Source organism: Myodes glareolus, chromosome 8 (assembly GCF_982192425.1).
Source record: "Myodes glareolus chromosome 8, mMyoGla1.1, whole genome shotgun sequence".
Classification (NCBI taxonomy): domain Eukaryota; kingdom Metazoa; phylum Chordata; class Mammalia; order Rodentia; family Cricetidae; genus Myodes; species Myodes glareolus.
The window spans coordinates 91,671,932-91,743,093 of record NC_142033.1 but is presented as its reverse complement, the minus strand read 5'-3'; the positions used below and the strand labels follow the sequence as shown (position 1 = coordinate 91,743,093).

The 71,162-nt window shown below is 46.3% G+C and overlaps 2 protein-coding genes and 1 long non-coding RNA gene across 3 annotated transcripts; 1 reads left to right on the top strand and 2 right to left on the bottom strand.

The window, feature by feature from the left end:
* Nucleotides 1–37,235: 37,235 nt before the first annotated feature.
* Nucleotides 37,236–42,862, bottom strand: LOC125401295 (uncharacterized). The gene is given in 4 exon segments (XM_087909490.1): nt 37,236–38,749; nt 38,752–39,321; nt 40,423–40,572; nt 42,833–42,862. Coding segments are annotated over 4 exon segments (1,032 nt in total). The 3' UTR covers nt 37,236–38,467.
* Nucleotides 38,753–62,365, top strand: B3gnt2 (UDP-GlcNAc:betaGal beta-1,3-N-acetylglucosaminyltransferase 2). Its single transcript, XM_087909214.1, has 2 exons — nt 38,753–38,891; nt 59,810–62,365. The coding sequence occupies exon 2, from the start codon at nt 59,819–59,821 to the stop codon at nt 61,010–61,012; it is 1,194 nt and encodes a 397-aa protein (XP_087765340.1). The 5' UTR covers nt 38,753–38,891; nt 59,810–59,818; the 3' UTR covers nt 61,013–62,365.
* LOC146893954 (uncharacterized) lies at nt 47,777–48,276 on the bottom strand. The gene is made up of 2 exons (XR_015002830.2): nt 48,105–48,276; nt 47,777–47,985 (listed from the first exon to the last, which is right to left on the bottom strand). It is a non-coding gene; the product is annotated as an uncharacterized LOC146893954 (long non-coding RNA).
* Nucleotides 62,366–71,162: the final 8,797 nt, after the last annotated feature.

The following is a 71,162-nucleotide window of genomic DNA, read 5'->3' as shown; positions in this document are numbered from 1 at the left end:
AATTTCAGGGCATCTGAGCTCTCTCCTGCCCTCTTCTGGCCTCTGCATATGCAAGGCATGTTCCTGGTACATAAATATAAATTCAGACAAAACACTCATACACAGAAAATAATAAGTTTAAAAAATTCTTTTGTTTTGTTGTTTGTTTTTGAGACAGCATTTCTCCCTGTAGCCCTGGCTATCCTGAAACTCGACCTATAGGTCAGGGTGGCCTTGAACTCAGAGATTCAGACCTGCCTGCCGCTGCCTCCCCAGTGCTGGGATTGAAGGCATGTGACACCATGCCTGGCTTAAAATATATAAATAAATAAAGATTAAAAAAATTAAATTGTTAGTCTGAAAAAATGAGGAGAGGAAGGGGGCAGGGAAGAAATCAAAACCAGCTATTAGAGAAAGGGGCCCAGGCTTGTCATGTTAGAGGATCTTAAGTTTAAGCCATCCCCTGGTAAATAGAGTTTGAGGCGATTTGAGCCACACAAGACCTCATCTCAAAACAAAACAAACAATAAAAACCCTGGTGGAGGAAGAGAAGAGGCCAAACTGTGCACAAGACTCACTTAACACGACAGAGTTAGTTGTACCAGTCACATCAATGAAAAGTCATTACTGGGAGCAATGGGAGAATAAACGGTGTTTGGGCTCAGACAGTCTGTCTGTCTCCTTCCTGCAAGTCATCCTCTGACTTCCGCAAATGCAGAGTGTGATAACAATTATACGTCTTGGTGTCTGGAAAGGTTCTGGAACTAAAAAGTTCACAGTTCATCCTAAAAGATGACACACGGGCTCCATAGCTGTTCAGGAAGGAACAGCTTGGGGTGAAGAAACACCCCACTATTTCAGACTAGGGCTAGCACCACAAGGGAGCACTCACTGCTGACTTCAGGGAAGTGAGCTAGCCACAGGCCAGTGGTGCCATACTTGCCCAGCGGACCTACCAACTTCACTGAGAAGATGAAGCCCTGACTTGTCCCCCAAGGGAAAAGAAACAAACAGGCGGCCTGAGTCACCCCAACAGATCAATAGGATACTGATGGGGAAAACAAAAGACAGACAGACTTGAATTCCACTGTGTAGGTCCTAAGGATGCAACTAAGGTATCAGACCTGATACCTTTACCCACTAAGACAACACCTTATGGCCCCAGACATCAGACACTTTACGCTGCAAAGATATTGAAACAGTACCAGGGAATAGTACAGAGGTTAGGGAGGATGGCTTCAAAATCTCTGAATTCCCTAGCATTCCCATCCTTGTTCACTGCTGTGTAACATGAGGGTCAGCTTGTTGAGGTTTCTGTCCCACCGGGTACCCCACAGCCGGCAAGCCCCAAAGAAAATCACACACAAGACTCCATAAGATTATAAACTGATTGGCCCATTAGCTCAGTCTTCTTATTAACTAATTCTTACATCTTATGGTAGCCCATAATACTTATCTGTGTTAGCCATGTGGCTCAGTACCTTTTCCAGTGGGGCAGGTTACATCTTGCTTCTCTGTGGTCTGGGCAGGAATGGAGGAATGGGCTTCATCCTTCCTAGTCTTCTCCTGCTCTCATTGCCCCGCCTCTACTTCCTGTCTGGTTGGCCCGCCTATACTTCCTGCCTGGCCAATCAGCATTTTATTAAAATACATGATTGACAGAATACAGATAATTCTCCCACACCACTGCTGGCTCTGGGGAAGTCCTTGCTTCTTTGGACACCAAGATGGAAACCAGAGCTTTGGAAATGCGTTGAAGCAATGCATGGTTCTTTTTAAAGACTTTCATTATGTGTGCACGTGCCTCAGTGTCTGCGTGTGAGGAGATGCACATGCATGAGTGTCCACAGAGTTCAGAGGTGCCAGGCTCCTTTGGATGTGGCTAATAGGTGATTGGGAGCCGCCCAAGGTGTGTGGGGAACCCACATGGTCTTAACTATGGATGAATCCCAGAATCCCCTGCAGAGTGTCTGCTGGCCATGCCAGTCCTGCTGAGTCATCCGCCATGGAAAGCAGGCACAGATGTTTGGGGGGAATTCTGGAAAGGAGTCAGATGTGCCCTCCTGCCTAGGATGTCCAGTTCTAGGGCTGTGTAGGAGATTCGCACAAGCATCCATGTTTAGAAACCTCACCACACAGTCTGTTGAAGAATGTACAATGTTGACTTTTATTTCTGGGTCTTTTATTTCATTTTGTATTTCACAAAGTTATCAATCTGTGACAACGTAGAAATTAAAAAAAAAAAAGAATCCTTCCTAGCATAGAGTTTAACAAGCACTATTCACAGGGTCCAACTGTTTTTAAAAAATAACCAGAAGGTGGTTTGACTGAGATGGGATGGAAGACACCTCACTCTTCACAGTCCAGAAAAACAAAACTTAAAACTCAGTAACTGATCCTCACTGACCAGAAACTTCCAGCTAACCCATAATGAGGGGTGCTTCACTTTAACTGGCCAAATATTTTGTCTTGCTTCTGTGAACATTTTATTAAGTGTCTCCCCCTGCAGTTTGGCACATAAACCCTTTCAAATTTCAGTGCCCCCAAGTTTATCGTTTAGCCCTGGTTTGTTAGCTCTGTGATCCTGTGAATCCCTCCCTAGACGTCGGTGACCTCATTCTGTGACTGTTGAGAGGATTAGAGATAATGTATTATCTAGATCAACTAGTACCATGCTCACCTTTAACAGAAGGCACTGGGAGTCCCCAGGGACAGTTAGCACCACTATCTTCCAATTGGCTATTGAAAATCCGAATCTTGGAAGGTGATGGATGACTCAGGCTTTCAAATCTCATTCTGACCACCCCAGAGTGTAATGGAAAAGACAGACATCTGAGAACTCTCTAAGGTCTTCAGCCTGAAGGTCATGTGCAACCGGGCTGGAGGCCATGGCACTAAAGCCAATCTCTGGCCAGTAACACCCCCAAACATCTCCATGCCCCTTAACCCCCCCCAGATTCTCTGCCTGAAGGCCCTTTCTCTTTTGCGCCCCACTGTGCCTTCTCCCAGAGGTTCTAGGTGCTTTGATTTCTTGCAAATCAAACAACCAAATGGTTGTTTGTCGAACACAACCATTTTCCTGATGGAAGGCGAGAAGGATTGAGAGGAAACATTCTGGCCGTGAGGCCTCCTTCAAGTATCTAAAAATAACCAGACCGTTCATACTGGGTCGTTTACCTCTTGCTGACATCTCTCCTGGGTCTTAGTGAAATTAAAGAGAATTCTGTTTCTTCTATTGACTTAAGTTTCCAAAAGCCTTTCTCTCATTGTGCTGCGCACAGTACCACTGTGGCTCACTGTGCTGTGCACAGTACCCCTGTGGCTCACTGTGCCGTACACAGTACCACTGTGGCTCACCGCGCCGCGCACAGTACCACTGTGGCTCACTGTGCCATACACAGTACCCTTGTGGCTCACTGTGCCGTACACAGTACCCCTGTGGTTCACTGTGCCGTACACAGTACCACTGTGGCTCACTGTGCTGTACACAGTACCCCTGAGGCTACTGGAGTGTGGCACTGGGCCACGCTGTCAGTGCAAATAGCTACTCCTGAGTCAGAAGCTTGACTTCTCACTCTGTCTCTTAAGGCTTAGGGAAAGGTTTTTGTTGTCATTGTTGTTTGTTTGTTTTTGTTTTTTAATTCTAATAATTATTCTTAGAAGCAACAATGGTGAGCTATTTACTTTAGTGGAGAATTGGTTTGAACCACTTAGTCTAACCTGAACACTCAGGAGAGTGGAATGAAGTAACACCCTTTTCTTAAGGACCCGTGGTTCTTTTGGGTGGGTGTCCTGGAACTCGCTACATAGCCCAGGCTGGCCTTGAACTCAGTGAGATCCCGCTACCTCTGACTGCCTTGTGCTGTGATTAAGGGTGTACGCCACTATGGATCTATAAAAGGATCTCTAGCTCCTTTTATCTGGTTTTGTCAGACAATAATTCTCTAAGTAAATTTCTGTAGTTAGAGCTTGTGCATGTGTGCCATGCCCAGGGCCTTGTGCAAGCTAGGCAGGTATTCTCCCCTTGTGAGCCTGTGGCCAACAGTTTTTCATCAAATTGGTGTGATTTAAAATCCCTCTGTCCTCAATAGAATCCCTCTATCCTCAGTAAACCAGGAGTTAGGTGTGAGATGAAAATGCTGTCAAGAACGTGCCATCATTTTCTCAGACATAATTCCTCCACAGATTTGATTCTGGCAGCCCTCTCCTTGGCTGTGGTGTCCCCATCTTCCCTGGACTCACCCCTGCTGCTTTGCTCAGCTTCAGGCTCAACTTAGCGGCTGTTCTCACGGAAGCAGCCTCTCCCGGCCCAGCAGAGAGGTGGCTTCCTCCTGGGCTCTGCCCCAGGGGACTGTAGTCAATCTTTTGTCCTCCAATGAGCTTCCTCCGCCCTTCTCCAGCTGCTCTTCCCAACATTTTCGTTGACCTCTGTGATCCCTGTCCGCATGGCAGAGCCTTCGGTTCAAGTTTCCTGTCACACAGTTGAGCTGTTTTTTTTTTTTTTAATAGCATGTATATCTTAGTGAAGGTTACTATTTTGTTATGATGAAACACCATGACCAAAAAACAGCTAGGGGAGGAAAGGATTGGTTTGGTTTACATATCCTGAATCATGGTCCACTGAGGGAAGTTGGGACAAGAACTTAAACCAAGCAGGAAACTGAGGCAGAAGCTGATGCAGAGGCATGGAGGGGTGCTGATGTAGAGGCCACGGAGGGGTGCTGATGCAGAGACCACGGAGGGGTGCTGATGCAGAGGCATGGAGGGGTGCTGATGCAGAGGCCACAGAGGGTGCTGATGCAGAGGCCACGAGGGGTGCTGATGCAGAGGCCACGCAGGGTGCTGTTGCAGAGATCATGGAAGGTGCTGATGCAGAGGGATGCTCCTTTCTGGCTTGTTCTTGTGGGTTGTTCAGTTTGTTTTTTTTTATAGCACTGAGAACTCATGGGTGTCCCCACTCACAATAGGCTGGGTCTTTCAATATTAATCACTAATTAAGAAAATGTCCTACAGGCTTGCCTATAGCTGGGTCATACTGATGCAATTTCTCAATTGAGGTTCTCTCCTCTCAGATGACTGTAGCTTGTGTCAGGCTAGCCAGGGTGACATATTACAGGCTATTTCTAGATTTTCTTATTTTAATGGATGTCTGCCTAAATTCACTGGAAGCAAGGCAAGGACAATGTTTGTCTTGATTGATTTCTTATAGCAGTTACTAAGTACTAATTGGGTGACAAGGGGTGCTATTTCATCTGCTCATCTTCTCTAGGACAGGAACTATCTTACCTCCATATCTAGCTGATATGCCGGGCTGTTTGCATGGTTTATTTGCATAGATAAACAATGAGAGTGGAAGGAGTAGAAAAATTGTCTTTAGGAAGACAAAAGGATAGCAATAATAATAGTTAGAAGCTGAAGAAGTCTCTTCTGAACAATTCTTGAGCAAAGTGTCTACCTTGAATCTGATCAAACCCTTAGTCCTACCTGTCTCTTGGGGAACCCTAGGGTAGATGGAAACGTGTGGTAATGCCATGAAGGGCTTCAGACAAATGCAGACTGCTGGCGTGAAGACAACCGTTTCAGACCAATGATGATGGGGGAACAGGTGCAAAGATCATTCTAGAGCAGCAGTTCTCAACCTGTGGGTCCAGACCCCTTTGGGGCAAACAACCCTTTCACAGGGGTCACCTAAGACCGTCAGAAAACACAGATATTTACATTATGATTCACAACAGCAGCAAAACTACAGTTATGAAATAACAATGAAATAATTTTATGGTTGGGGTCACCACACCTGAGGACCACAGTGTGAGGAAGGCTGAGAACCGCTACTCTAGAGTAAGAGACTGGAGAGACATAACAACCAAATACATTTGGCGGGGGGTTGAGATGGTGTCCGCCCCACAGTCATACTGGTTTCAAACTCGTCATTCTCACACCATCACTTCTAAGTGCTGGGGCTACAGTTATGCACCACCCCCATCTTCAAATGACCTTATGATCTGTCATTAAAACCAGGTTCGAAAGAGGAAACTGAATCAAAAACAGAAACAAAAGACAAACGAAAACACCCCAAACGGTTTGAGTTTCATTGAGAAGGTTGGGCTCTGGAATTAACTAATTGGTGTTATTGTTGCTTTTTTTAGATATGAAGAAAAATATTCTTCTTAAGAGATGTATATTGAAATGTTTAGGGATAAACTGCCCTGACGCCTGCAACCCATTTCAAATGACTCAGTCACAATCACTTACGTAAAATATATCTAAAACAAACAGAGAGAAGTCAGCTGCCTTTACATCTGGATGTAAAGTTCAAGAGTATTGCTGGGCAGTGGTGGTGCATGCCTTTAATCCCAGCACTCAGGAGGCAGAGGCAGGCGGATCTCTGTGAGTTTGAGGCCAGCCTGATCTACAAGAGCTAGTTCCAGGACAGACTCTAAAACTACAGCGAAACCCTGTCTTGAAAAACCAAAAAAAAAAAAAAAAAAGAAGAATATTTCTTTGGTTTTGGTATTTGGATTTGGAGTAGGGGTCAGATTTTTTTTTTGAAGTACAATTTATAGAGAATAAAAATCCACCCTTGTAAATTTAGAGATTTATTTACTAACTTTTGCTAGTATTAGGGCTTGAACCTGGGGCCTCATCGTGTGAGCACCAGGCCATCCCATGCAGGAGCATCACCAGCCCAGCCCCAGTGCGTGCTGTCATGACCCCATCTTTCTGCTTCCAGGTCTTCCCTTCTCCTGCCCCAGACACCACTGACTGTTCTCCTTCCCATCCTTACCAGTCTGCCCTCTTGTAGGGATGGCACTTACAGGCCACTGCCTTTTGTTCTGGTCTCTTTCATTCTGTATCCTAGCTCCCTTGGGCTGTTGCAACAAAATCCCACAAACTGGACACCTTGAAACATTAGACATTTGTTGTCTCGTCATTATCGGACTGTGGGGAGGGCCACACTATCTCCAAGGTTTTGGAGAGAGTCTGTTCCATTCTTTTCTCTGAGCTTCTGGGGTCACCAACAACCTTGGCATTCCTTAGCACCCAGTGGTGGAACTGGGAAACCTGCCCCCGTCGTTACACAGTATTCTCCCTGGACATTACACAGTGTGTCCCTTCATACACTGATTCTCAACCTGTGGCTTGTGACCCCTCTGGGGAGGTCAAACAACCCTTTCACAGGGGTCATATATCAGATATCAGATATTTACATTACGGTTCATAACAGTAGCAAAATTACAGTTATGAAGTAGCAATGAAAATAATTCTGTGGTTGGGGAACTGTATTAAAGGGTTGAGAACCACTGCTTCGTAAGGACACCAGGCACCACTTTATTCCCATACGGCCTTGTATTATAATTTGAATTTGAAATGTCTCCCACAGGCTCAGGTGCATCAGCTGATGGAGCTTTGGGAAGGAAGCAGAAACTTGATGAACTAGATCTACTTAGAGGCCATCAGCTTTTAAGGGCGTATTTTGACCTCTATTCTGTGCCCCCTTCTACTTCCCACTCAACAGGAAGTGAGAAACTTTCCTTGGCAGACCCTGCCCCATGGCCGGTTGAGAGACTATAAGCCAAAATAAACCTTACTTCTTTTCTTTTTTTTTTTTTAAAAAAAATATTTATTTATTTATTACGTATACAATATTCTGTCTGTGTGTATGCCTGCAGGCCAGAAGAGGGCACCAGACCTTATTACAGATGGTTGTGAGCCACCATGTGGTTGCTGGGAATTGAACTCAGGACCTTTGGAAGAGCAGGCAATGCTCTTAACCTCTGAGCCATCTCTCCAGCCCCTAAACCTTACTTCTTTAAAGAGATTCTCTAAGGTTGTCTGTCTCATTGACAGACAGCTGATGAGCTAAGCACTTTTAGTAACCGTAAGAACTGTTAGTAATTGACCCACAATGACTTTATTGCCAAAGAATGCTTCAGTCAAGATATTGGCAGTTAAGATTTCATATTTGGAGAAAGACACAGTTCAATCCATGTGGCTGTCATAACTAATCTGAGATTCACTTATCTTTTTGCATATACCAACAATGTGATTCTTTTTCTTGCTGTCTAGTATTCCATTGTTTGAAGAGAGGGAGGAAGAGAGAGAGGAAGAGAGGGGCCAGACAGAGACAGAGACAGAGATGGAATGGGAGCTGGGACTGGTATGGGCTTTTGAGACCTCAATGCCCACCCCCAGTGACATGCTTCCTCCATCAAGGCCACACCTCCTAATTTTTCTAATGCTATGTAATAGTCAGGGTTCATTAGAGAACAGAATTTATACCATGAATCTCTCGCTGTCATAAGGATTATTAGAATGACCTACAGGCTGCAGTCCAGCTAACCCAACAATGGTTGATTGTGAATGAAAAGTCCCAGAACCCAGTAGTCACTCAGTCCACGAACTTGGGTGTCTCAGCTGGTCCTCAATATATGCCAGAATCCCAAAGAAGAAGGCACTAATACCAGTGAAGGAGTATATGTGTGTAATGAGTCCTTTTCTGCCCCACCAACCAGCTCCTAAATAATAACATGGAGACTTCTTATTAATTATGAAAGCTCAGCCTATAACTTAGGCTTGTTCCTAACTAGATCTTATCACTTAAACTAACCCATTTATGTTAATCTACGTTCTATCATGTGGCATTACCTCTCTTCTGTCTTACACCTCATTTCCTCTCTGTGTCTCCTGGTGTCTCTGGTGTGTCTAGATTCCTCCCCCTACTTCCTTTCTCTCCCTGGAAATCCCACCTATCCCTCCTGCCTAGCTATTGGTCATTCCGCCTTTCATTATACCAATCACAGCCATACACCTTCATGTAGTGTCCAAATATCCCACAGCACATGTGCTAGCAAGGTGAGTGCAAGCAGGCAAAAGAGCAAAAGCTTCCTTCTTCCATGTCCTTATATAGGTGTCTATAAGAATGTGTGGTCGAGATTAAGGGTGTGTCTTCCCTCCTCAAGATCCAGATCAAAGGTGTGTGTCTTCCTACCTAAAGGTCCAGACTAGAGATGGATTCACCCACTTCAAACCAAGCAAAAATAGTCTCTCACATGCATTTTTGGATTTTAGTTTACTCTAGATGTAGTCAAGTTGACCATCAAGATTAGCTATCACACCCTATCAGAGAGTTCCACTCCCTGGTGACTAAACATTCAAATATCTGAACCTATGAAGGCCATTCTCATTCAAACCGCCACATTCCACTCCTTTCTCCCATAAACTTGTAGTTATATCAAAATACAAAAATGCATTTAGTCCAACTGGAAAAGTCCCTCTAATCTTTCACAGTCTCAACATTGTTTAAAGTTTCAAAGTTCAACATCTTTAGATGCATGGCATAACTGTGACCCCCTGTAAAATCTAAAAGCAGATCACATACTCCTGCTGTGGGAAGTCCTTCTGTATATGTGCTGCTTTTATTGGTTAATAAAGAAGCTGCTTTTGGCCAATGACTTGACAGAATATAGCCAGACTGGAAGAGATATATACAGAGAGAGTAGGCAGACTCAGTGAGAAGCCATGTAGCCGCCAGAGGAGAAAGATGCTAGTCACCAGCTGGAACCTTGCCAGTTGGCCACGAGCCTCATGGTAAATATAAAATAATATGAACGGGTTAATTTAAGACATAGGAGCTAGCTAACAATATGCTTCAGTGATGACCAATGATGAAGCAGTGATTTAATTAATATAGTTTCTGGATGATTATTTCTGGTATGGGCAGCTGGAAATGAACAAACAACCTTCCAACTACACCTCCAACATACAATGGTACAGGATATACATCACCATTCCAAAAGGGAGAAAAAGGAGCATAGTGAGGAAACATTGGACCAAAGCAAGTCCTAAAACCAGCAGGGCAAACTCCAAATTCTGCACCTACATGTCTGATATCAAAACACTCTTCAGCTCTCCAAGTCCTTTCAGTTTTATTGACTGAAGCACACTTCTCTCTCTTGGGCTGGTTCCACTCCCTGTTAGTGACTCTTCTCGGCAGGTTTCATATGACTTTGGCATCTCCAACATCTTAGGGTCTAAGGCAATCCAGACTTGTCCTTCACAGCTTCATGCAATGGCCTCTTTAGGTCTTTATGCAAGGATACATGCTATGGAATATGAGTTAAGATGTGTTATATTTGTCTATAAACTGTTCATTTAATGATGAAAATGTGTTGAATTTTTTTATGTTGCCTTTGTTTATCTCTGTAAAACTGTGTTACTTTGTCTACAATACTGATTGGCCTAATAAAGAGCAGAATGGCTAATAACTAAGCAGGAGAGAGAAATAGGTGGGGCTTCTAGGCAGAGAGAATAAATAGGAGGAGAAATCTGGGATCAAGAGAACAGTGAAGAAAGAGTAGAGAGAGGAACAAGAAAAAGGAGAGGAGAGTGCCAGGGGCCAGTCACCCAGCCACACAGCCAGCCACGGGGTAAGAAGGAGAGAAAGACTTGGAGAATTAAGAAAGGTAAAAAGCCCAGAGGCTAAGCATAGTTAAAGAGAAATGGGATCATTTAAGTTAGAAACAAGCCAAGCTAAGGTTGTGCATTCATAAGTAAGTATAAGTATTCCTGTATTTATTTGGAAGCTGGGTGGTGGCTCCCAAGAGTAAAAAAAAACCAACTACGGACACCCGTGCCACACAGCTGGCCTCAGAGGCATTCCTTGTCTGTGGAGGGAGATTCCACAATCCTTTCTTGTATTGTTGACTCTGAAGCCAGAATCTCAAGGCCAAAGCTCCAGAAGTCCTGCTGCTTGATGGTGTTGAAACTCAGCCTTCTTTTTCAGTTGTTTATATCATCTTTCTGTTGTTGATGGTTTCCTTCATTGCTTAAACTTTTCTTTAATTCCTTTTCACATGTTGGAAGCTCCACTGGGTGCAGTCTTGCCCTGAGGGTACCACGTCCTTTTTTCCATCTAGTATCAAGCTTTTCTTTAAACTTTTTATCTCTTTGAGAACAAGGAATTACACTTCCTGGTGCTCCTTTTCTCCTCAAACTATAGGCATTGTATTTATCCTTGTCCAGTGCTCTCCTTTTCACTATAGACCTGCATAAGCATGAGGATTACTGGGCTGTCTGGTGAAGGTGATTGCCACTAAGCCTGACACTTCCCATGGATTGTCCTCTGACCTCCGTTGGAGTGTGTTCCCACCCCCATAAATAAGGAAAACACAAATGTATTTTTTAAAAAAGAGTGATTACTAATAATCACATGACACAATCAACATGGGGTTGTCTTGAAATCTCCTCTGCCAACACCATTAATCCAAAACTCTTCAGTTTAGCTTCAGACATATTTTTCTGACAAGGGCAGAAATAAGCCACAATCTTCACCAAAATATCATAAGAACGTTCTCTAGGCCATTAATATTACTCCTCTCTGAAACCTCTTAAGTAAGGCAGTCATAATTCTACATCATTTTCAGCACCACTCTCTTCCATGCTTCTGCTAGTGTGACCCATTAAGCCTCACTTAAAGCATTCAACTGCTTTTATAGTCCAAAGTCCCAAAATATACATTCAGCCAACAATCAGCATAGCTAGGCCTGTCACAACAATACCCCACTCCTGGTACCAACTTTTATCTTGGTCACTGTTCTATTGCCATGAGGAGACACCATGACCAAGGCAATTATTATTTAAAACAAAAAACAAAAAAAACATTTATTTAGGGGTTTGCTTACAGTTTCAGAAGTCAGTATATTATCATAGAGAGGATCATGGAAGCATGCATGGTGCTGGAACAGTAGGTAAGAGCTGCATCCTGACCTGCAGGCCAAGAGGGAGGAAGAGAGAGAGGGAGAAAGAGAGAGAGGAGACAGACAGACAGACAGACAGAGACAGAGACAGAGATGTAATCTGGGTTTGGCATGGGCTTTTGAAACCTCAAAGTCCACCCCCTAGTGACACACTTCCTCCAACAAGGCCACTAGGATTTCTTCTAATCCTATCTGCTGTGGAATAATCCTTCTATACACTGTGTGAATTTATGTCACTATGATTGGTTTAATAAACAAGCTGACTGGTCAATAGCTGAACAGGATATAGTTAGGTGAGAAAGTCAAACTGAGAAAGATGGGATGAGGAAGGGCAAAGTTAGAGGAGTCACCAGCCAGATGCAGACCAGGAGATGTATGTTCCATGTTAATAAAGGTTCCACTACATGGCAGAACTTAAATAAGAAATATAGGTTAACTTAAAATGTAAAAGCTAGTTACTAATAAGCCTGAGCTATTGGCTGAGCATTTATAATTTATATTATGCCTGTGAGTGATTATTTGGGAGCAGGCAGTTGGGGCAGGAAAACTTCAGACTAAACCTATCGAGTTTCACTTCCTTGTGAATAAAACATTCAAATGCATGAGCCTATGGGGGCCATTCTTATTTAAAGCACCACAGTACTCAAATTTTAGGTTAATATTTCAATCTCCACTACACCCTAGATGTAGTGCACAAGAGACACAAGGGCCTTAGACAGCACTTGCTAGCAAGATTGCTTCAATGTATGTTTGTTCCTTGCTGGGTTCTGCCATCTTAGCTGTGGATGCTATAGCAATGTGCCATAAGCTACTTCTCTCAGTTTTGACATCTAGGCAGTACCAGCTTTCCAATTCCTTAAAAAGGCTCGTCCTGGTTTGCAAGTGGAGTTTTTCTCACAGCCCTCATATCAGAGGAGGGGTTCCTCACTCCCTCTATTTCTCTCTCTCTCTCTCTCTCTCTCTCTCTCTCTCTCTCTCTCTCTCTCTCATCTCACCTTTACCTCCCATTGGCCCTGCCTTCAAACACCACGGAGATCAGCACATCACCTTAAATTTTTGATAAAGTCCAGCCCACATGGAGCCAGACAACTGGGAAAACCCTTTCCAAATGTTTGTTAAGCAGATAAGGCAGCAAGAGCTCGGTAACCGGAAAACACAAGAGTAAAATGGGAACATGGGAGCCTACACTGAACTCTGTCAGCATAACGTGGGAAAAGTCAGATGTATACAGAGTGCTTTCTTTCTGATTGGAAGCCACAAGTGCTCCTCAAGGCAAAGACTTCTTTGGATCCATCTACTTGTCTCTTCCTTTAGCTACTTTTCAATTTTGTTGCCCTGCTTAATGCAGAAAATATGTTAGTTCTTAAATTCCTTCAAAGCTTTTTTGAAGTAGGCTGTGGTATAAATAAATACTTTTTAAAAGTCCAACTGGAGTGAGGACAATAGCTGTCCCCAGGGATGAAGAGCAGGAAGGGCTTGGGTGGAGAAAGGTGTTTGGAGGACAGAAAGTTCCCCGACAGCATGCTTGCTCCACGGAGTTCTGAGCATACAGTTCTGTGCTGGTCTAGACAAAACTGGCCTTTGTGGAAAGAGTTTTTGTTTTTGTTACTTAAACTGAATTCTTTTGTTACAAGCCTTTCTGCTCCTTAGAGATGAAAACCCATTCCCATTAACTGTACAGAAAAGCAAGGTGGCGCACGCCTTTAATCCCAGCCAGCACTCAGGAGGCAGAGGCAGGTGAATCTCTGTGAGTTTGAGGCCAGCCTGGTCTACACAGCGAGTTCCAGGATAGCCAGGGCTACACAGAGAAACCCTATCTTGAGGCAAAATCATCAAGAAAAGGAAACAATTTTAAGGCTGCAAATCAACTTTGTCAAGACCTTGGCTGAAGGTTTAACTAGAATGGCCACCACTTCTGCCTGGCTTATCCTCTGAGGTGTAACACGGTACACTGCCAACACCAGTTCTCACATTCGTGTTGTTTGCTTTACTTATTGAAATACTGTGGTACGTATTTGTTTAAGCAAAATAGGGATCAAGTGACCTCATAGCTTGTTGGTTCTTTTGGTCTTACAGGGATTGGTTTCTTTGAATTTTAGATAATAATCTTAGAATATAGTTTTAATCTTGATGTTAACATAGTAAATTATTCTCAACGTCATATATATGTACTTGCAGACTGTACTGTAAGTTTCAAGAGAAGTCACTGTCTTTTTATATTAGTTTACCTAGGAGGCAAGTGGAGATGACTAAGCTGTGCACTAACTTCTTACTGTAGTTTAGGAAAACCTACTGAGACCTCGAAGGTTTCCGTGTTTCCCATCAAAATAGTTACGAACGGTGTTCTGCTTAATTAGAAGTCGGACGGGTGGGTAATCAGCGGCAGCGACTTTTGTGTTTACCCTATGATTTAATCAACCACAGAAGAAACTGCTCGTTGAGATTACCAAAACCAGAGAACTGCTCAACGGATGAGCAGTGAATTCATCCAGCTAGTGAGGGAAGCCAGCGTGCAGAAAGCCAAGAGACAGTGTGCAGGGTGCTGCGCAGGACACAAACACAGTAGTAGCTCCCGGAGGCTGGGGGTCTGGTAGGCTTGGGTAGGTCAGCTGGGGCGTGTTTTCAGGGCAGGGACAGTACACATTCTTCTGGGCCCACGGAACTTCACAGCACAAGGAAAAACTCTTTTTTTAAAAGTACTTTTAAAAAAAGAGGTATGTGTGTGTTCTTGTAAGTGTACATGTAAGTACAGGTCAGAGGTCACCTGCCATGTGGTTGGAGCAGAGTCCCTTCTCTTGTTTCCCACAGCACACACCAACCACCAGGCAAGCAGGCCCATGAGCTTCTGGGGGCGTGGTCTGCTGCCTCTTCTTCCCATCCTGCTGTAGAATTACTGATGCATACAACTTCATCCAGCCTTCCATGAGTTCTGGGAAGCTAAAATGAGATCCTTATGCCCTTATGCTTTGAAACAAGTACTTTACCACTGAGCCATCTCTCTAGGCCTAAGAAAATCTGTACAAACAAACAAACAAACGTAGATAGTTGTTTCTGTCCCACTTGGTCCTGCAGCTATTCAGTCCCAAACCAAAGTTTCTTTATGCAGTCCTGGTGTAGCCCAGGTTGACCTTGAACTCACAGAGATCCGCCTGCCTCTGCTTTCTGAGTGCTGAGATTAAAGGCATGGTCTATCAAGCCTGGCTAAGAAAAACTTAATACATGCAAATTTAAAGTCTTTTGGGAAGTTGAAGGATTCCAGGATGGAATGCAGAAAAGAACTTTTGTTTATAATTAGGTGCGTGTGTAAAATTATTCTTAAATAAAACCTAAGAAAAAAGTATATGCCAGAAGAGCCACATATGGTGATGACGAGCCTCCAGGAGCTGAATCTAACGAGAGGAGGAAATGGCTGCAGAGACTGGGAGCACGGGCTGGCCGAGGAGTCAGGCTACTCTGGAGAATGCCGCCTTTATCAGGACGGTTCTACACTCAGTCTGTCCCCGGGGAGGCTGTCGTTTATGTCTTCTGTCAGCTTTAGCAATCATAGCTAAGGCATGTGGAACATGGACGCAACCACATTCTGATTAACGCTAATGTTCTTAGCCCGAGGCTTTCTCTGTAGCTCATAACGTTCATCTACCAAGTCACTCAGAAAGTTCAAAAACAACCAAACTGACTTCCTTTACCAAGAACGGCAGGGAATTTGTACAAAATATGCTTGAGTTGTTAATGCTGAAAATACCTTTTTTAACTTTTAATTTTGAAATAATGTACATGCACAAATGTGCACACATGTGTGTACACTGGAGTTACAGATGGTTGTGGGTCCCCATGTGAGTGCCGAGAATCGAACCCAGGCCCTCCTCCAGAGCAGCAAGTGCTCTAAACTGATCCCTCCAGCCTCGGGGTCTCGCTCCATAGCGTAGCCCAGACTTTGCTTGCAGTCCCAGAGATCTGCCTTCATCTGACCCCCGAGTGTTGTGATTAAAGGTGTGCACCACCACATCCAGCCAAAGGTTTTATCTTTTTTTTTGATTTTATTTATTTATTTATTTATTATTTATTTATTTAAAGAATTTCCACTTCCTCCCCTCCTCCCAATACCCTCCCGCTCCCCCCACTCCCTCTCCTCCTCCCTCACCATTCCCAAGAGCAGTCAGGGTTTCCTGCCCTGTAGGAAATCCAAGTTCCTCCCCTCTCCCTCCAGGTCCAGGAAGGTGAGCATCCAAACAGACCAGGATCCCAAAAAGCCAGTCCATGCAGACGAAACAAGACCCAGTGCCATTGACAATGGCTTCTCAGTCAGCCCCCATGTCAGCCACATTCAGAGAATCCAGTTTGATCACATGTTCGTTCAGTCCCAGTTCAGCTGGCCTTGGTGAGCTCTCATTCGATCAGTCCCCTTGTATCAGTGGGTGAACGCACCCTTCGCGGTCCTGACTTCCTTTTTCATGTTCTCCTTCCTTCCCAGCAAAAGGTTTTAATACCCTTTCTGCACACATTCAGAAGGCAGCATCCTGTGCACACTGGACCTTCTGTTGGTTATTTAGAAGTACATCCTGCTGGAGACATAGTTCAATTGTAGAGCACTCACTTAAAGTACTTTCAAATACGAATGCAACAACGTATTTTACTTTAATTTTATCCTGTTTAAGCCCCCCTTTTCCTTAGCATTTCCTCAGGCTCTCTCTTTCCTGTCCAACCCAAATTGTACAAGTTCCAGATTCTCTGGGTGCAGCCCATTCTCTGTGCTGACCCAGCCAGGCCTTACACAGACCTCAGCCAGCAGGCCTGAAGCAGAACTCCCAGCGCCCTGGGGTAGACATCCCATTCCAGCATTGGGGTAGACATCCAAAAGCAGCAGCGATGGGGTGATGATTGCCTTAGCATGAGTGACACCCCAAAGAGACCACTCTAGGCCAGGAAGAGATGGTCTGGAACAAGGCCTTGTTGCCAAGCAACCCCAGAGGGATGGAATTAACACAGTCTGTTTTCATGTAACTGCATCTCGAATGAAAGCTGAGTTGATCCCATGCAAAATTAATAATTGTTGCATGACTCTTCCTTTTAAATGGCCGCTGCCAGAAGCCAGGGCTAGAGAAACAGTCTTTATTTAAATGTTATTAGGGAAGGGGAGAAAGGCCAGCACAAGTGAGCTCAGGTCTTGTGTTTTCCCATTTGCATCTTAGGGAGGGAATCTGGCGTGTCTATTGCTATTGAATCTGCCTGGCAGGTCCTCAGGCAGACAGGATAATATGTTCCAACTTGCTGAGAAAAGATTTTACCCCTAGAGGCAAGAGAACGCCTGGGATCATTTGAACCCCCTTACTGTTCTTCTCAGTAGATCTGGAATGCACTTCTTCCTATTAGTATATTCAGAGAAGGCAAAGTATTGTAAAATAAAAAAGAATCCTGCCGCTTCCATTTATTCCTTAGCCTCACACCAGGGCTGAAGGAGCACAGTTTGATACGGCCAGCAGCTCCCCAGTCTGAGAGCTCATCACTATGACAGGGAGAAAGTGGGATGGGAGTGGAGCCCTTAGCCCACCCTGCAGAGACTGCTCAGTGAACTGCTGAGTGAACAGACAGGCCAGGACCCTTACGCAGACAACCTTGTAGATCATCGTTTTGTGGCCATGTAATGAGACACTGAAAACAGCGCATTTTTATCCCAACAAACGGATTTGATTTCAGATGGAAAACTTTCTCGCCTAAAGTTGGACCCAGACTTCATTCGGAGGAAGGGAGCCCCCAAGTCTAAGCTTTCCTGGAGTGACTTATGCAATATATTTATCGGGTTTTGGTGTGTGGGTGCGTGCATGCGTGCATGAGCAGGCTGGAACTAGGTAGGGAGCCCCAGATGGCCTTGAACTTGTACTCCTCCTGAGTTTGGGGTGTGGACCACAATGCTAGCTGCATTTTCTGGCTTGGAGGAAGTGATTCCCTTCCCTCTTACCACCCCATTACTCTCAACTCCTACTCGGTCAGTTTTTGAAAATGTCCTCCTAGCCTACTTGCCTCTGAGATGAGCAGAAGGTGTTAGAACATAGACAAAAACAGTCACTGCCTAGATGCTGGGGATATGAGACAGGGCAGAACTCACAAACAACATGCTGAGCTCTGGTCTAATAGTATAATAATAATAATAATAATAATAATAATAACAATAACAACAACAACAATAACTAATAGCATACCACACCACTGCACACAAGTCAGCCACTCGGAATACTCACTGGATGAGATTGGATGAACTAACTCCTAAATTACAATTGGTACCTCGGCATGACTGTTCACGTGGATCTCTTAAGACACAAAGCACTTTGACATTTGTTGAGGATGTTGTTGACCCACACACAGACAGAGAAGCACCCTGTGTTTGGGCTGGTGAGACAGGTTAGCAAGGTGTGCATCCTGCTGAGCACAATGGCTCCCTTTTTCCCTAAATGCCTGGCAGCAGTTGGTGGCCTGACCAGGGCTAGGCTCAGTGCCATGAACAAAGAAATATCCTGCTCTAGCAAGAGAGCGAGTGGAGTGCGGTCACAGCGCTCCGGTGACTGTGATTCTGTGCCAGTGACCTGAGTTTGCTGACACTGGACGGAAGGAATGACACGCCGTGGAGCCTTGTATAGAGCAATGCCCGCCTTTCTGAGCGTGAGCTGCATCTTCCTTGCCGTGTGCTGCAGGTAGGCTTTCTTCCTGGGTGAACTTGGGTGGGGGGGGTTGAATTTCTTTGACGTAAACTGGGGCTATGGCTTGCAGGAAAAACTTCTGGAAGAAATGCCTCTGGGTGTCCTACATTTGGGGCCAACAATTACTGAAACAAAAAGTGATCACTTCCCTTGTAGGATGTTGGTTTGCACTTTCTACATGACAGTTTTCCAAGTCAGACTCTCAAGTTCTTGGAAGTCTCATTCACCATGAGATTCAGCCGGACATCTAGGTGAAGTTGAATTAACACCCGAGACACTTCCTGGGAAGTGTGTTCTAAACTGTAGCCATTAAAAGTTCCTTTTGGAGTCCTAAACATGTCTTTTGGGAGCAAATTATAATAGCTTTCTGCTTCTGATATAACACAGTAGTTAGGCTCTGGCCACTAAATAGGGGAAACTGTGCCTGGGTCCCTTTATGCACAGAATAGCATGTTTAACTTTAGGCCTGAGGACTTCATGGTCTCGAGACAGACTGCCTCCTCCGTTGTTAACTCTGAGGGTCTGGTCTTCTCACAGTGCCTGGCCATCTGAAGGACAATCATTTATGTAATGGCCAACCAAAATGTAGCTTTCCAAGCCGCTGAGTTCTGACATCTTGGAATACAGGGTACCTATTGAGACTAATGTATCTAAAAATGTCCGAGGAAAGGATGTGTGGGAACCTTTCCAAGTGGAAAGGATGTGCCGTATCTCAGAAGGTCGAACATCCCATTGTCTCATACGAGGAAGCATGTCTAGGGTGGAAGAACCCAGCGGCCATCAAACAATGCATGTGTGAAGGGCAAGGACCGGCTCCATTCTTTGTCTTGCTCATAGTAAGTACTCATTGTCACCCTAAAGTAATGTAGCTTCTTCCCTTCACAAGTGTTTTCTTCTGTCTTTTTCAGCCAGGGTCTTTCTCTGGATAGTAAACTAGCCTCATACTCACTATGTGACCCAGCCTGTCCTCAGAGTCATGGTTCCCCTGCCTCAGCCTCCTGAATACTGGTCCAGATGCAAACCTCCATGCCCATCCTCTGCTGTCTAATTTTTAAGTTTTGTAAAGGTGGTGTCTTCCTAGCCAAGTTGAGGCCTTGCATAGAAATTTACCTTGATGCCAGGCAGTGGTGGCGCACACCTTTAATCCCAGCGCTCTGGAGGCAGAGGCTGGCAGAGCTCTGTGAGTCTGAGGTCTGGTCTACAGAGTGAGTTCCAGGACAACCAAGACTGAGAAACTCAGTCTAGAAAAACAAAAAACAACAGCAACAATAACAACAACAACAACAAAAAAGGAAGGAAAGAAGAAAGCAAAAGGAAGAAAGAAAGAAAGAAAGAAAGAAAGAAAGAAAGAAAGAAAGAAAGGAGGAAAGAAGTTTACCTTGAAACCAAACTAAACCTAAACCTAAAGGAAACGGAAGCTGTTTTCCATGGATCTTTGCCCGGTTTCCCGGTGGCACTTCCTGCTGGTTTCCGGCCACACTGACAGAGCTTGTTTCTCTTTAATCATTAGTCCCAACTGCCCGTACTGCCTGTGAAAAACAGAGCTCAGTCCTCTCTACCACCACACTTAGAAAAGGTGCTGTGGAGGTGATGGGCCGGGCTTAGCCGACTTCCCAGGGGAGACCTTACCCTCTCTGAGGAGCGGATGGAGGGTGGGGGTGGGGAAGGGGGGGTGGGTAGGGGAGTGGAGGAGAGGAGGGAGGGAGAATAGGGATTGGTATGTAAAAACAAAACAAACAATAAAAATAATGATTAAAAAAAGTTGCTGCGGACTCGGCCCTTCCCTCAGGATGCAAGGAAACCCTCATCTTTGACCCCATCTCCTTCAGGCACCATTGGCCATGAAGAGCTTCTGTCCTGGTGTCTAGGATTTCACCACACACGGCAACAGCTGCCAGCTATTGTTAGCCGGATCTCATCTACATAAAATGAAGAAAATGGGCAGAAAGGAGGGGATGGCCTATAGTGAACTTTTATATTTATAGTGGAAGCAGTACCAGACTGGGGACTGACCCTTCGTGTGAGTCCCCGGCTTTGCCAGTTCTGAGCTGTTCTCTGCAGAGAGTCTCTTGTTGGGTCCCCCTACCTCTTCTTTTCTATTATTTGCGAAATAGTACAATTGATTTCATTTCTCTCGGGTTCTATATATTGCTCCGATCTCTAAAGCTGGGGTAAGTGTTTATTGCATTCATCTACTTCCTTGTCCGCCCTGGCTCTTCCTTTTTACAGCTAAGCGTACTGGTTTCCCCACTCCCCATTGTCCAGATCTCGCATTCTTCCATTTGGCAAGAAGTACCGTGTTCTTTATAGCTAACTAGCCATGGCAGTATCTACTTCCTTGTCCGCCCTGGCTCTTCCTTTTTACAGCTAAGCGTACTGGTTTCCCCACTCCCCATTGTCCAGATCTCGCATTCTTCCATTTGGCAAGAAGTACCGTGTTCTTTATAGCTAACTAGCCATGGCAGTGAGCGAATTCCCCACTTCTCATTTCTGTGCTTTCCCAGCCTTTGGTCCCAAAGGGAGGCTTCCTGCAAGCAAATTTGCCCCTGGTCTACGGCCTGCATTGACAGAGCGAATGAAAATGCCTTTACTGGGGACCTACAGTGAATACTCCCTCTTCAGTGTTGTTTTAAAAACAAATAAAAGGACTTCGGCCATGTCCTCAGCCTTCTATGAGACAAGGTCTTCAGGGCTGCTTCCTGGCCATCCATTTCTATGAGGTGAGCAGGGTCTGAGCCAAAGGGCTCTCCTGCGGCTGCTGGCCTCACATGCTGAGGGTTTTTCCTACTTCTTCCTGTCTTCCTTTTGCTAGATTTACCCTCTTGAGCCATTCACTGACTAGGTTTGATTTCCAAAAGCTCTGTTCTCTCATCATAAATACATATGTATATATGAATGTGTATATGTCTTATGTATATGTATATATACACACATAACAGAAATAAATGCTTCTGACCAAAAAGATGTGACAGGTTGGGGTCCTGATTTTTTATTTTGATTTATTTTTGTAGGCCAATATACAGGTGGCTGGATGTAAGGTATTCCTCATTAGGTATTCGCTGTGCCCAGAGCAGGAAGTACACAATGCCTTTTCCCTCCCTGCCAACACAAGCCTTGAAACTAAACCTTGATTCCAGAGCACCCACTATTCTGACCTCAACTGCAATTATCTTTTTGTCAGATTCCAATATCAACCCATAATCTTCATTCTAGAGTTAGAAATTTCCCAGTTTTAGAGATGTAATCAGGCATATACGCCATGTACTACCTAACACCCCCAGGTCTTACTACATTCATATGAAAGTATTTCAGCCAACGCCTTTGATCAAGCACATACATAACGGAAGGAACGTGGCGTATAGAAAATGATATTGCTAAACCACAGCCACCATCCCACAGATTACTGTCTGCTTTTGTCGTAAATCCGATTTTGGTTAAGGAAACTCTGTGTCACTATTGCCGACCAAGGTGTCAAAGGTGTCAAAGGCAGCTTTCCCTGTTAAACAGAGCGGGAGCTCTAGCTGTGGTCCAGTGGGGTCCAATGCTCGCCCAAACACACCTGAGGCCCAGCTTCCATCCCCAGCACCAGAAAGGAGCAAGGAAGAAGAGAGAAGAGCGAGGATCCAGAGCAGTGGCTTCAGCCTTCCTAACGCGGCGACCGTTGAATATAGTTCCTCCTGTCGTGGTGACCCCAACCATAAAATTATCTTGCTGTTACTTTGTAACTGTAGCTTTGCTCCTGCTATGGATCATAGTGTAAGTGTCTGTACTTTCCGGTGGTCTTCGGCTACCCCTGTGAACGGTCATTGCACCCCCAGGTTGAGAATGAGAACTCTGGCTCCACAGCAGCTGGCAATATTGAAGCTCCTCAGGCTGCCTAGTCACGTGTGTTGCTAAAATTCCTTCCCGGGGAAGACATAAATAACACCTTCCTGCCTCTCGAAGGTCCCAGCGACAAGCCAAGAGAACATGCCGCCGAAGTTCACACAGGGCACCAGTGAGTTTATCGGGCTTGCTAACAGCATAGATGAGGGGTTACTTACAGGATGTGCATTCTTCCCACCCCAAAAGGCCAGGCTGGGAAGTCTTTACCCAGCAGGTTTTCCCATAGCCTAATAGATGGAGTCCCCTCTACCCCGCCTTTCCCCTCCTGCCCCTCTCAGAGGCCACCTGCATTTAGGGTGAAATTGCATAAAACACGCAGTATGGATTGACTGGATGCTCGGGTCAGGGGCCAGGAGCCCTCCCACATTTCCTTCTAGGAGCGGAGTCAACAGAACTAGCCCAGCAGACGTGGAAGACCTTTGGCGTGTGGCTGCAGCTGAACTCCGAAGGACAGTAGTAGCTTGGCTTGAATGAGTCTGGTGCAATAACACGGTTGAGATGTTTGAAGTGAAAAGAGCAAAACAAACCCCTAAAAGGTTTTGGTAACACATAATCTCTGTGTGCCCTGTGCAGGCACACAATGCTCGTGCTTGGGCATTCAGTGAGGGAAATAATAGTGCGCAAAGTAATTTCCCCAGCTCCTTTCATACCCTAGCCTAACACTTGCTGGGAGCTGGCCCCCGCAGTCAGTATGGTAATAGAGCTGGGGAATGTTCAAGGCTAAAAAATTAGCAGGAGATGAGGGTAGCGGATCAGGAGAGTTACCCAACCTAGAGAGGCTGGGTAACATGCTATTTTAGTATTTTCAGTGATACAGAAAAATTTCCACGTAAACATACGCACTCCCCCACTTTCCTTCTGTTTTGCGAACTCTTTGTCCACAGTGAAGTCTCAGCTGCCCCAAGTAGGCTCCTTTGGCCTGCATGCCTGATTGATCTGACTACTGCAACTCTCCTACTGTGTCGGCTGTATAGGGAAGCTTGGCAGCCGCACACTCAGAACTGAGCAGTCCAGTGTGTGTGATCTGGGAGGCGCAACCGATGCCAGGGCTTAGCTGGCTCTCAGCTCACTCAAGAGCAATCCTGCGGATTTTCTTCTTGTGGGCATCATGCCCCTATGTCTGAGGGTGTGGGAACCATTTTGAACTCAGTTGACACAGCAGCCGTCTTTGCTCTGTCCTTTTAAAAACCCTGGCAATGACTGACATTTGGAGGTACTCTGTCTTCTAAGGAAGTGACGGGATAGGAGATAATTCCCCCATCATTCTTCCGTGTTGATGGCAACAACCATCCACTGAGCCTTTCTCTGAGACAAATGTCCTTTGTTGAAGAGCGCCAACTTGCCTAAGGTCATGCTCACATCACCACGGGCAGCCGCATCTAATGGCTGGCTGATGTAGGATTTAAAAGGTCTGGTTCTTTCATGCAACTTGGACCGACTCTGAGCTAACCCAGGCTCAGAGCTCTCTGAAAGATCAGCTAAGGCCATGGCCACCACTGCACTGAAGCTCAGTTTCTCTCTGCAGTTTGTCACCCTCAGGTGTTTACGTTGAATGGTCCCCAACAAACTTCCTCTCTATACACCCCATGTACCAGAAACTACCCGCAAGGCTCCATTTTCTGGGCCAGTTGAGCTCTGGCTGTGTGTGACGGAGAGGAGACTCTTCCTTCCCTTTTGCCAGTGATAGTCTTCAGGAGAATCTTATGACTCTGGTGCCAGCCGAAGACATGGGAAGAAATGTGTGATAGGGAACTTGTGTAGATTTCCGAGGTTATAAAAAAGGAAGGGAAGAAAGACGCCCTGTCCTGCTGGGTGTTGGCTCAGAATGAGAGGCCTGAGCAGCTGTAGGAAGCGCGAGCAGTGTGGGAAGAAAACAAGGCCAAGAGAACTGCAGAGAAGAGGTGCTGAACCAGAGTCACCGTCCGCCAGGCCAGGGCTGACTCTGCTGTTCGAGAGGAGCTGAAGATGGGTTATATTCATCTATGCTGTGGAACAATTTTTTAATGATGCAGAAACGTGTTGCATTCTTTTCTGTTGCATTCGTTGAACTCTGTAAAGATGTATGACTGTGCCTGTCTAAAACTCTTGATTGGTCTAATAAAGAGCTGAATGGCCAAGAGCTAGGCAGGACAGGGATAGGTGGGGCTGACAGGCAGAGAGAATAAATGGGGGGGGTGGGGATGTGGGGGGCGTTGGGGGGTGGATCTAGGCTCAAGAGAAAAGAGCAAGAAAAGGAGAGGAAGACGCCAGGGGCCAGTCACACAATCAGCCACAGAGTGAGCAGGAAAGAAAGGCGTACAGAATAGTGAAAGATATAACTATTTTGCCCTGAGGCAAAAGGTAGATGGGGTAATTTAAGTTACGAAGAGTTGGCTGGAAACAAGCCTCACTAAGGCCGGGCATTCATTGGTAAGACTATATCTCCCTGTGTCTATTTGGGAGCTGGGTGGCAGGCCCCCAAAGAATATCCAACTACATTACCCTGCCTCCAGCTTCTGTTCTGTGGGATAATCTCCCCTTGACTGCACAGAAGGGGTTCGTCATGCAAATGCTTAAAGACAGAATTGCTCGTACAATTTGCAGCTTGTGTTCTAGCTCCCAGCAGCCAGGCCTGTTGCTGCCTGCCGGATGAGAAACCTGGCTGTCAGGACCCTTTTCCTTGTGTTTCCTGAAGACCCACACTCTTTCCTGACTTTTGATGACGAGCCTTGTGTCTTTTATATTTAGCAAAACCATGCTTCCTTTTTTTTTCTTCCCCCTGTAGAATTATGGTAGGGAATCTAGAGACCCGAACCTTGCACAATGACGTGTGGACTGACTGGCTAGGTGGGATACTGACTCTGAGAATGTTTCCTAGGATGACCTTAGGCAGAAAGGAAGGAAATGGCGATGAAAGGCTTTCTGCGTGGAGAGGAGTGGGGGGGGCCCAAGTCCAAACGTTTAGCCCAGATAGGAAATAATCTATGCCCTCCGACCCACAGTTGATATGGAACGTTAGCTCAGAGCTGCCCTGGGTTTGGCACTAGCTAAACTGCCTAACCTGATAGTGGGTGAGCTCAGTGGGTGAGGATCACCCCCTCTCCCATCTGAAGACATTTTCCCCGTTATTATTCCACGGAATAATTTACAAACGATAAAGTGTGTTTGTCATGCATACAATTAACCAAACTTTTTTGTTTTTATTGAGCTATACATTTTTCTCCACTCCCCTTCCTTCCTCCCCACTCTCCCTTTACCTTCTCCCTTGACACCATGCTCCCAGTTTACTCGGGAGATCTTGTCTTTTTCACCTTCCTGTGTAGATCCATGTATGTTTCTCTTAGGGTCCTCTTTGTTGTCTAGGTTCTCTGGGGTTGGGAATTGTAGGCTGTTTTTTTTTTCTTTATGTCTAAAAGCCACTTATGAGTGAATGCATAGGATATTTGTCTTTCTGAGTCTGGGTTATCCCACCCAGGATGGTTTTTTTTTTTCTAGATTCGTCTATTTGCCTGCAAATTTAAAGATGTCATTGTTTTTTAACTGCTCAGTAAATGTACTATTGTGTAAATGTGCCACATTTTCTTTTTACATTACTTCAGTTGAGGGGCATCTAGGTTGTTTCCAGATTCTGGCTATTATGAATAATACTGCTATGAACATAGTTGAGCAAATGTCCTTGTGGTGTGAGTGTGCCTCCTTTGGGTATATGCCCAAAAGTGGTATTGCTGGGTCTTAAGGTAGATTGATTGCTAATTTTCTGAGAAATTGCCATACTGATTTCCCTAGCAGCTGTACAAGTTTGCATTCCCACCAGCAATGGAAGAGTGTTCCCCTTACTCTACATCCTCTCTAAAGGCTGTTATCAGTGTTTTTGATCTTGGTCATTCTGACAGGTGTAAGGTGGAATCTCAGAGTTGTTTTGATTTGTATTTCTCTGATGGCTAAGGATGTTGAGCATTTCCTTAAGTGTCTTTCAGCCCTTTGAGATCCATCTGTTGAGAGTTTTCTGTTGAAGTCTGTATTCCATTTTTTGTTTTTTTTTTCTTTTAAATTGGATTATGTATTCTTTTTATGTCAAGTTTCTTGAGTTCTTTGTATATTTTGGAGATCCCACATCTGTCTGATGTGGGATTGGTGAAGACCTTTTCCCATTCTGTAGGCTGTCATTTTGTCTTGTTGACTGTGTCCTTTGCTTTACAGAAGCTTCTCAGTTTCAGGAGAACTCATTTATTAATTGTTTCTCTCAGTGTCTGTGCTCCTGGGGTTATATTTAGGAAATGCTCTCCTGTGCCAATGCATTCAAGGCTACTTCCCACTTTCTCTTCTATGAGGTTCAGTGTGGTTGAGGTCTCTGATCCATTTGGACTTGAGTTTTGTGCATGGTGATAGATATGAATCTATTTGCATTCTTCTACACGCTGATATCCAGTTTTGCCAGCACCATTTGTTAAATGTTTTCTTTTTTCCATTTTATATTTTTAGCTTCTTTGTCAAAAATCAGGTGTTCATAGGACAATGAACTAATTTAAAGGGCTATTGTTTTTAATGGGAAAAGAAAAGGCACAGCCAGGAAGCATATGTTTGTATGTTGTGACAAACGTATGTTCCCATGCAGTGGAGACAGCATTGCTTACAGCCCAGGATCCCCCACCCCGATTCGTCTTTCCGGTTGGTTCTGTCCTTATTCCAGAGGTCACTAGTGTTCTGATTTCTGCCAGCCTAGAGGGACATCTGTTCTTGAACTGAACATGTAGGTCTCATGTTGGCTTTCACGCATCACTGTGGCTTGAACATGTTGTGTATTATTGTACTTCTCAAGACTATTTGAGGGGTTCACTGCTCTCCCTTCCCCCCGATTACTGTCATGCTTCAGGAATCTGTCCTGTCTCTCCAAGTTTTGCTGTGAGACAAACTTGCCACATGAGTTTCAAGAGCCATGGGATCCTCATGACTAATACAGGTGGTTCCTCTTAGGGATAGCATATCGGCTTCCCATTCGACACAATGCTGACACTGCTGGAATGAAACAGAATGACACCTCCCGCGTGGGTCCAAGACAAACGTTGAGATGGCCTACCATCGGATTTGAAGATACCTCCTGTATTTTATCCTTGTGAGGATGGTCCCATGGCCAAGGCAAGGGAAACACTAAACACCAAGTGGTACCTAGTCACAAATAATGTCATTTTTTTTTTCCTGGAACTCTTTGAGACAGGTGCTACCATTTCCATGAGAAACACACCAAACTTCCCAAAGTGGGATTTGAGCCTGGAATCCTAATTTTTCACTTGTAGCAGCCAAGGCCTGGGCCACTGTGTCTGAGCTGGCTCATGCCTATGGAGGTTGGACCTCACAATCATATCCACTAATGTATTGCTCTCCTGCGCCGTAGGACTTGCAGCCAGACACGCTTTCTGCAAAAGGGCCAATTAGAGTTGACTGGTTTGTAGTTTCCAGAAATCCCCTTTCCTCTTAGCCAGGCAGCTCTGGCCTTTGATGAAGGCCAGCAGGGTTTTGCTATCCCCCTTGGAAATGGCTGTTTGTACCGGTTGTGTTTACACTTGAGATGGTTCCTGGACCCTGCGGGAGCTTTGCGAGGGATGCTGCCAGCAATCAGGCATTAAGCTCTCTAACGGGCTTATGCTCCAATAATCATATTAACAGTGCTGTCTCAGGCTCCATGCTGTGACTTTAGGCCTCTCCTCTCGAACATCATGTTTCAGCTTGATAATTAAGACTATGATTGTGCATTTTTCCTTTACCGAACGTTCCATTTCCCAAATATGATGACCCTCATAGAGACAACCAGCTAGTCACACTCCTGCAAATGGCTGACATTGTGCACCATCACACCGTCTGTACAGATCAGACTTCACAGACCTGGGGCCTCCGAGTGTTCCGCCCTCAGGACCGCAGGCTATGGAGTCCCCTGGCAATCATGATATTTGTTCCTCTATCTGCATCTGGTGACCGGGCTGTTTTCCTCTGTTGCAAGTCACTCTGGGAGCAAGTCATCTGCTTTAGGGCCAGGGGATTTTAGCCTGTGACTTGCTTGTCTACCATTCACGATAGCCTCTGTGGTATGCGGCCTCTGAAAAGTCACTTTAGGGCCTTTTCCCCTTCAGTTGCCAGTTTCAAAATGGAATTCAAAAAATTCTAGTGCCAAGATTCTATACTTTCAGTCAATAATTACCACGTCACCAATGACGGGTGTGCTTATAGTCCTACTGGGATTAACAGATTTGCAAAACACTGCTATCTATCTACAACCGTGGTTCTCAATCATCCTAATGCTCTGACCCTCTAATACATGTTGTAGTGACCAACCATAAAAGTATCTTTGTTGCTACTTCATAACTAATTTTGCTACTGATATGAACCATAATGCAAATATCTGTGTTTTTCGATGGTTTTAGGCAACCCCCGTGAAAGGGTCGTTCAACCCACCCAAGAGGTTGCAATCCACAGGTTTAGAACTGCTTATCTAGAGCCACCTAAATTCACAGCATATATGAATTTGGGGATTTTTGCTGTTGATGCTTGCTGTGTGTGCCCCTTAGCCATGCTGGGCCCTTTCCTAGGCCTGCAGGTGAGAAGCAGAGTGAGGTACAAGATCCAAGCAGGCCACAGGGCTAAGAGGCTTGTCACTGAGGGAGGACGACCTCGTTACACAAAGGATCACATGAGCCGGAGCCGAGGAGGCAGAAACTACCTTTGGGCTGGCAAGTTGGTGTAGGGTCCTGGCTAGTGAGGCAAAGGCAGTCAAGATGAGGTACATGCGGCCCAAGGCTTTGGTTCTGTAGGCATGCAGGAGCTGGAGGCTAGCCAGGGACACTGAGGTAAACTGCGGAGCTCAAAAGACATTTAGATCTACTTGCTTAGAAGTTTGCGGTCTGTCTAGGCAAAAATCATAAGCAGGCACTATGGTGTACAGTAAATGTGTGCAGAATCCGCTTAGGTTTCTTCACCAAAAACATGACAGGAAAGCCAAATATGAGAGGCACAGTGTAAGATGCCCCGATTTGCCCTGTGACCCAAGCTGTAAGTCCTGAGAGGGGTCAGGGACCCCCAAGTAGCAATAGGCTGAGTGAAAGGGTTTAGTGAAACCCATGACCTAGATCTTTCTGTAGACCCTTGTCACACCGTGGTCACAAAGGAGCGGGCCCATCTACAAATGTCCTCTTCAGGCAGAGTGAACAATCTGGGCACCTTCCACACCACCCTCTCCAGGAATCCTTCCTGCTTCCCCAACCCTGGCTTCCCCAACCCTGGGTTCCCTAACCCTGGCTTCCCCAATCCCGGCTAATTGTTCCTTTTCTGATCTCAGAGCTCCTATTGTAGGCACCTAACAATTTAGCACTTAATCGGGCCCAGCTGTGCATTCCTCTCTAATTGTTTTGGATGTGTTTGTCTGCCTCTGAAGCAAAATTATAACCTCCTCTGGGGCAGAGTCTCACGATCTTTTGAAGGCGATGGGAGAGCCGGGGGTGGACCTGGACGCACACTGGGGGTTGGGAACGAGGAAGCTCCCTCTCACGAAGTTTTACAATGTGGAACGAGAGACAGGTGTATTTTAATGTCCCAATCTTATAGACAGTAAAACTAAGGCTAAGAAGTTAACACATGTATGGAAGAGGTGACAGACAGAGATAGGACGGACAAGCTTAGTACTTGCGATTCACAGAGGCTACGCGTGCATGGATACCTTCCCCTGATGGAAACCTTGGGAAGGAAAAGGAAGTGATGGGGTCATGGCCCTGGTTTGCAGAGATTCAAAAAGAAACAACTGAGGCAAAATCCACTTGGTTTTCATTCTTTGCATCTTCATTCCCTCAGGGATTATCACTCCAGCATGTCTTTAAGTGCTCTGCTCTTCCCGCAGCGGACTTACCCTGCTACTAAGGAGCTGAGCTCAAATCCTTCCGCATGGTCCCAGGAAACTGCACTCAGCAAGCAGACTCCAGCAAGTGAATTGAAGGCTGGCTGGTTCATGAGGCAAGTGCTGGTCTGTCCGAGGCCGTGCCCCCATCCGCAACAGCAACTGCTATTCAGAATCCAACACCTACTTTGCTCTCCCTGCAAGGCTGGGAGGTGTTGTGTGATGTTTTACTCTTTTCTGTTTTTGAGGGACCCACCACCCAGCTCCCACTTATTCTTAGTTATAAATATCCGGCCTTAGCTTGGCCTGTTTCTTGACAACTTTTCTTACCTTAAATTATCCAAAGTACCTTTTGCCTCTGGGCTTTTATCTTTATTTCTGTATACCTTTCTTTACTTCTTTCTCCGTGGCTTGCTGTGTAGAGAGCTGGGTGGCTGGCCCCTGATGTCCTCCCTTCCTTGTTCTCTTGCTCCTTTCTCCTCCTTGCTTCTCCTTCTATTTATTTTCTCTGTCTGCCAGGCCCACCTATCATTGCTTCTGCCTCGCTATTGGCCATTTAGCGCTTTATTAAACCATCAGGTGTTTTAGACAGGCAAAGGATCATGGCTTCACAGAGTTAAATACAGCATAAACAAAAACACACACATTAAAACAATATTTCAACATTTTCCCCTTTTTCCTTCTAAACAAAAAATAGGAAGTTTTAACTTCAACAAAGTAAGACTGTATATAATAAGAACAATTATCAAATAAAGATTATATTCACAATGTACTGAATTCCAATTCATTTGTGTCTAGTAAATTTAAAGAAAACACTCCATAATATATCCTGGTTTAGTAAATCCAAAATGTGTACCTAACTTACTTTATATCATATCTAAGAAAAACTGCAGCTATAACTATCTAGTCTTCAACTCCATCAAAGACACCAGCAGGATATAATATTATTTAAATAAACAAAAAGTGCATTGCAAACAACTTTTAAATACTCTAGAAATGACAGAGACATCTGACTGCCTGGACAGTCACTCAAAGTTCCTTTGCAATGTTGGGTCATCCATTTTCAGCCTACAGGCCCATAGTATCTGGCAGACTTTTCATAAAGTAGGAAATTTGAAAGACAGTCTCACCTATATTGGCCGTTTGTCAGTCACTTTCCTCTGTGTCCTGCAGAATGTCTGGCAGGTTCTTCTGTGAAGCAGGAGCCCTGAAGGACCATCCCACCTTGCTTTGACAAAGTTTGCAGCAGTCACTTTTTTGTGGGTCCCACATGTCCAGTCTGCCCAGCACATAGTCAGCAGTCAAAGACAAGAGCAGTTCTTTTACTCAGTGGTTAACCTTGCCACAATGAAAGCAAACTCCATAAGGGGTTTTTTTCAATTCCCGTATCTTCTCTGAAGTAAATTGGTGTTGCCAGGAGCAGATGTCTCATTGTCATGACAAACTTTAACAAAATATTTTAAATGCCATCTTCTATAGGTGTTTGAAGTATTTGAAGGCCACGTACCTATCTAAAATATACCTATATGTGATTGGGAAAACATGCTTAGCATATCCACAAATTTGATTGTTATAGATGACTAACTACGGACCTGTGTTTCTTGATTATCCTAAACAGTTCATAATGATAGTGTTCAAAAACAAGAATTTTATGTTACATTTTAAAATGAACTGCATAGGTACAACACCCTAAACAAGAGCAGAAACATATATACAATATGTTGTAGCAAAAAAATCTTAAATTGGTATCAGTATACAAAATCCTTTAAACAAGAGTAGAGACATACATACAGTGTGTTGTAACAAAAATTACCTTAAATTTATATTAATATACAAATGTCTTTTAAACAAGAGTAGAAACATACATACAGTGTGTTGTAACAAAAATTACCTTAAATTTATATTAATATACAAATGTCTTTTAAACAAGAATAAAAGCATAAATATAGTATAACAAAATTGACTTGAATATGGACCCATATACCAAAATCCATGCCAATGCAAAATATCTGAGATTAATAGTTGTCTTTTTATCCTGTATTTCTATATTTCTATATCCCCCAAATTATAACGACATCCATGACCCACAAAATAACTGAAGACCACCCACACCCCCTTTTCTCTTGGGAATGTGGGTGCTGTGTTCTCTAGACTGCTTCCTGCTGAATGTGGGCAAAGAACTTTTAGGGCCCCAGAGAGAAAATTTGAGAAATAGCCAAGTCCTGGGAAGACCAGTTATAGCCTTTATTGATATCACCTGCCAAGATTCAGGAGCTCTTCCTTGATCAGACCAGATCCAAATCAACCTTGTATGAATCCACAGCCTCTTGTTTTCTGTGGAAACAAAAGCAAAACCGCTTCTCCAAAGCAGTTTTGATTTCCATTTGACAAATACAGTTTTTGACCTTTTTAAAGTTAAGGGATTCTTAAAGCACCTAGGCTGGTTTATGTCCACAGCCCCTCTTTCAATCCAGGTCTCTTAGCAGCTGTCCTTTGCTTTTCAGCAAAGAATTCAAAATCAACACAATCCTATACAGGATCTAGACTCCCTGTGTATTTCCCATCTTTATGTAGCTTTTCTTTCTTTTACATTACTTTTACTGGGTCTTGAAAGACTTTATTATTTTCAATCTATTTCTTTCTATGACTGCCTATTCCTATTTTTTTTTTCCTTTCTTAACCCTACACACATTGTAAACACACTGGAACCTGTTTAGAGGATTTTTTCCTGTCTGGACCTCTTCTGTTGCATATTTTTAGCTTCTTTTGATCACATAGAAAACTTTAGACTGTTCAGCTGCTCCTGGATCCTCCGCGTGCTCTAGCAGCTGGCTTTGCCCGCTCTCAGGTTGGGTCGTGAAAGGCAAGCCCAAAGCTTGCAGTCAGGTCAGATGGACGTACCTGACCAGGACTTGCATTTGAATGCTGATGCTCTGCTGTGGCAGGCATTTTTACTTCCTTTTTTGTTCCTACTTAAGGTATTGGCTGCTCAAAGGCTCACCAGTACCAATTCTTAAAGGAGCTTTTTTTTTTTTTCAGTTTTCTCAGGCTCTAGATGGATATTTGAGCTCCATGTTGGATGCCAAAATGTTATGTGATGTTTTATTCTTTTGGTTCTTTGAGAGGCCCACCACCCAGCTCCCAAATAAATCACACAAGAAGCTTTTTCTTAGTTATGAATGCCTGGCCTTAGCTTGGCTTGTTTCTTGCCAGCTTTTCTTAAATTATCCTGACTACTTTTGCCACTGGAATTTTACCTTTCTCTATTTCTATGTACCTTTCTTTCCTTCTTACTCCGTGACTTGCTGTGTCGCTGGGTGACTGGCCCCAATGTCCTCCTCTCCTTTTCTCTCATTGCTCTTCCTCTTCCTTGTTTCTCCTTCTGTGTATCCTCTCTGCCTGCCAGGCCCACCTATCCTTGCTCCTACCTTGCTATTGGCCATTTAGTGCTTTATTAGACCATCAGGTGTTTTAGACAGGCGCAGTAACACAGCTTCACAGAGCTAAACAAATGCAGCATAAACAAAAGTCACACACCTTAACATTATATTCCCCAACAGGGAGGGGAGGCTGCTGACTCTCACTTATGTTCTCCAAGGGTCCAGAGGCAGGGAGAAACCTTCCTTCTCCCTGATTACCCTCCTGACTCCTGCACACACTCCTTTAGGAGGAATGACATCCAGCCATATCCCTTCCCCTTTCTGCTGCTCCCGATTTTCTGATCTCCAGGCCCCTTACTTTCGTAGAACTTTAGCTCCTGGCCCAGTGTCTTCACAAAGCGTTCCTTGTTCCTGCCCATATCCTGGGTTGCTTCACTCATGTCAATGGCCCATCCATCAACCTTGCCATTTAATTCCTTAGTCTTGGTATCAATATTTCTGGAGCATTCACCTTTACTCTCCCCTACTACTTTCTGCCTTTCCCATGGCCCTAAAGTTCACCTCTGAATATCCAGATCTCATGGCTAACCTCCTTTCCTTCGTAAGGGACCAGAGCTGAGTGGTCTCTTGCCCTTTCTCTCTGATCATGCATCACCTTGGATCAGGTCTTCATTCCTCTGTCCCTCTGCTCTACCAATTCCCTCACCTGAGACTGGACCAGCCCAGGCAGCTGAGCTGTTGGGGGAAACCACAAAGGAGGGCTACAGACACCAGCTTCAAATGGATGGTCATGCTGACTTTTCTTGGTGTTTGATTATTCCGATTCTCCCAAGCCCTCTGATAACTGGGCCAAACTTCTCCCTCTCTTCAAATCTTGCACCAGCCCTTGCCTTGTCTCTAGCCTCCCTGCCATCAGGTGCAAAGGTTTTACAGCAAGTCTCTTCCTGTTGTCATAGATGAGGCCCCCATGAGCGCAGCCTTTCCTAAACCCCAGCTCCATCTTCCACCTTGGGTGCAGAACCTTTGCTGTCCACTGTTTTTCCCTTGCTCTAATTTCCTCTTCTCTGTGGGCTCCTTCCCATCTGCATTTACAAACTCTCAAGTTATTTTACCTTACAAACAAGGATGACCATATAAGTCACAGCCCATGGCTCTAGTAACATTCCTCTCTGGCATTTTTAAAAAGATGTATTTAGTATATGAATTTTTTGCTTGAATGTATGTCTGTGTAGCATATGTGTGCCTGGTATCCATGGAGGTCAGAAGAGGGCGTTAGATGCCCTGGAACTGGAGTTAGGGATAGTTGTGAACCATCATGTGGGAGCTGGGAATTGACCCTGGGTCTTCCACAAGAGCAACGATACTGAGCCACCTCTTCAGGCCTCTGACTAGTTCTGACTCTTCACAGTCAAACTTTTCTAGAGTTCTAGGTACATTTGGTACCTGTCTCTAAAATAAATAAAAATAATTTTGGGGGGGGGTAATTGCTCTTATTTGTGTTTTTTTTCATTTTTTAAAAATTAAAATCTAATTACATCATCCCTCCCCCTCCCATTACTGCTTTTATCTCTCGTTTCCTCCTTAGGCCATTCTTCGCTCCACTAGCCATGACCTGCAAAAGTCCCAACAACGTCCAAGCCTCTAAACCAAGCTTATATCAATCCTCATGTCATTGGGGTTTCTCTGCCGTTTTAAGAGTTGTTAACGCCTGTTTCCCCTGTTGAGTCTGCCTGCTCTACTGACTGTGACGCCCACCTCCCCAAGCTCCACCTTTCTCCCTGCCTCACTCAAACGGCTCTTTCCCACCACGAGTGCGGACTTTGTCCATGCCTGAGGTCAGAGTTGTCAGGATGCATCTCAGGACCCCTCTTGATCTAGCTCTACGTTCTCTTAGACTCCCTTCTGTATATTTCATGCTACAGTTGTGAGGGCCCATGGATGTGAGCCTGTTCCACCTGGACTGGAGGTCAGAGAGTCTGAGCTTGTTCTTGCTCTTTTAAAGTTACTGACAACAGATGTGGCTACCAACAAGAGATTCTGACCTAGGGTGTGGCTAACTCGTATTTTGGGTATAGAGGTGGATACACTCCACCTAAGCCAAGGGTCGGAGTATTCAAGTCTATTCCTTATGGCATGTTAATGAAGTCTGTTGCATCCCTCTTCCCTTTCGGAATGAAGTATTTAAGCGTGTGGAAAATAAACGTGGAGGGATTTTGGATTCATGTTCACTGAATGCCCCTCCCGATGCTGTTGGGTTTCTGCCTCTGATGCTCTTCTATCTCTGTTCCCTTTGGCTTAATAATTCTAATCCTCATGCTCCTACCCTGGAACGTATGAATTCCCTCGACGCTGGTCTTCGACATACAGCGACACCAGCTACTCCAGAACACAAGCTACCCTGACCAAGCGAGACTCCCCAGCTCAGAAAACGGCCATCCATCAGGACGAAGCAGCACCACTTAGTAGTTGCCCTCGAGTCCCACAGATCTAAGCAGTTGCCCAAGCCTTTGTGGTGGTGTCTGTTCTCTACTGCTGTCTCGACCACCCCCCCTCCTGGCTGTGCCCTGCCCCCTTCAAATTGCGGAGGATAACTTACCTGTAGTGCAAATTTTAGAATATAATTTCTACTTCAAATGTCTCATTGAATAACACCCAAACCCTGCTTGTTTCTACACCTTGGCCCTTGAAAGCTAGAAACTTCTTGTTCTGGTTGCTTTTTCTGTTTGTCAACTTGACACAAGTCAGAGTTATCTGGGAAGAGGAACATCAGTTGACAAATGCTTTACCCGATTGTCTGCAGTGCGTTTTTTGTTTTTTTGTTTTTTTGTTTTTGATTAATGCTTGATATGAAAGGGTGCAGCCCACCGGTAGCAGTGCTGTCCCAGGCAGGCAATCCTAGCAGGCTGAGCAAGCCACAGGGTTCCTCCATTGTCTCTGTATTAGTTCCTGCCTCAGTTTCCCTGGATGATGAGTTGTAAGCCAAACCAACTCTTTCTTCTCAAACTGCTTTTGGTCATGGTGTTTTATCATAGCAATAGAAAACCAAGCTTAAAGACACTTTCCTTGGACTCTCCAAATGATTCTGTTCTTACACTTCCTTTTGTCCATATCAAAATTGTAATTAGTTTTAGTACATTTAATTATTAAGTACCTCTCCAGGGGGGCTGTGAGCTCCAAGAGAAAGCGTCATATTTGCTGTCCCGGTATTTTGCCCTGCGCTCGGCGGCACCTACGTTGGACAGCACAATTATTAAATGTGTATCTCTGCCTACGGATGTTGAACCCCGGTCATAACCTAAGAGTAAGCACAACAGCTAAGTGGGTGTGGAATCCAGCACGGAGTCATTTCCCCAAAGTCACTGTGGAAGCTGACTGGCACTCTTCCAGCGGCACTCAATGGCACCACGGACAGAATGCTTCCCTTTTCTTTTTTTTAAACTTCAGGGCCTGGGCAGCTAGCTTTTGGCAGCTGTGGAAGACTCAGGCTTTACTTCCCCGTTGCTTGCCAGCTGACTTTACTCAAAACTCCTTGGCGAGCAATCCTTGAAAGCATGTCTGTGGCTACTGAGAGCGCATTTAAGGGAAAACAGTAACATCTGATGCAGGGAACAATCCAGCTTTGTCTCCTCACGGTATTTATGTATCAAAACAGGGGCCGGCAGCTAATCAAACACACAGACCTAACTTCTAATTTGCTTCTTTTCAAATGTTTTATTTGCTTTTCGAATTATGAATAAAATAGTGGAGAGAAAAACCCTCAAACCCAAGGAAGGCATACAATTCCCGTTCCTTTCTTGCCCAGGGTTACAGTGGTTAAGCGTTTGTGTGACTACACAAAAATCCAACTTGTTGCCTTCCAGTCGCTCTTAAGAGAAGCGTGACCAACATAAAAAACAGTACGGTCTGGAGGCTGCCAATCTTAACATTTCTAGAGCCACCACTCAGAATTCCTTCTTCTGGATGACCCACCCCATCCACGCGGCTCGACGCAGCCAAAACAACTCTTGGGCTGCTGCGTTTCGCTGAGAGTAAGCGCTGTGGTCCAGCGGACTGAAATTCAACCCCCAGCGCTCGATAATGGCTTCCCTTTGGCTAACTCCGCCTGACAGTCTTCTGCAAATAATCAAACAGGTGTGGAGTGTTAATTTCTCAGCGGGATTAACTCTAGAGGGTCGTTCTAAGGCGATAAGGATGAAGGGGGAGCTTCCAGGCGCGCCCCGACTCGGTGCTCAAGGCGTGCCGGCCTGGCTGGCCTACCCAAGCCTCGCAAAGTAGAGCGACTTCTCCATCCGGTCTCGCGGGCTTCCCCACCGGGCCTCACCTTGGCAGGCAGCGCTTTGGGGAGGCTGCGAAGGCGCTGGGTTAGGGGCGAGCATCGTGGGTCCCGTGCGCTTTGCGCGTGGGTGTCGTTAGTGCCCACCCCAGCAGCGTTATGAGGGCTCAGCGTTGGGATGGCAGGTTGCCTCACTCCTGGCGTCGCTGTGTGGGTACCCCATAACCCCCCCATCATTCCTGCCTTCCTGAGGCGCGAGTGGAACCACGTGGAAAACCCATGTCTTCACAACCCGAAGATCGGAGCCGAACAGGCACCACCCTCTTGGGCTTTGAGCAGCCAGATGGCAGCAGGGACTGGGTGCCCGGCGAGCAAAGGTCAGGTTTACTTAGGTCCAGGTTTCCCTCTTCTCACCTCCCAAGGTGGAGCCGTCTAGGCCTAGGCACACGCCGGCCCTGGCCGGAAAGGGTCATCAAAACTCTCACCAAGCGCGGCGCTGACAGCCCAGAGGGGCCCCGGGAGCTGAGGAGTTTGGACTGGACCCTGAGTCTCAGCAGGGTGGGGGAGGCTACTTCCTGGGGCGGGTGGGGGGGGAGCATCTTTGGAGATCGCGCTCCCCGGTGTAGCTGAGGGTTTTCAGCGCGTCACGAAGGGCGGAGAGCCCGGCGGGCCCGGGCGCCTACCGGCGGGAGGGTGGGAGGTCCGCCTTTCCCAAACTTGGGCTACGGGAGGGGTGGGGCCCGGCCGTCTCGGCGGTGACGCGCGCGGGTGGCGCGGTGTCTGATTGGCGCGGCGGGCGGAGGCGGGGCCGGGGGGGGACGCCGTAGGCGGTGGCGGTGCCAGGAGCAGCGCGGCGGGGAGTGAGGCGAGTCGGCAGCCGCGGCAACAAGTGCTGGAGCCGAGGCGAGCCGGAGCTGCCCAGACCCCCCGCCGGACTACCCGTCCGCGCGCGGCGCATGGAGCAAGAGCGGCGGCGGTCGCGGGGCTGAGCCGCAGGCGCGGCTGGGACGTGGATGCGGCCGCGGTCTCCCGCTCCGCCCCGCAGAGCTGGAGCTGCCCCTGGACAAGGTAGGGCCGGGTGGGTGGGCAAGGGCCCGGCGTCCCCGCCCCGCCGCCAGTTCCTGCCGGTGCGGGCGCCCTGCTTTCCTGCGGTTCCTCCGTGGCCCCTGCGGTGTCTGCTCCTTCTGGCCCTCTTCCCCTCTGCCCGGCTCCTCACTTCCCCGGCCTCCTTACCTACTGGCCCTTCTCTCCTCCTCCCCGATCTTCTCACCTGCTCGGCCCCCGCTGTTCCTGCTGTCACAGGGAGAGGGCAGTGACACCCTGGGGCCGCGCTGCACCCCGCGCTGGAGGTGTGGGCCCGGGCGGTGGGGGAGCGGCGCGTGCGGTGTGCTGCCCCGCCCGCGCACTGCGCCGGGCTCGGGTGCCGCAGGGGCAGATCAGGTGTTTGTGAGCCGCTGGCGGCAGCTTTCCACCCGCGCCCTCCCCCAAGCCGCAGGCACTGTTACCTCCGGGTCCCCAAAGACTGGTTTCTGTGAAACTTCGGGAGAACCATTCGCTTTGACCTCTAAAAAAATATTCCACGCCGCCCGCGTTGAATGATTAACCAGACTCAGGACAGAGCCTGGGGAGCGGACCCTGCGAGTGGTGGGTGGGCGCGCCTGCGGGGCAGGGACCCTTCTGGGGACCTAATACCCAGCGTCTGGTTAATTGCACTCGCTTGGGGTCCCCTGAGCTCTGGGGTCTTGGGTGGAAAGGAAGTTCAGTGAAGACGGCTACTTTTTAGTGTCACGGCGTGCGAGGTCATCTTGAAAAGTATTGTACACATTTTGTAACCTGGGTTGGCTGCAGGGTGGCTGGTCTTTGCTCCCTTGCCTGCGGTGTTCGCGTCAGCACCCCCAACTTGATAGACTGATGGGAATTATAAAACCTGTTCTTCTGGCCCCCCCAACCTCCCGTAAGCCGTGCTTTTCAGGTTTCAAAGCCAGTGGGTGAAAATGGGCTTACTGTTATAACAGAGATTCTTTCAGGGTTTGTGTGTGTGTGTGTGGGGGGGGGGCAATGGGATGGTTATGAGGCCACTGAGCTCGGAGGGTGGGACCAGGGCCCAGCCCAGAGTGCGCTCCAGTGGGGTTCAAACCTCTCACCGAGGGGGACCCGCCCGAGGCGTCTGGTCACTTCCACCTCTCCTAGTCCGACTTCTGTTTCTTTTTTAATAGAGATTATGAAACCTAGTCGAACCGGGGAGTTTTTACGTACAGTCCGAGAGTTCTTTATATTTGGTTAGGTTTTAAGACCAAAGAAGTGTGCCGGAGCCCTGTAGAACTTGGCCTGAATAATTTCCGCCCTTTTCCGTGCGGTGGTCTTTTTTTATCTGCCGATCTGCTCGAAACTTCTTTCCCAGCGTGGAATACTGCTTTCCCCCTCGGGACGCTGCCTGCCGCTCTTAATTTAGTGTTTTTGTGCAGATGGCAAATATAATAGAATGCCGAATTCTCCGTTAAACCTAAGTCCCTTCACTAGGCTGGTTTCTGCCACGTGCTGTTAAATGACAAGTTAGCGTGAGCCTTGTTTCCCCTACTTAGTTTCAGAAACGGGACACTTGCTTTGTACGATTGTTTTTGGAGACGAATAGGATGCTTAAGTGCTTAAAGAGATCACAGCGAAGTTCCCGCTGGTTTAGCTTCCGCTTGCCAAAAACAGTGATCTGTTGTTGGAACCGTTCAGATTTGTCTAGCTGAAATCGCCCAAGCTTGACAGATGGAGGTAGCAGGTTTTTAAGACCTAAGGAATGAGGTAGTCTTAGAGAAAAACAAACATAATTTGCTTATGAATTGCTCTCGCCTAGTCCCTGTGCTTTAGAAGGCCTGGGCTTATGGTTTTGAAGATACACTTTTAAAAAAATTGAAAGCAGGGCATGGTGGTCCATATCTTTGATCCCAGCATTCAGGAAGCAGAGGCTAGCAAATTGCCACCTATTAGGCCAGCCTGGGCTACACAGAGAAACCTTGTCTTGAAAAACCAAAAAATTAAAAAAAATTAGATTTCCCTGATTTTAACATATTACAGTTACACTAAAAATGGGAAATGGGGATGGAAAATTTACTGTTGAATTTCCACTATACTGTTTGTTCAAATGTGTGCTTATGTTTAAGGGTTATATTAGAAGACAAGACCAAATACTGCTCATTTTAAAATGATGCTGGTTAGTTTTAAAGTTGGGATACTCTATATTAGAAATTTTGGGGGCTTTCTCAAACGAAGGAGGAGAGAAAGGATGAGTCTTTGTTTCTCAAGTAAACTTCGAAATGGCTACTGTTTTGTTTTTAGCCATAATTTAGGGCCAGGTGTGGGGCCTATACCTTTAATACCAGCACACAGAAGGCAGAGGCAAGCAGATCTTTTAAGTTCTAGGAGAGCCAGGGCTTCATAGACTCTATCTCAACAACAAACAAAATAATCCATAATTTCGGGTCTCTATCAGACCTGTATTGACAGGTCTGATAGACATCTGGTGGGTGCTATTAATTTTTCCTAACCTGTTTAATGGACATACTATTTGACTCTTCGGGCATTTTAAAACAGCTTTATTAGATGGTCTGTTCATACTTCAAAAATTACTAAGTAGAGTTCATAAATTTGAGATTTTGCAACCAGGCTAGTATTTGATAATACAACCCATTAAAACACCCAAATAGCGGTATATAAGTTACCCAAACTCTCAGAACTTACCATAGCAGTCTTTTGTCTTCTCCGATTGCTTTGGGGTCACAGTTGTCTGGCATTCTATTCTATGGTGTGTACAGATTAAAGCATGAATTGAATGAGGCTCAACTATTTCCAAAGCAGTAAATATTTCCTAACTACTTAACAGAAATTACTCAGATAAGGAGATAGCACTTAACCCCAGCCCAGCTCACCCTGCCCTACCCCAGATGTAGTTCCAGCTGTCTTCTCTCCCCTTCTGGAGTAGGTACTTGATGAATATATTAGAATGGTAGGATGAATTTATGCCTCTCTAGGGAGGCAATTACTGCTTGGATAAGGGGTGTGTGCGTGTGTGGGGTGAGGCTTTTGAGAACTGATGTAATGATTTCATCATCACCTACTGGTGGAGAGGTTTTGCCAGTCTGAACAGAGCCTGGGAAGCAGTTACAGTTTGATGGATTGGTTCCCGAGGCATCCGGGTGCAGTTACTCCTGGAGAAAGTTAGCCCTGCTCAGTTTTCTATTCCTATCAACTGTATGTTGTCAGTATTGTGAAGTTGCTACTTTTGCTGCCAGCTTTATTTGCTTGGCTTGGCTTCATTATTGTAACAAAATCCCAATTTTTTGAGAGCCAGCATTGTATCTGATTAAATATAATGTGCATTTTAACATTTATGTACTTTTAGGTGTCCATATTTTATGTAAATGTAATAAATGACTACAAATTATTTTCTGTGTCTCTATAGACATTCCCTTCAGCTGGGTGTTTTCTTTTGGTTTTGTTTTGTTTTGCTTTTTCTCCTTGAGGGGAAATTCTCAGTAGTCAGGAAATCGATACTTTCCACTTTTCATTCTGTGACATTTTAAACCAGGTTTGTTTAGATTCTTCACTTTTGTTTTTGAAACAAGGTAATCAGTTCTAAGAATGTAGCAAGGCCCTGTGAACTGTGGAAAGATGGTTTGGTAGTTAGGACCATGAACTTGGAGTCAGTTGGCTCCATAATGTAGCCTGTGGGGAGTGCGCGAGTGTGAGCTCCAGTTTATGTTCAGAAGTAGGAACTTCCGCTGCCCTAAAGGCTCCTGTGCTCGTCCTTGAGTGTGACATCAGATGTCATTTACAGCACTGTAGGTTGGTTTTACCTGACCTCTAGTTAATTGCAATCAGTCATAGCATATGTAGTGTTTTATAAACAGTGGAGTTTGAACCTGGTTTTACCACTAGCTCTGTGGTGATGTGTGAGTTTCTTGGCCTCCCGGAACCATGAGATGCTAGGAAAATTAAAGCAAATGATATAGCTAAGATACCTGGGTGGGCGAGATAACCTCGGTGAGCATGGGGTGCCTGCCATCAAACCTGACTGTCTGAGTTCAACCCCTGGATCTCATGAGCGTGGTGGAAGGAGAGAAGCCACTCCCACAAGTTGTCCTCTGACCTCTACTGTGTGCTGTGACTGGTGCGCACATGCATGTACTCATACATGCAAATTTAACAGAACAGTAGCACCACACCTGAGATGCTGATAACTAAAGGAATTAGATCGTCTCTGTTTAAATAAGCTATGTAATTATAAAAGCTACTTCAGTCTTGTTTTGAGTCCTGGAACTCAATGTGACAGTCAGGCAGGCCTTCAAACTCCGGTCCCCCTGACTCTGCCTCCCCAGTGCTGGCATGAAAAATGTGCACCCCCACACCTGGCTAATGGAGGGCTTCTATTGAAAGTTAGAAATAAAATCTGTTGATTGAATACCTTGTTTGGCATTTAGTTTAAGATGTGTTCTTAAAGGTGATGACCTCCTGTTTTTCTGATGATCCACGGTGAGATGTTCCACCCAGAGCTGTTTGGGCACCTGTGTGGTATGTGCTAGCTTGTGAAAGGTGGGGTGATGGGAGCCCCTGAAGTGCTCAGACAGCGTTTACCGCTTCATGTTTTGTGAGTAGATCATTTGAGAAGTGGGAGCCCATTGCCAGCTGTGTTAATTGTATGCTCCATTCTGGCCATTTAAACTCCTTTCAGTGTGTTGGTGCCCTCGGGTCCCTTGCCTGTTAATGGGTACTTCTCGTTCCGTAATTGCAACTTGGATGACACTTTAGTGTTTTTCTAAAAGGATCTTTTTACTTATATTTATTTAGAAGCAATAGTCAGGATATCTTAAAGGAAAGGCCTTTGGTTGCCCTGCACGTTAAGGATAACTTCAGTCACCAGTTTCTTTCGGACCCTTCTGTGTGCTCATCTCTGCATTTCGGCAGTTTTGAAATGACCAGGAAACCCAGTATTGCTGGATTCGATGGCATTTGATGCCTGCGGGTCTGCCTTAGAGGGTGCCTGAGAGGGAATGGCTGCTTGTGGTTGTTATGTTTGCAGGTAGACCGCAATGGTTCCGGGTCCTGTCTGTGCCTTTGGGTCTGGAGAGTGCTTGGCCAATAGTGTGTGCTTCCATACGGTGTTACAAGATACGGTGGGAGCAGCCAAGAAAGGCTTCCTGAGGAAGTGGTCTTGAGACTGCCCTACACTGGATGAACAAAATACACTTCAAGAGCAGAGAAAGCATCCAGAGGGCTGAGGGATGCAAGCTAAGAGAGAGAGGACACAGCAAGAGGCTCAAGTGGTCAAGGTCAGGGAGCACCCTCACCTTACAGCTCTGTTTTGGAGAACAGGGAAGATGGGGAAGGTCTTGACACAGCCTTAGTGACCATGCGAAGACAGGAGTTGAGAGAGTTGAGGGGTAGTGGAGAGCCGTTGAATGCTCTTGCAGTTGTTGAGAAAGATGGTGGCTCAGGCCTGGTGTAGTTTGTGTCCCTGCAGGACTGTCTGTTCCCTGCTGGTGTGTTCTCACAGCCGAGGAGCCTTTAAAGATGGCAATGTCTGGAGGTCACTTCTTGGGCGGACTCCTCTCGTCCGTGGGAATATTAGAAGTTCTGGTGTCTCCTACTGGCCTGCTCCACCTTTGTTCCCCTTTCCCTCCCATTCCCATCCAGGCCTTTGGCTCTTGTGCCCACCACTCCTGCCCTTCTCTGGCCATCACTCCTCTCTGTCCAGCAGTTTACCAGCCTCTTCAGTGAACTGCAGCTTTATTGTGGTTGTCTGTTTTAGCCACTTCATGCTGGTGTTTGTTTCCTTATCTCATTAGTCCTGGGTGGGAAAAACTGAGGGCCCCAGGAGTGGTTCAGGGTGAAAGTGTACACTGTATTTGTCGTTGAGAGATGTAAAAACCAACTCATGGGTGATGGGATTGGAATTTGAGGGTATGGAAGAGGGTGAGCCTTCAGGCACATTGGATTGGATAAAGACTGGGGTTGTGTCTGAGAGGGTCCCAGTCTAGCAACAGACTTGGTCCAGCCCTACTGAGTGGCCCATTTTGAGGACTCTGACCAGGATCTAAAGCTGCCAAGAGTCAGGAGAAAGAGAAGATGTTTGGGGGAAGAGAAGGCTGAGGTCATGGCCAGCAGTGTTGGGCCTGGAAGTCAGCAGGATTCAAGAATTATGACAATCTAGAAAGGAAAGGGGATTGGGAAGGCTAAGGAAGGGTAGGAGCCTGATTAGGACAGGGTGCTTGTGACCACCAGAGAGTGCAGCTTTACCCTGACTCTAGGGAGCAGTGTCTGATGGGCGGCTAGGACAGTGGCCTTGGGGCAGGCAGCATGACAGCCCATTGGAGGTTTTGCTCAAGTTGTTTTGACTTTGTGACTGACAACAAGCATCCTGGCAACCATGGCAAAGGTTAAGGGGTGTTTGTTACCCCTTTGTAAAAGCATGATAGACCTGAAGACTGGCTGGTCAACAGCTTTAATCCCAGCACTGGGAAGCAGAGGCAGGATCCATGCCAGCCAAGGCTGCATAGTGAGGCCCTGTCTTCAGATGCTTCGGATCCCATTCACACACAGGTGGGTGGAATGAACGCTCCAAGTCTTGACTGTGAGGGCGCTAACATTCTAGCAAGATTCTGTGGCCCATGAAGCCCACACTTAAAATTCATCTTCAGGGTTTTAAGAGAGTGTTTATATTCTTTGAAATGCTCTACCAACTCTGTGTGTGTGTGTGTGTGTGTGTGTGTGTGCACGCTCGCGCGCTTGCCTGTGTGCTTAAATGGACCCTTTAGCTCTGACTTTAGATTGTCAAAGGGAAGCTCAGTGACATTTAAAAATCAAATTATTTGAATTATTTGTCTAACACCAAAAAGGATCGAGGTGGGTTTATTAACAGATGGCACCCTCTCGATCTTTGAGCTCGGCGGTGGAAAATTCAACCAAAGACAGAAAATATTTAAGGGGAAAGATAGAAAATGATACAATAGAAAATGATGCTGCAACAATAAAAGTAATACAAGTTAAAGATAAAGCTAACAGCTTCTCCTGTAGCTTCTACACTGTATTAGTCTACCAGGCTCTGTAGGGCATGTTGGGTGCTGAGCCATCTCATGGGAGGCTCTGTAGGGCATGCTGGGTGCTGAGCCATCTCATGGGATGCTCTGTAGGGCATGCTGGGTGCTGAGCCATCTTATGGGAGGCTCTGTAGGGCATGCTGGGTGCTGAGCCATCTTATGGGAGGCTCTGTAGGGCATGCTGGGTGCTGAGCCATCTTATGGGAGGCTCTGTAGGGCATGCTGGGTGCTTAGCCATCTTTTGGGAGGGCTTTTGGGGGTCTTTTGAGAGCCCTGAGGTCCTGGGGCTGCTCCCTAATGGGCACCAGATGTACCTTGGTTGCTTTGATTGTTTAAATGAGAGGCAACCATTTTACTTTTTCTTGCCACATAAGGAATTATTCTCTTCAAAGGAATTTAAAATATCTCCCACGAATACTCCTATTTTTAACTGAATGTTTTCTTTTGAGTTTTTGTTCTCAGGGTTCTGGTGGGTTGTCTTTTAAAAAAAAACAACAAATCCTCTTTATAATGGAAACTTTGAAATCGTGGTGTGGTGAAGCCTCTGGGGTAATCCTACTGTTCTTGCCCCACCCTGCCCATATCCTGTCTGCCGTGGGCACCTAGCAGGAGGGAGAGGGAAGTGCCCCCGAGCAGGGTGGGGCAGGCAAGCCAGCTGGCCCTGGAGATTACTGCACGTGCTGGGGTGTAACACTGAAGTGATACGCCTGTAAAGAAGCGGGGGGCTGGGTTTCCAGACTGTTCTGCCTTGTGTCCATATACTGAATGAACACTATTTTTTCTTGGCAAGTGGCCAGAGGAAGACAGAGTACTGCTTCACCTCTTGAAATATGTAGCCATTAGTCTTGGTTGGATTACTGAATGATTTCTTCACCCACCATTAACAGAACTTTTGGATGAAAGGCCAGAATGTCACTACTTCAAGGATATGTATTTTAAATATGCTTTATTTTTATGTTTAAAAAACTTAGCTGAAACAGTTCGCAGATACCGCTCAGTAAGTCGTTGAAATTTAAGCAGCCTCCGAGAGGCTGGAGGAACCAGAGATGGGGGCTGAGGGGAAGGATGGCTTGCTCCAGGGTCACATGTCACTAGGAACTCTTCCGGGAGAAGAGGTGGCATTGCAGAGGCTGCTGCTTGCAGAGAGCAATGAGTGTCTCCTGGCTTTTACTGATGGGGTGCTAGCACTAGTGGGGTGCTAGGGGAGCATCCATCTTTTGGGCTCTTGAGGGAGACTGCACACACAGTACAGCCTCACTCTGGGCTCGGAGCCAGCTTCAGCCTTCCTGGAGCCATTCTGTTTGGGAAGCAGGCCTGGCAGGTAATATACATCCAAGGGCTGGGTCTTTTCTTCCTAAGTGGTATGGACTCTTCTGTGGCCTGCTGGGCACCAGGAAGAGGTGATTATATAGGGCCCACGGAGGAAGGCAGGGATGGAGCCTGGCCCTTCAGGGATGGTGTCGAGCTGAGAAGCAAGAGACCTGTCGGGGCTTTGAGAGCAGCATTCTGGATGGACAGGGCCCGTCCTTGGCAGAGTGCTGAATGAGGATGGGGTGGCCGTCCCTCTGTGCTGTTGCTCCTGGGGGCGGAGGGCAGAGAGCGTTTGGGCTTCTAGTTCTTGCCTCCTGCTTCTTTCAAGGAACCCCAGGCAGGTTTCTGATCCTAGGGGCCAGATTCTCCCTAAAGTGAGGAGATACAGTGTCTGCTTTTCTGGCTTTAAGTATTCTTTGGGACCTTGGTATACTTATGGCTAGGAGGAATGCTCGCTCAGTCAGTGCCTGAGGACTTAAGTGTACAGTTTGTTATTTAAAATGTTATATTTAAAGTAAGCCTAGACTACAGTTATAAACGAAGTAATGAGTGACATCATTCTCTTGTTTTATTGTTTTATTTTGCCTTGCTCAGAATGAAGCCCAAGGTCTAGCCGAGTGCTCTGCTGCTGTGCTGGATCACCGGGCTTCTAGTACGGTTTTCATGCCGAGGATTTTGTTTGTGTTGTTTGAGCCAAGACTTAGGTATTCCAGACTGACCTTGAATCTGCTACATTGTGGCAACTTCAGCTCCTCCAGTGTCCATTCCTACTGGGATTATAGGGGCACCCCCAACCCTAGTTTGTGTGGTGCCGAGGAGCCAATCCAGGCTGCATGCAGTCTAGCAGGCTCTCACCCCACTCACCCTCAGTTCTCACGCCTCTTACCAGAGGAGTCAGATTGTTGTAAACCAGGAGCTCCGGAGTCTCAGACTGCGGTCCGTCGTCTTCACAGTGACCAAGGACATGGTCCCTCTAGGGACCTTCATCTTAACAGCCATGAAGTTGAGACTTCCCACAGCAGTTTATTAGGTTACTTAAAATAAGCACCCTGAATGTCGTCGCTATAAGTTTAAATATTTACTGAAGTTACAAAGAAGATAATTATTAATGTGCTCTGTGCAGTTCCATCTTGCCCCTTGTTTACACAGTGCTTTTCCTGAGTTTTAGAGGTTGTATCTTTTATTTTGAAATGGAGATGCCTTCAAACTATTTTACAGGGCATAGGAATTACCAAATATAATTTGTCAGAATTGAGAAAGACAGAGTTTGCCCATAGAGTATCTGTTGGGAGTGGTGGTGTTTTTTTCTTTTTTTGTTTTTTGAGACAGGGTTTTGCTGTAGTTTTAGAGCCTGTCCTGGAACTAGCTCTTGTAGACCAGGCTGGCCTCAAACCTACAGAGATCTGCCTGCCTCTGCCTCCCGAGTGCTGGGATTAAAGGCGTGCGCCATCACTGCCCGGCTTGTTTGTTTTAAGGCAGCGTCTCATGGGGTAACCTGGGCTGTCTTTATACACACTTGTGATCCTCCTGACTTCCCAAGTGTTGGAATTACAGGTGTGTGATACCATGCCTAGCCTTACATAGGTGATTTAAAAATAAAATTTTTAAAGTTTTTACTTAATATGTGTATGTATGCATGCCACACATGTGGATGCCCATGGAGGCCCAAAAAGGCTTTGGATCCCCTGGAGGGGTGGTTGTGAGCCACCCCATGTAGACGGCTGGGTTCTTTGGAAGAACAGCCAGTGTTCTTAACCCTTTTAGAAGATTTATTTTTATTTAAGTGTGTTTGTGTGTGTGTTTGAGAGAGAGTGTGTATGCGTTTGCCCTTGGGTGCCTAGAGGAGGGTGTCAAAGCCGTTGGAGAACAAGATGATTGTGGCCATTCTAATAGTTACTTAAGTTTTGTTTCCTAATGGCTTTTACTGAGTTGAGTGCATGAGTCTGTCGCAATGGGTAGCCAACTCCCAGCCCATCTCTACACCAAGATAACCAAGTCAAGACCAGTGGCCTGCTTATTTCCAGAAGAATTTCACAGTTTATTGTGGGGTTCTGTTTCTAGTCCAGTGCTATAATCTCTGCTTGTGCATTTTTATTGATTTTTCAATCGCCTTCCTCCTCCCTTTCCCTGTCCCTTGGGCCTGTGTTTGTTTATAGATCTGCTCAGCTGTGACTGCTGTGTCCTGAGCGCTGCTTTCAGGTGTCTGCTTTGAGGATGGTACTGGGTAATGTCCTAGTAGCAGGAAGGGAGGCCCTAAAGCGAAGAGGCTTTTGACCTTATAGGGAGGACTAAGGCTTGGCAAGTAGCCAGCCGAGGGCTGGAGAGGGAAACTTGTGGCCCGGGTATGAACCTTAGAAACTTGGTGGGAAAAAGAGTGAGCTTCCCTTTAAGCTGTGAGTGCTGTGTACACTTTTAGCTCTGCAGACCTGGGGTGGGGTGGGGTGAAGACCTGGGGAGCCGGAGCTCAAGGTCATTCCTGTGTGGGGAACTCAAGGCCAGCCTAGAGGTCCTGTCTGGAAACAGCAGCAGAGGCCTGCTGTCCCTTCCTGCCCCACGCGCTTGCTGTCTGTGGTGTGGCAGACTGACTGACTAGAGACAAGAGTCCTGCTGTCTGTCAGACCTTTATCACAGAGCCCGAAGTCAGATAAATGTAGAGGAGATGTCAGAGGAAGAAGCCATAGAAGCCGTCCCAGAGGGGGGCTGGGGGGTGAGAGGCTTAAGACAATGGAGGGTTTTGTTTTGTTCTTTTAATGAACCGGAATTTGTAGACTGTGGAGAAAGTCTTTGTCACCAGTAATTCTCACTGCCCACTGACAGTGGCTTGGTTCTCCCTGTGGGTGACAAGGCTCTTGTCTCTGGAGCCTTTGGTCCTTTTCTGTAAATGAGGTGAATGATCTCTATGGCCCTGGTCTAGAAATTTGTTTTCTCTGCAGTTGGCCTGGGCTCCTGTGGGAAATGCATGTGTGTGTTGTGGGGAAACATGTGTGTGCAGCTGTAGCCGGGACGGCTTCTAGTTACCTTCTCTCTTGTGGACTGGTTATTCTTGGCCAGGCGAGACTCGGTTGTGGCCATACTGGTTCCCTCCTGTCAGGCTTCGCTGCTGGAGGGGAGCTGAAGGCTAAAAACTCTAACAGAAGTTTTGCACGAACATGTTTGCGGCTGGGCTAGTTTAAGCCTTTGCCAGTCTTTCATTCTTTCGTGTGAATGAGTAACTAATCAAGAGTAGCTCATGAGTCATAAAACCCGTGGCATAAATGATGCCTCTTACCAGACCAACGTGCCTCAGTTCAGAGGCCTCCGTTGGACATTTGCTATATGTTATTTCTTTCTCAGTTTGAGGGTTTTTGTTTGTTTGTTTGTTTTTGTTTTTGTTTTCTCTAGTCTCAGTCCCTGGTTTTTCTTAGAATTGTGTATGCCCAGTCAGGTGCCAACAAATGCTGTGATTTCATTTCTCTGTCATGTAGGAGCTGTCTTCCATGGAGAATCCTGTCCTCTGTGATGCTCTTGATGGAAGTAGGTAGTGCAGGAGCCTCTGGGTTGGGTCCAAAGGCCAAAGCTCACCTCCACTGGGCTTAGCTCCGCCTTGGGGAGCTGGTTGTGAAAGCTAAAGGGCATGAGGACATGCTGAGGGACTGCTGGGCAAAGCACAGAGTAGGGAACTCAGGAAGATGGTAAATGGAACAGAGGGACGTGTTCCTTTCCGGTGGGGTTAGTAGGGACAATGTCCCGAGTCAGTGGGTGACCTCGTGTTCCCGTGTGTGCTGTGACAGCAGACAGTCTGGCTTCTCCCTCTGCTGGGTGTGGCCACAGGACATCCATTAGCTGCTAAATGACTTCAGAATTTTGTGTTCTCTTTGCCTTTTTCCTGAAACACTCAGCTGATGGGAAAGGTTGATGGCACGTTATCCCTTTTCCCGTTGTTAGCAGCTGGTGAAGCCGTGGCCTGGTCCTGCAGTCGGGTGTTCAGAGCTGTGAGGGGCCAGGCTGCCTGGGCTCTGTAGAAGACCTGCCCCGGTGAACCCAAAGCCAGCTGCATTTGTATGCATCGTGGACATTCACTTTGGAGACCTTCGTTTTCCTTTTACTTTGTGTCTGTGTAAGATACAACTGATCAGTTTTCACGTTTAAGCCGAGGTGTGAAAGAAAACACAGTGTGGTAAGCTGTCTGGCAGCCCGGTCGCAGCTTCTCTTTGTAGCCATTAGCAGCAGGTTTCTCTAAGTAGGAGAACCCCTGGGCCCACCAGCTCCTACCCACACTGTCTTAGAGGCTACCGAGCTCATCTGCCAACAGTTGCTTTGTGTTTCCACCCCAACTCTGCTGCTCCCCATGCTTCTGAAATTAGCCCTGCCACACAACATCTCAAAGCCTGCCCCCCCCCCCGGGGGGGCTGTCAGTTAAAGCTGTGCCGTTTACTGCCTCTGCTAACTCACTGTGCAGGACTCTGGTGGCCTCTTAAAGAACAGCAGTGTTGTGATTAGAGATGACTTTGGGCTGATGGTGTAGAGACTTTCAACTTGCACTGGTTCACTGGTCACTTACTGCCTGTGCTGCTGACGGCTGTTGGCTGACCTATGAAAATGAATCTGGGCCCTTTAGCTGTTTTTCCTTACTCTCTTTGTAAGTTTTGGTAGTTCTTGCCCTGCTGGTAGGATGAAGAGATTTTCTTTTCTGAATTCCTGTCTATAAGTGGCTACTATGTGGTTCTGTTTCTAGAATGTTGGTTGCTTTTCTCACCCTCCCTGGTGCCAGGGCACAGCTTTCCCCAGTAGCTGGCAGGGCTGTGTCTCATGCTGGCAGCACAGTGGAGCTGTGGGGCTGAGACAGTGGTCTGGACCCAGCCCTCACCCCTCCCCCGCGCACGGTCGTGGGCCCCACGGGCTGGCTTATAGTGACCTAGCCTCCTGAACTGTCCTGAGCTGCCCTGAGCCTCTCTGGTCAGCTGCGATGACTTAGAATTCTCCTGAAGAGGGACGGCCCCTTTGGCTTCTGGCTGCAGGCACACTGTGATGTTTCCTGAGATCTCCTCTGAGTCTGACACTACTGCTGAAGCTCAGACCCCCTAACTCCAGGAGGTCTTAGCTTCCTGTTGCTCTTCAGTACTTGATAGAATGCAGCAGATTCCTGTAATTTAAATATTTTGTGTAATTTGTTAGCCTACATGTAAGTGGCTTTTCTAATACCTTTTTGGGGAAAAAGTTATATGTATTTAATGGTCCGGTTTCTACTTTATATTCTCTGTTTTCAGTGACCTTATCAGAGGATGAATGAGTGCCTCTGAGGCACTGTGTCCTGGTGTGTAGTGGTGCATCAGAGACCTTGCCTGGGGCAGATGCCTCAGTATGTGCTGCCCTGATTAGGTGAGGAAAGTGAGCTGGGGTCATCTGTGTGTGTGTGTGTGTGTGTGCTGCGGATGTAAAGTGAGGCGGCATTCAGTAATGCCTTGACTTCACTGTGGAGCTGCATGAGCAGGGAGGTCATGTGCAGAGAGATCAGCTTGGAAGTTGGTCATTGTGAGCCGTGAACTTTGGGTTCTTGGGGTGGGTATGTGCGCAAGGCCCGATGAATGGAGAAGAGACCAGGAGGAGCCGTGAATGGCAAGATGGAGGTAGGAGCCCAGACTGCGACTCCTGGTTGAATGTAGAGAGCAAAAAGGTGCAGAGAAGGAAATTCAGGGGTTTCCCCTGCACCCAGAACCCAACATTCTGCAAACGTAAAATGCGGAGAAACTTAGAGCTGAAACATTGTGAAACCCTTCAGAGCTAGTTTCAGGAGTTATGTGTTAAACCATGGGCTCTTCTTTTGGAGGTTCAGTGGGTTGCTGAGAGCGTCTTAGTTTAGTCACTGAGGGACGAAACTGGAGAAGTGTACGGTATTCAGTACTTGGTGTCAGAAGCAGGAACCCCAACAGAGAGCTGCTGAGTGACATGGCATGTTGACAGTAAGCTGTATGTAGAGTAAGGAAGCAGGCGCGGAGAGGTCGAGGGAATAGCTCAGCTCTGGTAAGTCTGATGGAAGGTGTCAGACTGGATTTTAGCCTGGGTACGAGTCTACGTTATCCCCATCTCCTAGCCTGAACTGTTTTTAAATTACATCATCTTCCCACTGAGGACTGTACAATTCTTTTCAGCTTTATTAAAGACAGAGTAGGGTGACCTGTTTATCTTTCTTCTCCTTTTCTAAATGTTCTGCATGTATGTATTTAAAGGGTAAATACATACATCGATTTGGTGTTTTGTTTTGTTGTGGTGCTGAAGACAGAATTTAGGGCCTCTTGCTTGCTGGGCAGGTGCTCTGCCATGAGATAAACCCAGCCCTGTGACTAATTTTATTTTAAATGATAAATTCCACTTGAGCAAATTAGCCGTAATGGGTTGTAGAGGAGACACCGATCTGTACTTCTACCTGTGGGGACATGTGACTGAATAGGCTCATTGGAAGTACCTTTTCCTTTTAATTTTGAACTTGGAGGGGAAACCTTGTAACTAGGAACCAATTCCTGAGACTCAGCCTGTTCTGTGGCTCACAGACAGGAAGCACTGGTGGGCACACTTTTCTATCCTGGTGTCATGGGGAACTCCTGGGGTTCTCCTGCCCAGCCCTGGCAAGAGCCTGGGCCAGGCCTCTAATACTGATTAGGGCGGAACTCTAGGAATGGCCCAGGCCTTCTGGCCCTGCTGATTGCCCTCCCTGGTAACCTGCCATCTGCCATTTTGCTGGAAGCTGTTCTCCCCACAGAACCGCTTAGCTGCAAACTGTGTCTACCTCTGTTTGTTTGAACTGGGCCCAGGAATGGCTGGCAGGGAGCAGCCACAGATGGGATGTAAAGGTGTTGGAGAAGCAGCCCTCCCCAGGCTCCCTGAGCAGCAGCAGGGCACGGGAATGAGCAGGTTGAGGCAACAGGCTTGGGCGCGCTCCTCTCCTCTGTTCTCTCTGGTCGGATTTGAGCAGCAGTGAGCAAGGCTCTGTTCAGAGGCCTCTGACTCATTCCCCTGTGTACACTCATAAGTTGGGTTTCTAGCCTTGTCTTAGCCCGATTGGGTTGGGGGACTGATCGCTTCTATTTCACGAGAAAGGTCCTGCCTTCCTTTTACTCTTAACATTGTGTGTTGGCAAGGTTTCTGTGCTGAATAAACTTCAAAGTGGAGAAGTTTATTTGGCCTCTGCCAAAAAAGAAATTATTTAGTCCATGGTCACTTTGTCATATTGCATTTGGGCCTGTGGTGGCCCTTATTCATCATGGTGGGAGCGTGTAGCTGGGGGAGCTGGTCACCTGATGGCAATCAGGAAGTGAGTTCCTTTCACTAGAGCATACTCCTAAAGGTCCCACCAGCACTCAGTAGTCACAAGACTGGAGACCATGACTTCGCAGGACATTTGGGATCCAAGCCCCGCCACCCCCACCAGTTCAAGGCTGTACTGACACTTCATTTGTATTTTAATAAAGGTTTTTTCCTGACCATTACAGATATTAACTTGTAACCAACCCCCTTAAGTACCTCCAGAAATAGATTGCATAATGCTTTATTAACCTTGAATTTTCTTAATGCTAATGAGAAAGGACCAGCAGGTGCAGAGAGACATCGGACAAGGGAAAAAAGCTTTATTTATTAAAATGCAAATGAAATATCACTGACTCCACAAGACGTCTTGATGCAGGCTTTAGGGTTGGCTTGATTGTGTTGCTGGTGCTGTCTCTGGTTGACTGTTGTTCCTGAGACCCTTGAAAACAGGTTGTCATGACTACCCTGGTTACCATCAGGTGTCTGTTGACCAGTAGCTTGCTGAAGTGTTTACATATCTTTCAGAATTGGAAGGAACCTGTCAGCCAAGAGCAGAGAAAGGCATTGCAGCTGTGCAAGCCACCCAGACGCCTCCTCCAAGGCTCCAAAACACAGACAACTAGAAGGCACTGAAGGCCGCCGTGTTGTAGAAGTCTGTTCCTAGCTGGGAGTGGTAGCGCACACCTTTAATTCCAGTACTCTGCATGGAAAGGCAGGCAGATCGCTGAGTTCGAGGCCATTGTGGTCTACAGATGGAGTTCCAGGATGGCTCAGGTTACACAGAGAAACCGGGAGGCGGGGAGAGGGGGCGTCTCTGAAAAGTGCCCATCTCTGTTTAAAGAAATACAAAAGTCAAAATTTTGATATTTGCATGTAGGATGTTTTCCTTGAAAATTCTGGGTCTCATAGTGGGGAGGTATGCCATTTCTCCAACTTTGGTGTAAGTATTTCTTAAATTCATTTTAAGCAATGTAACTTCCTGAGGGAAAAACACCAGAAACCACAAAATGGGCTTTATGTTTGCAAATTCCTTAACTATTTAGATAGCTTTTCCCACAGCTTTTTTTTTCTTTTTTTTAAATGGGATCTTTGCCTTATTATCTTCTGTAAACTTCACTTGCTTTCAGAGCCTAAAAGCAAAGTTCCCTTAAAAGAGTTGTCTGAGCCACAAGTAACAGATAACATCTAGTCCTGGGGGGAATATGCAGTTAGAATTGGGGTTCTCCTCTCTCTCCTCAGGTAAGTCTGGAAGAATACCTGTTTGAAATTAGTAGAAGATTTTCCTCCAGTGGCTGGCATTTCCTGAAGGGCCAGGAGCTTTTCTGCTCTCCTGGTTTCCCTTTCTTTGAAGGCTCTAGGGCACAGATGGGTATAATACTAGACTCCAGGCCTCCAACTTTTTCATTCTTGAGCCAACCCCCAAGACTTCACCAATGACCTGGGACAGAATGAGGTTGTGCCAAAATGCGTACCAAGAGCCCCACTCTGGGATCCTGCTTACCCTTTAGTCTTAGGTGATATTCAGCCCCATCCTTAGTTTCTTTATTCATAAAGTGGCATCTGTGAACTTGGCTGGGCGTGTGGTGGCGGTGGTACCAGCACAAACGGATAATAGGATGATGCTCTGTCTTGAGCAAGTACAGTTGAGCGGATGGATGGTGTCCCTTAGAGAGCTTCAAGTGCGTTCATCTGTTCTCAAGGATTAGTGGACTGGAGAGAGCTCAGTAGTCAAGCACACTGGCTCTTCTTCCAGAGGACCTAGGACTTGTTCTGAGCACCCACATGGTGATTCCTGCTCCGGAGGATCTCAGCCTCTTCTGACGTCCGCAATGTGTGCACAGACATACGTGCAGATAAAACACTCATACATGTATTTAATAGATTCAATATTTTTTGAAAAGAAAGATTGATGGACTTATGAGAAATGCCATATGGTTCTGGCTGAGTTCCTGTATCCCTGGCCCTCACAACCTAGATGTGGCTTGTTGATTTATCTGCAGTTATTTTTTATACTGCATCTTAGGAAATTAGCTGTAGAATTTCACAACCTGCTATGTTAAAGTAGTATGTGTACTTCTCTGTCTTCTTCTGTAATCTGGTGTCTTTTATTTATCGGTATTTCAATTTTTAAAAATATTTTAATATTAGACATATTTCTAAATTGGAAATACGTCTAAGTGTTCAGCTTTTGCCTGTAATCACAGTGTGTACTGTTTTTTATTCTTTTATTTTTGGTTTTTGATTTTTGAGACAACTCTGGCTGTCCTGGAACTCATTCTGTAGACCAGACTGGCCTCAAACTTGGGAGATCCACCTGCCCCTGCCTCCTGAGTGCTGGGATTAAAGGCGTGCACACAACCACTCCTTGGCTTGTGTGTATTATTTCTTTTCCCTGAGCACCTTTCCAAAGGTTGTCCTCATGGTAGTTTTCTCTGTTCAGGCCCACACTTTTCCTTGTTGTGTCTTCCAAAGGAGAAAGGGCTGCACAGCCAAGAGACTAGTAGTTCTGGGGGAAGTGGCCTCTTTGTGTGCACACATGTTCATGTGGACATGCACCTGCCTCGGCATAGGTGTACAGGACGAGACCAGGTACTAGTGCTGACCCTCGTCTCCTCCCGTGTTTGAAGTGGGCTCTCTTTTGTGTGTTGTTGAACCTGTCCTCCTATAGGAGCACACGGGGGTGGAAGGCATGCTGCATGCACTCAGCTTGATGTGGGTTTAGGTGTTCAAACCCAGGTCCTCTGCTTGCATAGCGAGTGCTCCACGCTCAGCCCCACAAAGGACTCCTTTTAGCAATAGAGCTTCCAATGTAAAGAAAACCATTTGGGGGGCCTGGAGAGATGACTCAGTGGTTAAGAGCACTTGCAGAGGACCAGATTTGGTTCCCAGTACCCAAGTGGCAGCTCCTAACATTCTGTAACTCTGGTTCCAGGGGGATCTGATGCCATTCTCTGGCCTTGGGGCACCAGGCATGCATGTGGCGTACATGAATGCATGCAGGTAAACATTCAAAACACAAAAATAAAAATAGAAGAATTAAAAAAAAAAGAATGGAAACTTTTTATTTTTGAATGATGTCTTTTGAAAGGACGCAACTGGGTGTGGTGGCATTGCCCTGTAATCTCCTCAGGAGGTGGAGGCAGGGAGATCAGAAATGAAAAGTTGGTGTGCTTATCTAGTAAGTTGGAAGTCAGCCTGAGTTGTATGTGACCCTATTTCAAAAAGCAGTCAAGCTTTAAGATGTCTGTGACTTTTCTAAATTAAGCGATTAATTCTTTATTAGCATCTGATACTGGCAAGATTTTGTAAGATGTACTTACAAAAAGTTCATCTGTACAGAGTTGTCCTGAGAAGGATGTGGCAGTTAGAAGTCGTGTGGTCAGGGATGCTTTACAACTATTATCAAAAAGTAAGACATGTTTTGTGGTTTTCTTCCTGTGGTATGAGGCAGCCTTCCTTTCTGCTGGCTCATAGGTGGGATCTGGAGAGCTGGGGGTGGGGGGCGTGGCCTGTTTGCCTGTCAGTCACCTGCTCTGCTGGGCTGGGGGTGTGGCCTGTTGGAGGAGTGTCACCTTCTGCTGTGCAGTGCTCTTTTGGATGTGCAGTGGCCTAGGGAGTGGTGGTTTGTGGCGGGAGCTGTTTTAAAAGAAAATGAAAATAATGAGACTCAGGAGGGACCCTGTGTGCTTGAGCTTTGGAATTTGGGCCCAAACAATAGAGCAAGACTCCGCCTCCCCAAACAAACTACCTAAGACAAACCCTTTAACTTCCTGGGTTCCAGGATCCCCACAGATAGCAGAATTCATAGATGCTCAAGTCTTACATGAAATGGTGCATCTGTTTATAACCTAGCTCGTTCTCCTGGGGTGTGCTTGGTCTCTTGCTGTTGTTTGAGAGTCGTGTTTAGCTCAGGCTGGCTGTGAGCTTACTAGGTAGCCAGTGTTGACTTTGGACTCTTGGTCTCCTTCCTTACCCTAGTAAGTCCTGGGGATTGAGGCGTACACTACCACTCAAGGCTTCCTCCCATGCACTTTAATGGTCTCTCCTTCCCTTACAATGCTTGCTTACTACAGCGTGGACACTGTGGAAGTAGAGTAGCAAAAGGAAGTCTGCAGTGTTTGTGGGCTTGGCACAAGCAAGTTTGTTTTCCTTTCATATATTTAGTTTTCATTATTTTGTATGTGTGTGTTTATCTGCATATATTCATAACATATGTGTGCCTAGAGAAGACGGGAAGGAAGAGGGCTTTAGATCCCCCAGAACTGGAATTACATATGGTTGTAAGTTGAAGTATGGGGTGCTAAGAACTAAACTTGGGTCCCCTGCGAGGGCAGTAAGTGCTCTTAGCTGCTGAACTATATCTTTCCATTCCCTTTTGTGTGTTATGGAGGGCTTAAATGTAAGCTGTCTGTAGTAGAACTGTTGACGGTCCTCAATACAAACCACTAGATAATATTACAAGAGGCGCAAAGTAATCGTGAATTCCTATGGTCTGGGCTGCCCATGATGAAATAATTTCTCAGCGTGCCCAGCACTACAAATCCTTTTTATCTTGGGACTCTTGATTAGAAGCCAGTGAACTTAAAGCAATCCACTAATTTGTATTTTATTTATATGGGTAGGTTAGGAAATAATTCAGGGTTGGGTCTGCATTTTTAAAGAAGTGACAAGATTCAGAGTAAATGATGTGATATTGTATGTAGTATAACACAATATGTAGTGAGTGGTACTATGTGCATGTGTGCATATTGGATCCCAGAATAAAAAGCTTACTATTATGAAGTATGGGTGAGTTAGTTCGCAATGCACTGATTTGTACGAACCTTTTAAAGCAAAATAGTCGAACAACCATGAAGTCATTTATTTAGTGATGTTTGCTTCTGCCCTCTGAGCATCTAAAATAACATTGATGATAGCCATTCCTTACATGGTGATTGCAGTGGGCCCGGCATGGTATCAAAAGCCTGGTATACAAAAATCATATGTTTTCTACAGCCATCCCACTTTATAGATGGAGAAATTGGGATTTAATTTGAGCCAGAACTAGTGAATTGGTGTCTTTATTCTAAAACATTCTTCATGGGGGGACTTTAAAAATAAGAAAGGAAGAAAGAGTGGATCTCACTGTGTGGCCCTAGCTGGCCTGGGACTCGGTGACTCATTTGCCGCTTGAGTTGCTGGAAATAAGGGCATATGTCACCACGTTAAGCTTTCATGGAAAGGTTGAAAAAAAAATAAAACAACCTAAAGTGTACATGGTGGAACTCAAATTCAGAGTTAACTAATACGCTTCCCTAACTTTTATTCCAGATATGAGAAATGAGTGTTGGACGTCGAAGAATAAAGTTGTTGGGTATCCTGATGATGGCAAATGTCTTCATCTATCTGATTGTGGAAGTCTCCAAAAACAGTAGTCAAGAAAAGAATGGAAAGGGGGGAGTAATAATACCCAAAGAGAAGTTCTGGAAGCAGTCCAGCCCTCCCCGGGCATACTGGAACAGGGAGCAGGAGAAGCTGAACAAGTGGTACAACCCCATCCTCAACAGACTGGCCAACCAGACGGGGGACTGGTCCACGTCTCCAAACACGAGTCACCTGGGCTTCTGTGAGCCTGACCCAAGGGTCATGACAGCTGTGACAGATTTTAACAGTCTGCCGGACAGGTTCAAAGACTTCCTCTTGTATCTGAGATGCCGGAATTACTCACTGCTGATAGACCAACCCAAGAAATGCGCCAAGAAACCCTTCCTGCTGCTGGCCATTAAATCCCTCATTCCGCATTTTGCCAGAAGGCAAGCCATCCGGGAATCTTGGGGCAGAGAAACCAACGTGGGGAACCAGACAGTAGTGAGAGTCTTCTTGTTGGGCAAGACACCCCCAGAGGACAACCACCCTGACCTCTCAGACATGCTGAAGTTTGAGAGTGAGAAGCACCAGGACATTCTCATGTGGAACTACAGAGACACATTCTTCAACCTGTCTCTGAAGGAGGTGCTGTTTCTCAGGTGGGTGAGCACCTCTTGTCCAGACGTGGAGTTTGTTTTCAAGGGCGACGATGACGTGTTTGTCAACACTCATCACATCCTGAATTACTTGAATAGCTTATCCAAGACCAAAGCCAAAGATTTGTTTATAGGTGATGTGATCCACAACGCTGGGCCTCATCGGGATAAGAAGCTGAAGTACTACATCCCAGAAGTCTTCTACACGGGGGTCTACCCTCCGTACGCGGGGGGCGGTGGGTTTCTGTACTCTGGCCCCCTGGCCCTGAGACTGTACAATATAACCGACCGGGTCCACCTCTACCCCATAGATGATGTTTATACTGGAATGTGCCTTCAGAAACTGGGCCTTGTTCCCGAGAAACACAAAGGATTCAGGACATTTGATATTGAAGAGAAAAATAAAAAAAATATTTGTTCATATATAGATCTAATGTTAGTACATAGCAGAAAACCTCAGGAGATGATTGATATCTGGTCTCAGTTGCAAAGTCCTACTTTGAAATGCTAAGATACAGCTGAGCTGCATTCGACACGAAGGCCTGTCCTGGCTGGTTCCCATGCTGTGCTTTCACAATAGCGGGACTTCTGGATGAAGCCATCAGCTTTGATGACGAGTAGCGTCCTGGTGTCCGGGCCCTTCAGTTCACTGTGGCAGGATGATTGGGATTTGTTCTGACCCTTCCTCTGGATGCCGGTCCTCAGTTTCTAATTTTTCCTTCTTCAAGATCATGTTTAGAAATTTGGCCACGATTTAGAATTTGGTCTCTTTTGATCCTTGTAATAGTATGCTCCTGTTTCCATTATAATGGTGACTCGACAGCAAGGGTTTATAAGCTGATTGGTTAATCCAGATTGTGTAGGGCATGATCAGGTGTTTTTTTGTGAAATGGAATTCTATTTATTTTCATAAGATTTTGATGGGCTTTTAAAATGGTCTAGGAAGTGGACTGATGTCAGAGTTCCCTGCCACCCCAGCAGTATTCTCGTTGTTACTAGAACCTGTCACTTTCTTTAAAGAGCGAAGCCACCGAGCAGCACGTACAGTTCCTCTCGTCTGACCGTAGGCCGTGAGAAGGGCAGAGGGTTGTCTTTTACTTGTGTTTGGTTTGCTGGGTGGCATCATGATAGTTAATCTGATTTTAGTATTTTGAAGATCTTGAGTGTGAGTCCCTAATGGCCTACTGAAGCCTAAGTAGCCCGACAGCCATTTGGGTTTGCGAATGTTCAGTGTGGGCCAGGGAGGCATTTGTGACTTGCGAACTTGAAATGAAAAGATAGAATTTGAAGGCATTTTCTTAAGTGGTTTGTCAGCTTAAAACTCCAGGACTCTCCCCCTGCCGTATTAGCACATATGCTTAGATGAGCTCTTTTGGGCAGTGACGCTTCCCTGAGTGTAGAAGTGCCTGTGTCTTTATTTATTGTTCAGATCAAAGACCAAAACATTTTCTTAAAAATATTTTGTGTAATATTTTATTTGTATACAGTATTGTTTGTGAAATATTTAACTAGAGCATGATATTTTATTTTTTTTCTCTCATTTTTTAATTAGTTCTTTGAGAGTTTCATACAGTGTGTTTTGATCATGTTTCCCTCCCCCAACTCCTCCCAGATCCAGACCCCAGCATGATGTTTTTAATGTTAGGCTGTAACATGTGTTGAATAAAGTTAACTCTTATTTTTGAATTTTAAAATTTGGATGGGGGGGATTATGAACTGCTGGAGAGATAAAGTTCTGCCAAATTATTGCTTATACCTTATACCTTGTAACGTGCTTTCTTGAAATATTTTGTGCTTTAGAGGATTCTCATCTGTGCTACTGGGGACTGGGGAAAAGTGGAAATAAAGTGACTGTATTTTTTAATCATTGTGTGTAGTCATTACCTTTCTCTTCTTGGTTTCCTGTGTTGATCACATCCTCCCCAAGCCCTCTTTCCCAGAAACCATTATATTAACTATCTGTCTATCTCTGAGGGTTCGCCACACTGCATCTCTGGTTTCACTCAATTGAGACTTGGGAGGGTACTATTTGTGGCTTCCTGGCAGCTGTCCATCCTGGTCAGTGCTCTCCCTCCCTCTTCACCTAGAGCCTTGCAGCCTAAGTGTCTCTGAGAAGGGCCCAGACACTCGCAGCCAGTGGCTTGCACTGTCTTCTGCAGCCTGCCAACTACTGTGCACCCCATACCCTTTGGAGCCCTCTCTGATACTGTCTAAACCATTTCACTGGCTTGAATAACTCTGGTCTGGAGCACCCACCTCTGTCACCTCTTTCTTTAAAAATGGTTGAGAAATATGCAGACTAGAAAACTCCTGTCTACCCTATCCTTAACAGAATCATGCTCCAAGGTGAGGCTTCTAGAGTGTGTTGAGTTTTGAACCTGGGAAGGGAAGGCAAGTGCCTTCTAGGACTGGAGATGTACTAAGAACCCTGGGGAGTGCAGAGATGCCCACAGTTAGCATCTGAAGCTAAGGAAGCTGGAGAACCTTGGAAGGAGTGCAGAGATGCTCACAAGGAAACTGGGGAACCCTGGAGAGAGTGCAGAGATGCTCACAAGGAAGCTGGGGAACCCTGGAGGGAGTGAAGAGATGCCCCACAGTTAGCATCTGAAGCTAAGGAAGCTGGAGAACCCTGGAGGGAAGAGCGCAGAGATGCTCAGTTAGCATCTGAAGCTAAGGAAGCTGGGCTGTTTTCTAAAGAAAACAGCTTTATCGATGACACAATTCTTCACAAAGTGTGTACACTAATTTAAAAAACAAGCCACAGGTTACACGGCCACTCTTACTGTAATCTCCAAAAAAAATTAGTTGACCCTTGACAAATGTTAGCTCTTCCTATAGGATTTCTGTTTAATGGTCTTACTACGTGGCTTAATGTGGCCTTAAACTATTATCTTCCTGCTTCAGTTTCTCAGGCACTGAGGTTATAAGGTTGAGGCGCCATACCTGGCTGTAGACATTGTTTCTGCTTTTTAAAGCACTTTCTGGGAGCTGGGGTACAGTTCACTCAGCAGGGAGTTTGCCCATCATGCTCAGAGCCCTGGAATCCAAGGACCACGTGAACCTGGGGTGGAGTGTGGTGGGTGGTACATGCCTCTGTCCCAGAGGCGGAGGCAGGAAAATCAGAGTTCAAGGGCATCCATCCTTTGGCTACATAGGAAGTTGAAAGCCAGTCTAGAGCATATATTATGTTTACTTCCTCTCCACAAACAAAACAAAACCAGCAATGTCTTGTTTTCTGATTGCTTGTTCTACAGGAAACTGTTGTTGGTGAGTTGATGCCAGAATGAATCCGACTTGAAAGTATTTAATAGTTACCTCATGCTGTGTTGCCAATATTTTCACGGAGAGAGTACCAAGGGACCTTGGCATTTTTTTATGAACTCAGTTGGCATGTAAAAATTTATAAGAAGTCTTTGAAACAGTTTTTGACATGGCATGTATGTACACACATGTGCATGTATGTGCACACATGTGCCGTGGCACCAGAGGAAAACTGTGGAGTCACTTCTTCCACCTTGATGTGGGTTCCAGGCTCGAACTTAGACTGCCAGACATGCTTGGCAAACACCTTAAGTCAATGAGCACGGATGAACGCGAGTCTGCCCCCCAGGAAAGATTTTGTATTCAAGAATGTGTACCCCACATTTGACTAACGTGCGCTAAGGCTTCAGGTGGGCCTCATCGAGTGTGTCTACCTTTACTTTTACGGGTTAAGCAGGTTGGGAGCCTGTGGCTTTGATCTCAAAGACTACCTTCTGTCCTCTACAACTCGGGATTTCCTTCTAACCCTACAGACCAAGCTCAGCCTAGGGAAACCTATATTGGTAAGCAGTTGAGTTTAATGTGGTTAGTCTGCTGGTCTTCCACTCACACCCTCCCATGCCCCGCCTCTACACCGGGAAGGCCTTGGGAAGGCCTGCTAGATCTTCTGGCCAGTGTTCACACTTCTATTTGTCTGTTGATAGAATCCCAAGTCTTTGCCTGCCCTGGCTGTTTTTGGGTCTGTTCATGGGTGTCTGTGGGGATTTTAGTGAGGGAGCAGGCACCCCCCCACACCCGTTTGCTTTTCTCAGCTGGGAGCGCTCGGGTCATCTTGTCACTCCTGACATCTGTACTGGTTCCCAACATTAGCCACCCCACCTAGAAGTCCCTGCTTGTTGATGTAGCACCCATCACCCGGGGGCTTTGCTCCTGCTGTTGGCTCCTTAGTCCCGCTGACAAGCCAGTATCCATCCTTGGATACCTCAGGTCTCCTCGGCTCCTTGGGGTTATGTCTGGACACCTGATATGTAAAAGTTCCTAGAAAGTCATTTAAAAAATATTCCCGTGTTTCCTTCCCGAAGCAGTCCCATGGTTCAGTTCTCCTTTCGGGGGCCGTTGGCCCTATAGGAAGCCTCCCACATGCTCTCCCTCCAAACCCCTGCCCGTCTGTTCATGACCTCACTCTTCCCAGCACCCCTTGGTGGTTGAACCTCTGCAGAATGTCTAACTTCTCCTGAAATGCTGTAAGGACTCGGAGTGGAGCAAGGGTGGGGGGGGGGCCCTACTTGTCTCCTGTGGAGTTTCTGGTGTCGCTGTCCAGCCTAACAGTGCTCTATGGCCCTGTCTCCATCCTGGCCAGCAGTCTTCTCATGCTCTGTAACCAAGGAAGAGACTTGGTATGGAGATGGAAGGAGTTCCATTTTCTCATTTAAAATAACTTGTCTGGCTTCTGCTTTTTTTTTTTTTTTTTTTTTTTTTTTTTTTTTTTTTTTTTTTTTTTTTGGTAAACCCAGGGAATTGTCACGGATGCCAGGCAGGCATTCTATCAGGAAAGCATATACTTAACCCTCCCCGCTCCCATGACTCTTAACTGGAGGGTTCTTATCTAGTAGGCAGGCAGGGAGTGGGGTGCACACATTAGCTCTCCACTCCGTGTCTGGGTCGTCCCCTCAGATCAAGGCAAGAACGTGTTATCTAAGGCGAGGTCCTGTGTGTGTCCCTTGGACTAGAATGTTCTTGATGTGTTGGCTCCTGGCTGGTCAGGGTCAGCTGCCCGCGTCCTCTAGGAGGAACTGCCTCTCCTCTGACTGTCTTGGGGTGATGGGCTTCTGCTTGCTGTTACCCTTTTGCTCACAACTGGAACTGATCTGGAGGGATCAGCAGCAGAGCTTCCTCCCTGTCTCCTCCGTACGGTCCCTGGGGCTCGTCTTGGAGAAGGATTCATTCACAGTTACCCAAACCTGTCCAACTGCTCCTTCCTGGGGTAGATGGGAGTGGCCAGGGCCTCCATGTCTTGTCTGATTTCACCCAAGCCCTCCTTGGACCCTAGAGAAAACAAACCCCAGGTCTTGCCCATCCTTTAGTTTAGTGATCCCCTGTAGCTCTCCCTCTCATTCAAGCCCAAGGCGGTCAGGGTCAGAATGCCTTTTTCCCCACTGCATAGCGGCACAGGGTTGTCACAAGAAGAACATGTGTGCGCTACTGGATGGCGGAGGGAGGCTGAAAATGCGAGCTGTGTTGGCAGAGCACAGCGCCAGCAAAGGAAACACCGTAGGAAAGCTACCTGGACAGAGACTCTGCACGGGACAAGCCACAAGCCCCGCCTTGTTTTGACTCTTGAGTCCTGCATTCCAGGCTGCCTCTAAGGCCAGTGCTCAGACTCTCTGGCGGCAGGACTGGCCTCTTGGCTGGTGAGCTGGAGGAGCCCAGGCACACAGGAAAAGAAAGTAATCAAATGTGGGCGCACGTGAGCGGCTCCCTCACATAGCAGCAGCCTCACATTCCTGTGTTTGTCTGGTGGGAAATGAAAAATGAGTAGCGCGCATTGGCAGATAGATTACTGGGCCAAAACGTGGTGGGGAATGCCCTTATTTATCTGGTTGCAAAATCTTCAAGTGAGTCACCGTGGAAGGAATGAAGGGGGGTTACTGGTGCTGTCTAGAAGGCTAGAGAACTTGTTTTTTTTTACTCAGGGAGACTCCAAGATGAGATGTAAAACAGCCCCTTGGGGAGCCTGCTGGTTCTCGGCTGGGAGGGAGGGGCGCTTCATGCTTGAAGGCAGGCTACCTCTATTGCTCCATCCTCCAGAAGTGGGCAAGGTGCTTAGCCCCCTGACCCTGCAGTGCAAGCTTAGCTAATGGGTGATCAGAGCTGTGAAACAGACGGCTGCAAACAGCCGAGGTGCATGTGCTGTGCATGCCTGGAAGGCCAACCTGAGCTACCTAGTGAGACCCTGCCTCGACAAAACAATAAAACCCCACTCCCTGTGGCATATTTTAAGTAACATGTCAGAAAATTTAAAAAGATGTTGTTTTATACCAGGATCCTTTTTTATTACCTTTTTTATTAGCATCCAGTGAGCATAAATGTCTTAAGTGCCTTATTGAGTGACTCATTTGGAAAACCTGAAATTAAAAAGTAATTTAAAATGTAAAGTTTCATCTTATTTTTATTTATGTATATGTGCTTGCCTCTCTATGTGCCATGTGTGTGTATGTATATGCGTGTGCATGCACATGTATGTGCCATGTGTGGAGGTGCCCACAGAGTTCAGAAGTGAGTGTCAGATCATCTAGAGCTGGAGTTACAGGCAGTTGTGAGCCACCCAGCATGGGTACTGGCAACCAAACTGGTCCTCTGCAATAGTGCAAGTGCTCTTAAAATATAAAATTAAGATTTACTTATTATCTTATTTAGTGTGTATAAGAGTTTGGCTTCATGTATATTTGCATACCCATGTACATGCCTGGAGTCCACAGAGGTCAGAAGTTGGTGTTACATTGACTGGAGTTAATAGATAGTTATGAGCTATCTTGTGAATGCTGGGGCTTGAACCCAGGTCCTCTGCAAGATCAATGAATGCTCCTAAACTCTGTAATCTTCCAGCCCCAAAGTATGCTCTTAACAGTCCAACCATCTATTTAGCCCCTAACATTTTTTTAATGTGTGTGTGTGTGTGTGCACGCATTCACTATTGCCTAAGTCTATGTATGTACCGCATGCTGTGGGCCCACGTAGGTCAGAAGAAATATCAGATCCTATGGAGCTGGAGTTACAGTTGTGAGTTGACATGCAGATGCTTGGAATTGAGCCCAGGTCCTCCGCAAGAATATTGAGTGCCCTTAACTGCCAAACTGTCTCTCCAGTCACCCCTAAACTTCTTTTTTAAATTAATTTTTTTGACATGGAAAAAGTTGTAAAAACGGTTTGCAGAATCTGTGTACCGCTATCCAGCTTTCCTTAATTTTAACTGACGATCAAAATCAGCATTAGACCAGCCAGCAGCAAAGTCAGCATTGCTGTAGCACCATTGCTTATCCTGCAGACGTGGTTGGCTTTGATGGTGTTTCTCGCTGAGGTCCTTCTGTGGTTCCTCAGCTCCTTATTTAAGGTTTCAGTGACATATAATTCTGTTTCCTCCTTGGTCTCCCATCTGCTTCCCAGTCTTTCCTGACTGATGGTTTTGGCCAGTCCTGGTTATTCATAGATTGTTCTTCAGTGTGGGCTCGTCTGTTGTCTTCTCGTGATTAGAGTGGGCTAGGTGCTGGGGACAGGAATATCGCAGAGCCATGCCGGCACATCCCATTAGCATTCGTGATGGCATGTCCCCAGTAGCGCGTGCTGCATGTCTTCACAGTAAGATAATTGTCTTTCTATTTCTAGTTAAGATCTGTGAGAGCTGTTTGGACATTTGAAATGCACAGATAAAGACACCAGTGTGTGTAGTGCCCAGAGCCTGGCATGTAGCTCTTACTGCCTCTGCTGGCTTCTCCTCTGCTCTTTCACACTTTGACTGCCCTCTGTCCTGTCCTCACACTGACCCACCCCAGTGGCGACTGGCTGTCGCATTCCATGTGTCTGTGGCTATTAAGGATATAAGTCTTAAGAAGGGCACAGCAAGGCTGGGCATGGTGGCACATGTCTGTATCAGCACTCAGGAGGCAGAGGCAGGAAGGTTGCTGCCAGGTCAAGACCAGCCAGGTCTCACTATAGAGCAAGACCCCGAGTCAGGAAACAAACAGCAAGGCAGAGAAGAGTTCAAAGTGGAGGGAGAGTGGCCAATGAGTCCCCTGTGCAGAATATGCCCACTTTAGCCGTGTCTTCCCTCCTGGAGAGGGTGGTGCTGCTGGCCCACATCTCTAGAGGTCTGGATAAGACCCTGCTGGCCAGGATGGAGAGAAGACCCATATAACAGCCACCGAGGCAGGAGTGAGCCCCAACTGGCTAGGGTAGAGTTGCTGCAAGAGTAACCTCTAAGAAGAGGGCCGGGTCTGGTGGAGAGAGCCCCAAAGCCTGTGGGAAGCTGGGCCTCCCTGAGTTAGGCAGTCTTGGCTCGCTCTCAGAGAGTGGGCTTGACAGCTGAGTCCCTCTCTGCTGCCTCAGCCAGCAGGCAGGCAGGCACAGCAGCTATGGCTGCTGCTCAAGAGGCCCCGTCTGTGCCAGCAAACCACTTTATTTACAGGATGGCTGTTCTTGGCGGCTCTCTCCACCTCCCAGACTCTTCTCCTACTCCGGAGCATTTGGCTCTGTGTTTACCTGGAGATGGGATGAGTCTCTTGTTTGAAAAGAGCTGCCATGGAGGGGATTGTTGTAGCTGCTGCTTTAGCCTGTCAGGCAGTGTCTTCATCCTTCTCCTGGAGACAGGTCGTGGGGTCGGGGTGTGCCCCCTGCCTGTGACAGGAAAGCTGCCCTTCTTTTCCCCGAGTAAATGGGGGTAATGGAGTTACTGGCCATCTCTCTGAGGACCTTCAGGAAGCTTATGAAGGCGAGGATAAAGGCTGTGTCTCTGCAGGAGGGAAGAGAGGGGGCAATAGAACACAGGTGAGCCCCAGAGCCCCTGACCTGTGTTGTCTTGGCCTTCCAGGTACGTGAGCTTTTTTTGGTGGTTTGAAAGAATATGACCCCCATGCGCTCATACAGAGTGGCACTATTAGGAGGTGTGGCTTTGGGGGAGTAGGTGTGGTCTTGTTGGAGAAAGTGTCACTGAGGGGGCGGACTTTGAGGTCTCAGATGCTCAAGCAGGGCCAGTGCCCATTTGGCGCTGCCTGTGGATCCAGATACAGAACTCCCAACTCCTTATCCAGCGCTGTATCTCCCTGCATGCCACCATGATGATAATGGGTTAAATCTCTGAACTGGGAGCCAGCCCTAGTTAATTGTTTTCCTTTATAAGTGTGGCCTTAGTCATGGTGTCTCTTCACAGCAATAGAAACCCTAAGGCTGCTTTCCTTTCCCTTTTTTGGCTTAAGCGGGCTGGAAGTGGATGGTGTTTGGTTAGGACTGAGACCGTGAGAGCCCACTTCCTTTCCTGAGATCTCAGTTGAATCTACTTCAGATTCCTACTCCGAGATGCTCAAACTCAGGTCTGCTCTGTGATCCTGCTCCTAGGTGACGTCTGGAAAGGTGACGTCTGGAAAGGTGACGTCCTAGGTGCCTGTCTTGAAGCAGAGAACATAAGTGGCAGAATGTGGGAAGCCATGGGGATGTCCCTTGTTTTCTCAGGTGTGTCCAGGGCAGCTCTAGAGACTCCTGAATAAGATCCAGCCTCACCAGGATCTAACCAGGATGGTTAGATGCTGTGACCTCCCCATGATGTTGGTTTTACAGGTCATGGGATGCAGGAGCTACACGGTCACGGGGCTTCCATCTGCCTGAACGGGGCTTCCATCTGCCTGAGAGCATGCAGCAGGGTGTGTTCCCTGTGGGGATTTCCTGAGAGGACGATGTGGGAAGCTGTGGGAGCAGAGGGAATTCTGGATGCCAGCCTTGTGGAACATCTGCCAAGAAAAACCACAGGCTACAAGTAGCGCCAGACATGTAGGGTACAAACGGTGGAGCTGTAAGAGTTGGAGTCACCCATGTGCCCTGAAGGCTGGGCAGTTACAGGGTATAATTTTTGCCCCTTCTGAGTTTGAGTGCTTTGGTCTGAGCCTTCCTTGGTATTCTAATCTCCATTTTGGAATGGGAATGTTTTTACTATATATATTAAAATATATATATACAATATATATATACATATATATTGTATATATATATTTTAATTCTTTCATACCTCTATATCCTTATAGATGGAGTTTTCCTTTCCTGGAGTCACTTCCAAATTACCACACAGAGACTTCTATTAATTGTAAATGCTCACTCAATAGCTCAGGCTTATTACTAACTAGCTCTTACATTTTAAATTAACCCACATTCCTTATTTACACTCTGCCATGTGGTAGTACCTTTATTAGCATGGCACATTCATCTCCTGCTTCCTCTGCGTTTCACTGATGACTCCTCACTCTGCCCTTCTCAGCATTCTCAGTTTGGCTTTCCTGCCTAACTTTATCCTGTTCAGCTATTGGCCAGTCAGACAAGTATCCCAGGTGATCCAGTCTCTCAGAATGCCTCTGTTGCAGTTTCCTCAAAATTTTGCATCTAGAACAACTTCGGAGTTGCTAGCTGAGATGGTCCAGCCTCACAGCCTATCCAGCCAAGCCAAGGTAAGTTCTCCATTTCCCCATCACACAGAGACTAAGCAAAAAGTCACACAGCTAGCTTTCGCAGGACTTGACCATCATACCAGTTTTCTCAGGGTCCCCAAAAGATGTTGTCACCCACAGACAACAGGAAGCAATCAAGAAAACACAACATCCATATCCCCAAGAGGTAGGGTGGGTGGTTTCTGGTAATTTAAT

Bases quoted from the DNA above. Each gene is read 5' to 3' on its own strand.
- B3gnt2 (XM_087909214.1), top strand. From the start codon at position 59,819: ATGAGTGTTGGACGTCGAAGAATAAAGTTGTTGGGTATCCTGATGATG.